The sequence below is a fragment of the Mytilus trossulus genome, chromosome 1 (assembly GCF_036588685.1).
Source record: "Mytilus trossulus isolate FHL-02 chromosome 1, PNRI_Mtr1.1.1.hap1, whole genome shotgun sequence".
Classification (NCBI taxonomy): Eukaryota; Metazoa; Mollusca; class Bivalvia; order Mytilida; family Mytilidae; genus Mytilus; species Mytilus trossulus.
In genome coordinates, this window is record NC_086373.1 from 29,010,738 (window position 1) to 29,082,826 (window position 72,089).

Here is a 72,089-nt window from a genome sequence, read left to right on the forward strand (position 1 = left end):
TGCATATATTTTTTTAACAAAAATCTGATAGCAACCTATCTTAACGTTATTCCTTTGAAACGCAATTGTTGTAACTTTGATGGGGGCAGTTCATTTCGTAACCTGGTCGTTTCGTAGAAAGACGATTCGTAACAAACTAGGTCGTTTCGTAACTGAGACATGTGAGACGTTTCGCAACCTTATCACAATACATAATAATATGAACTGCATGTTATGGGAAAATGTTCAATAAATGTTTTTAAAAAACATTTGCTATTGCTTGTACGAAAAAAGTTTTGAAGATTTTCGAACTTCTCGAATGTATGGTCTGACGAAAACACAGACTAACAAGAAACATATCGTTGCTGGGCTTCTAAAATGTTGTAAATTACAATTTTTTTTAAGAAAAAAATATCTCACAAACAGGCTTTTAAAATTTTGGCTAAATGCATTCTTCCAAAATGTCGTATGTGAACTTGAACATTTTTGATAACAGCAGTGAATAAAAACTTTGACATTTCTGGATTATCCAAGAACTTAAATTACTTTCACAGAAATAAAGATATGTACAATTATTTTTTTCCCAAAGCCATTCTACAACGATTTTCAAGTTTCCATACAACATTTTGGAAGCAAACTTTACAAAAAAACTGACATTGGCAATTTTGTTATATGTCTTATTTCATACATTTTGATTGGTCTATCTGTATGCTATTTTGTAATACCAAAGATTTCCTCCCGCCCAGACCATTGATGTCAAAAAGTATTTTTAGCCAAAAAAGTCATATACGACATTTTAGAAGCCCAGCGACGATATTTAGAATTAATATCATGTAGTTTTTGTTTACCATAAACATATATCAAACATGTGTACCTTCTTCAAACTTTTTCTGATGTATCATCGTCCATTATATCAGAAGTGCTAATCCTGCTTCAATAATTCACCATTTCATTGAATCGATCTAACAATCCATCCCGGTCTCCTCTATGTGTATCCGTGTAGCAAGTCAACAAGTATCTTCAACAACGAAGAATAGTTTTCCCGCAAAACTTAACAACAATCTGGAGTCCGTCGGAACGGTTGATAAGATTGTACTTTGTTACAAAGATTTTGATTGAAAGACATTAGTGGAAAACTTACGGTATCGAATTGAAAACCAACGCGTTGGTTTTTCATACCAGACGAATTACGAACCAACGCGTTGAAAAAGAAGACCAACGCGTTGATAGTGAAACCAACGCGTTGAAAGTAAAAACCAACGCGTTGAAAGTATAAACCAACGCTTTGATAATAAAAACCAATGCGTTGAAAATTTCTTACGGTATGTTCATACCGCCAATGACACGATCGGCCATCATAAATGTCTGTGTAGGAAATACACATCGGGTGTACCAATTCCTTGAATGCTCAACTGTGTTCAATTGAGCTTTTATTATATATCAACTGATTATACATGTTATCTTATATAAAACACATGAACAATCTCGCATGACATATATTCTGAAGGAAATACTGACGATTAAACAGAAAAATTAATAGATTTAATCTCATAATGAATGATTCATGTTTTATTCTGGTGTAAGCCACAAGGCGATAGAAGGCTTTACCAGGGACATGCTAGAGACTCACAAACAAAGTTAATAATCCAGCTTCGAGCCCGATAACACAGTTATTTCGTAGTGCATTTCTTTTAGACAATAAATTAAAATTAAAAAAAATCGCACATGCTCTTTCTCAAAAAGATTTGTACAGAGTACGTCAAAAATAAACATCCAAATGTTAATACTAAAATTACCCTAGTTTATCTAATATATGCCATATGGCCATGAAACTTGGCAAACTATCTCATAATTGCCTAAGCTTAGATTATGCAAAGTGTTATAAAGATTGGTCAAGTCTTTCTGTCCTATTAGGTCCAAGGACAAAGACTTGACCAATCTTTATAACATTTTGCATAATATAAGCTTAGGCAATTATGAGATAGTCTGCCAAGTTTCATGGCATATACTAGATAAACTTTTTAGTATTGACATTTGGATGTTTATTTTTGACGTATTATTTTATTCTTTATTTAAATTAAATATCTTCAACTGTCAAGATTTTTGCCGGTAAATTTGAAATTTTGCCAAAAAATGCTTTTTAAATGCTCTTGAATATTATATATTGAGTGTTTATAGCATCTGAACACTCATTTTATTTATCAGATATATTGTAATTATTCTAAAGTCAAATTTATATGAGCCTATGCCTGAAAAAAAGAGATTTTTCAATTCAGGGAAGCCTTCTATAAATATGCATTTTTCTCAGCCAATTTGAAGTATATGTAGTTTGTTAAGCCTAAATTATCCTTTTATATACATTAAATGTACTCTAAATGTATAGATAAGTTACAAATAACATACCACATGAGAATAACATGGTCTTGGGCCATGTAGTAATGAGAATTATTTAGAGTCAATTTAGGCGGTAGCCCATATTGACATATAAAAATGCACATAGAAGCTATCAGAAATGAAAATGTGTTACTTTTTACTCATTTCTATTTTAAGGTGTTATGATACAAGAAGTATAATTGCAGAAGGACTCTTGCATGTTAATTTTTTAAAAGACAATATGGTCTGATGGCCATTTTTTTTCACTTTTCAATGGAAAACTTGAATTTAGCTATAGTCTCAATAGGCATAAATTTGGACCACATAATATCATACAGAATAAAAATATGGTAGCCTATGAAAAGAGTAAGGTGAACTGTATATAGTAAAGTGCTTTTTTTTTTACAGATTTAGTGAAATATTTGTGATAAACTACAGATTTGATGAACAAAGCTCTTCACATTTTTCATACATCAATTAGGCCGTTTAACCAGGGCCATGAATACAAAATATGCTGCACGTTTTTCTGTGATAATCTACTTTTCCCTATATTCAGAGTTCACAAATGGTTAGTAAAATTTGATTTAAGCATAGAAACACCAATATCAGGAACAAAACAGCTGTCAGATAAAAAGTCAGCATGCCTCTTGCATTTAAAATCAAGAAATAAATTGGGAAAGTGTATCAAATAATTTATGCATGTTATTCACTCTTTACACTAGGGACTATATTCGTAGACAAACGAAAACCAAAGGACGATACCTGTGTCCTTGTACATAATAAGACAGGAAGCTTAAGACTTTAACAATCTTTATAAAACTTTGCATAATCCAAGCTCAGGCAATTATGAGATAGTTTGCCGAGTTTCATGGCCATATGGCACATATTAGATAAACTAAGGTAATTTTAGTATTGACATCTGGATGGGTTTTTTTTACGTATAAATTAAATTAAATATCTTCAACTGTCAAGATTTTTGTCTGAAAATTTGAAATTTTGCAGACAAATGCTTTTTAAATGCTCTTGAATATTATATATTAAGTATCAAAAGCATCTGCACATGTAATACAATCCTCCTGCTTAATATTTCATGCATTCAATATCAAGAAATAAATTGGGAAAGTGTATCAAATAAAATATGCAAGTTATACACTGTTTACACTAGGAACTATATTCGTAGACGACGAAAACAAAAGGACGATAACTGTGTCCTTGGACCATATCATATACTTTAGGGATCACAATCTTTTATAATTACTAAATAGTTTTTCTTCTTTTTACAAGCTTATGTTTATCAAATTTGGTTTGATTTGTTCCTTCTTCCTGGAAACTTTTGGACGTATAAATCAAATCAGTTAATTCATCTGGTCGTATTAAATTTTAACATCGCCCGTTAATACGTCCCGAAATTCGTATATTTGACATTATTCTAGCATCAGGGAGCTAATATTTTGCTCATACTAAACTATTCTGCAAGGAAAGTAAACCTTGTTTAAATTTATGTTACCCCATCCGTGACCAAATCAGACAATACTACTGAATATGCCATTGTGGGAATACAAAGTTTCACTGTATTATGTAAAAGGAAATAAGTAGAACAAAATGAAACAATGAAATTGATCATAAGACAGAGATATTACTAGGGTGTATACTAATGGTATTTCTAAACTATCAACAAGCATGACAGAAAACGATATAATCCGACCAGAAGGTGATTTTAACATATTTGAAGATTGATGAGCAGTCTTACCAATAACGGTTGCACAAGTAGAAATTTATGAATAATTCGGTTACTGGTTTTAGAGGAAGTCGTGACTCATAACGTAAGTAATTGGCAACAAAAGTACACTTGCAGTTAACATCTTGTGAAGGATAATTAATCAAAGAAAAGAAAAGATGTCGAAATGCGCATCTGGTGCAAGAAAATTGGTATCGTTAATTTTATTACTGCCACTGGGTCGATGCTTCTGCTGGTGGACTATAAGTCCTCGAGGGTATCACCAGCCCAGAAGCCAGTACTTCAGTACTGGCATAAAAATGCGGATGTTTTGTGTTATAAAAATTGGCTGTTACAAAATATTAGAAATTATTATAAATAAAGGAATGTATCTCCCTCATGCAAAGCTTGGATTCCTTTCACGGATTTGGCTTTACTTTTTGAACCTTTTGGATTATAGCTCTTCGTCTTTTATATAAGCTTTGGATTTCAAATATTATGGCCACGAGCATCACTGAAGAGACATGTATTGTCGAAATGATCATCTGGTGCAAGAAAATTGATACCGTTAATTTTATTACTTTTATGACATTGCAAGCTTAGAATTTTACTGTTCTCCAAAGCACGTAAACTGTAAATGTGGCAAATATCCGATCACTTTAATAAAAGATTGGGAACAGAACATAATTAACAATGTGCTCCGTTATTGCGAAGATCTAGAAACATCTTAAACACAATGCCATTAACCTATTGTTTTGTTCATGATGGAAAAGCAACAAACAGAATGAAAATTGAGATACAAAAAATCACGATGATGATCGTAACTTTTATTTCTTTTTATCAACGATGATCGTATCTTGTATTAAAGATGATCGTAACTGTTTCTTCCAAAGAAGCATTTTCTGATAAATAAAGCCGTCTTGTATGCGAAAGAGTGTACATTATTAGCGAATATTGTGAAAAAAGGAGGAACGATTACTGAGGGAAGGGTAACATCCTATTGGTGAATGCAAAAATGGTTATGATTTTGCGATATTTTTTTTATCTAGTTCAATATTAAAATGCATATGGGTAAGCAACTTCATGTTGATTAAATATATTTTACATAAAAAACGTATCGAATAATTCATATTAATGGCCAGTTTGGTAAAATTGGAGATTATTTTCCCTGCACTTTAATTTGTAGGGACATAAGTACCTTTCGAGAACTTAATATTTTTACTGTTATACTTTATAGTTTTTTTTCCACAGATATAGGGTATTTAAGGAGATGTTGAAAAATATAGCATTTTCATTAGGTGTTAGGGTTAGGATTAAAACAAAATGCCTGCATTTTTTGAAGATGAAATCGCAGTTTTTTTCCCCACTCGGTCCTGCCTTTTTTTCATTAGTTCAACTAACTTCAATAATACATGTCATATACCGTAAGTGTATGGATTGATAGATGGAAAGAAAAAAACACGGAATCTTATATGAACGTGTATACCATCAATTTCAGCTTTTCCTTTTTTACATTAATAGTCAATCCATGGTTAATATAGGCAACAGTAGTCCAGTGGCGGGTCCAGAGATTTTTATAATGAGGTAGGGATTATTTGACTAATAATAAGACCACTAGAGTCATGCTTTTTTATTTTATATATTATCAACCAAATTTTCCCCAAACAAGGGGATGTAGACACCATGGCCATCCCTCTCAATCCACTCTGTAGTCTACCAATGTTGAATAGTCATTGCTTGTTTAAAAAAATACAAGACCAGGCGAAAAGTTAAAACCGATAGAAACACATCAATATAATGTAAATACATGCCTACCATTACCATGATTACCTAAAAGTACTTCTAATATATTCAGTGAAAGTTTTGGCCTGTATTCTTAAACTTTTTCATGAGGATGATATCTATATCAACTTAATATAAACATATTTCATTTTGAATGTCAATTAAATTACTAATAAGAAACAAATATTGAGGACATTTGAATATAAGCCTGCTAATTTCCCTTATGTCATTTCTTTTTTTACAAATTGCGGTGTTCATAAACGCTCATTTTGTTTAGTTGTAAAATCATACTATTTAAAGTAATACCATGTTATCTTGACTGCTAAATAGGATGTTTATTCAAAGAAAAAAAAACACATCGTACAGTTTGATATACGATCATCTGTTTATTAAAACAAGTTACGATTATCCATAGATGAAGTAACGATTATCATTGTGGTTTTTTTTAATCTCAGTTTTCGTTCTTCTGGTTGTTTTTCTATCATTTAGGCACATCACATTCAATGGCAATGCTTATTAATATTTTCTTGATATAAAACAAATTTGAATATAAGCTATTAAAGTGGGGAAATCGGCATTCTAATTTTTTTCTTAATTTGTGTCCGCCATATTTGGATGATCGTTATTGCGGTTAAAAAAATGTACGATCATCACGATGACACCAGTGAAAGGTACCAGGATTATAACTGAATACGTCAGACGCGCGTTTCGTCTACATAAGACTCATGATTGCAGCAATGCAATGTCATCTTTCATTAATTCTTAATTGAAAAACTTCGAACTTTTGAAATACTAAGGATTTGCTACCTCAGGTTTAAATTACCTTTGCTGATTTGGCCAAACGTTTTGGAATTTTTGGTCCTCAGTTGCTACATTATAGTTCTCTTCTGTGTGTGTTACATTTCGGTATTTTGTTTTTTGTCCATGGATTTATGAATTTTGGACAGCGGTATGCTACTGTTGCCTTTATTTTGTGCCTCTGTTGTGTCGTAGTTCTCTTATATTTGATACGTTTTCCTAAGTTTTAGTTTGTAACCCGGATTTGTTTATTCTCTATCGATTTATGAATTTTGAACAGCGGTATACTACTTTTGCCTTTTATTTGTGGACGAAAGGTGCGTCTGGCGCAAATATAACTTCCATTCCTGGTATTTATTATTAATCGAGTACATTTGTCAGCAGTCGTGCCCATCCCTGATATCTACCATGCTTCAAAACATACTGACCTAAGTTATTAAATAAGGGACACATGAATGAGCACACGAAACCAAATAAACCTAAATATTTTTTATGACGTAGATGATTTGTCACAGGGGACGCTTATCCGGTCGAGGAATTTGTTCCCGTTCCTTTATTGAACTCATGCAATTTCCTTAGATTTTGTATGTTAACCGAATTTGGTTTTTTTTCAATTCGATTTACGAGATCTGAATCTCGGTAAAATTCTGTAGTCTTAATTAAAGTTTCCGGTTTTTTTTATTAGTCAATTTCATTAGTTTCATTATAAGAATAGAAAATCGAAACTGGGAATGTGCCAAAAAGAAAAAATACCCCCCCCCCCCCCAAAAAAAAAAAATAATCAAAAAGTAGCTATAAAGTCTAATGTGTATTAATTTTTCACGGACAAATATTCATTGATAAAAAATATTGACTTGTATATTATGTAGAAAGTTGAACAAAATATAATTTGATTTTTTTGTTATTCTTTTTCTCTTTTTCTCAAATTGGAATACTAGACATTAAAATACTTGCAAGATCAGGTAAACGTAATGACGTACATGCTTGTATTATAGAGTAAATAAGACATCACACAATGTTTGCAACATTCCTTTATTAAAGTCCTACCCACAGTGGATAGAAATGGTCTTCAGAATTAAGTATGCGTTCAAATCGTGAACCCTTTTTGGCAGCATCTTTTACGTACACTACTTCGCCACCAGTCAAGTAACCGATCCACCAGCCAAATGTTCCTATTGTCATGATTGTATGGTCACAAGCAACGACACTTGCCATATCAAACTCTCGTTTACCTAAAGATATATATTCTACAGGAACATGAGAAGGCATATTATTTTTAGACCAAGCCATGCCATCTGATATAACTAGAAATAATACATTTGCATACTTGTTAGCGTAATAACTAACAGATCTATTTAAATACTCGGGTGTAGCAATGTTGAATCCATCGTGGTTTCCAACTTTATCCCCTCTTCTTATATGAACTCCTACCATAGTAATACTTTTGCGTGACTTAATATTTCGTCTCTGTAGTATTTCTAAAATCGTCTGATCTGCAATATTCTGTATATTCTTTCGAAATGTTAATTGCTTCCGTATCTGCCTATCATACATGTCGAAATATTTCCAAGACTGAAGTCCAGTTCCAAGTTGAATATTATCTGTAGAACTAAAATTTAGTAAACTTTTGTCGTAAGTTGCATGCGCTTTATCTAACACTTTTCGAAATCCCTTACATAATCCTTTTGATTTAGTGAATGTCACATTAATTTGAAACACTTTTCGGATGTCAGCATCGAAAGGTATGATAAGCTCCATTTGTTTATTTCTAGCAACAGCAAACGATGTAGAAAATTGAAACAGTCTATTTCCGAGACCAGCTTGTAAAATAGGACATATTGACCCTTTCTTTTTTTCTGTAACTCTATAATCATATGTTGATACCATTTTATTACTGAATAAAGGAACTGGTAAATTTGTTTCTGTAGATCTAACAAAGAGTTGTCTGAGAAGAGCGTAGACGGAAAATAGTAACAGAATACCTAAAAATGAAACAAAACACGAAAGATTATAGAGTAAACAATATCAATAAAAATGTCAAGACGTTAAGGCGTTATAGTCAAAATCAAAACATCGATATGATCTCACTGTTTAGCTACAAAAAGAAACATTAAAACAAATTTTGAGACAAAAGAGTTTATAAACTATTCAAACAAAATAGATTAAAATAAAAAAATAAAAAAAATAAGTTGTTTAACAATACCCTTCCACATCCACTCTTTGTCCATCTGATAGGTTAAGCCTTCTTCAACTCATTTTTATAGTTCGTTTTTATGTTGTGCTTTATTCCACTGTCCGAGGTTAGGGGAGGGTTGGGATCTCGCTAACATGTTTAACCCCGCCACATTCTGTATGTATGTGCCTGTCTAAAGTCAGGAGCCTGTAATTCAGTAGTTGTCGTTTGTTTATGTGCTGCATATTTGTTTTTTTTTCTACATAAACTAGGCCGTTAGTTTTCTCGTTTGAATTATATTTTACATTGTTTTTTCGGGGCCTTTTATAGCTGACTATGCGGTATAGGCTTTGCTTATGTTGAATACCGTACAGTGACCTATAATTGTAAAGATGTATTAGTTTGGATTCTTGAAGAGAGTTGTCTCTTTGGCAATCATACCACCTCTTCTTTTTTTCTTTTCAATAATACAAGTACTCAAAAATATTTAGTGTTTGCCATTGCCAAGCCGATATCCAGTACTTGCATTCGTGGCCGTTACTCTTTGTCAGGAACTTTTCTGATCAGTGAATTATTGATAACGGATGTGTGACTGATCGGCGATCGATAACCCATAAATTGCTTCAGATATATCAAATATGTGAGAGTGTTCATGATAAGGAGTATCATAGTTTAAAAAAAAGCTCGACGACCCATAGGTTTTATCAAACAAAAAAAAAGCAATTGGCAAAGTAAAGGAAAATTAATTCTCAAACAATGTATACTTATGGTCTACCTTAATTACAAGCTTGTTACCTTGCAGTGATTTACAGATACACATGCTGCTTACATATACAATGTACATGTTATTGTTCAAGATTTGAATTCTCATCTAGATAGTGTTTAATTCATTTTTGCTTCGTTAAATTTATATTGCATGATCAGATATTCAGTTTCAATCATTATCCATATGTGTAGATATTGAAACACATGCATTCCAAAATACATGCATACATATTGATTTTGAAATGAAAATCCAGTCCCCCTTGTGTAGAACAAAACATGAACTATGCTCTGTAGAAAACAAATTGTATATACTTATAAAATGCAACAAATTATTGACACAATCAAAAGTAGTGACAAGTTTGTTAAATTTGTTTGTGCGTATGATAAATTCAAAATCTATGAAACAACAGGATACAACTATAATTTAAAATCGCAGCACATCAGAAATTGCATTCAATACACACAACGAATGGAGAAAATTGTAATCGTTGCTGAAGAACAAAATATATTTTACGTCTATTTCATAATGTTAATGAATCGACACACCTTTCACTTTTCAATCATATGTAATACTCACATGGAGCTAAATAAAGCAACTTCTGCTTTAGAGGCTGTGTCTAAAAAACATGTTTACTTATTAACAATGTATTTGCATATTTGATAACATATCTGCTGAACACATGTGTATCTTCTTATAAGTTTAAGCTAAATAGACAAGTGATTAATATTTTTTTAAATGAATGCACTTCTCGTTTTTATGTAACAATTCATCAGCACTTGTAAATGAAGAAAATGTCTCCTTTTTATATCATATTCAAAAGAATTCGGTTGTTTTCTAATTTCCTTGAGGTATTACCTTGGCTGTATTTGGCAAAACCTTTGAGAAGTTTTAGTCCTCAATGCTCTTCAACTTCATACTTTATTAAGCCTTTTAAGCACTTTGTTATTCGAGCTTTGAGTCTTTAGATGAACATGGATCAAATGAGGATAATTATTGACTTCATGACAGTATCACAAAATGATATTTCAATATTAAGAGTGTTTAAAACATAAACGAAAGATATCTTTGTTGTGGTCTCGTAGCTGTTTAAGATCAGAATAATGTTAAACTTTCTTAAAGGAGGCACATTGAATGCTACGTTTATTTGTTGATTCCTGAATGCATTGATTAGATAGTCATATGCATTAAACATATGTTCATGATTTGAAAGACATATTTATGTGTATGACTATAAATTTTTGCTTTGTCGTACTATAAACAACAAAATTATTTATTTGTAAAAAAAACCCATTTACTTTATACCTGACAACAACAAGTATTTACAACAATACTGAACTTAGAGGAAAATCAATTCGGAAAGTCCATAACCACACGCCAAAACCAAATAACAATACGCATCAAAAACAAATGGACAAGAACTGTCATATTCCTGACTTTTCCAAATGTAGAAAATGGTATATTAAACCTTGTTCTATAACGCGAACCCTCTCACTGTATGCAAAATTATTTTCATTTACCTGTGTATATTATTGGAATGGCAGATTCTATTTAAGGTTATTGTTGTATTTTGCTGAAATTGTTGAAAATCTAAAAAACGGTAAACTACTGTTGCTTTTATTTTTTTCTCCCCTTATCTTATTAATTTTTAATATACATCAAACCATTGATTACATTTCTTTGTTCAATGTATATTTACTTGTGTTTATATGTTTTTCGATAGAGTTAAGTCATTTCAGTTGATATTTTATGGTGTGCTTTTCTTTGTTGTGATGTTACACTACTGTTTTAGATAAGTGTGGTTGGTACCTATGAAAACGTTAAAACCCACTACATTTGTTTGCACCTGTCCTAAGTCAGGAATCTGATGTTCAATAGTTATCATTTGATGATGTGGTTCATAAGTGCTTCCCGTTCTTTTTATGTATAAATGTAGATCCGACCGTTGGTTTTCCCATTTGAATTGTTTAACACTAGTCATTGTTGGTGTCCTTTATAGCTTCCTGTTCGATGTGAGCAAAGGCTTCCTAGTTGAAGACCGTACTTTGACGTATAATGGTTTACTTTTATAAATTGTGACTTGGATGGAGAGTTGATTTTTCACGCATACAACATCGTCTTATATCTATCTATATATATGTATATGTCTATACTCCCTTGTTACAAATCAAGACCTTGGTGTCTCAATTACGTTTGCCGCACAATTTTGTTCTTCTTTTTCATTTCTTCACTTTTCTTTTAAATTTATCTTTTGATGAAATTTTCGTTACCTTTTCTGTCATTGATATTGAACTGTTTCCTGTAATTAATGTTATTACCTACCTTTTACAATCGTTGAATACGCAAAAAATCAATCATGTGAAAACAAGTCTATAATTTGTTTTTTTATTATCATTGTGGATATAAATTGATATCAACGTATAATTGATTTTGCTGCAGGAAAACATTGCAACAGTCACTTGTTGTAACATAGATATAATTATGGTTAGAACAATTTTATTTAGTTACAACAAGATAGAATAATATATCAAATTAAGACATTTGATTTCTCAATTATTACATCATTCCGCTTGTGTACGGACCTCCTTCGTGTAAGTCTGAAGAAAACCTCATTTAAATATCAGTCGTACAATTGGTAATAGTCTGCCCTTTAAATGATGAAATCGAATTGATATTGACGTACTGGGGAAACGTTCAGGTGATCACATACTAACATAAGATATTGATGTAGCCGCATATAGGTGTGGTTTTGGTAAACTTCTTATATTGATATTATAAAATGAACCAATATTTCTTAGAAATGTATTGTTTTACATCAAATCTTAGTCACTTATATATTGAAAGGATTGTTCAAAATTGTGCTTTCTTGTAAGAGAGGGGTGAAAGATACCAGAGTGACAGTCAACCTCACAGAAGAGTAGAGCATTACAGTTTTGAAAATGATAACTTTAATAGGAACTACAAAATACAACCAGATAGTGATAGATTTAGCTCCGGTTGTCATACTTTGTATCTGTTTAATAATTTATTGGTAAACACCATTTTAACTACAATTTTTACATTTATCAAAATGTTCATACAAAGGCAACACTTCTATAATAATTAGTTTGTTGATGATTACAGTCTATTGTGTATGATCCTCTATAGAGCGTTGAACACATTGCGGGTGGTGTTGTCTCGATTTTTAAATAACATGAGTTCGAATCTCAGAGAGGAAAGAACACATATTTGCTTTCGCAAGCTTGCAGATTTAACATTATTGTGCTGATATTTAGAGTATTTATATATATGATGTGTATTTTAAGTCGTATCTCACCTTTACTGGTGATCGCATGGATATATCTGTTGTGAAATTGCCTCTTGTTTATACATACTTAAATATTAATAACCTTTCGGAAAAGATGGTATACTGCAAACATGAGGAGCCAAAAATTGATAAGCCATATCCGGATTTCGACAACTAATGTCTCTTCATTCATGTTATGAATCGAAACGGTATTTGGAATGCAATATAATTTACCTCAATTAAGTATAAAGTCTTGAATTGTGAAGTGTCGAAATAGGTTGAACAGATTAAATAAACCTGAAGCATAACGTACAGTCAATATATCAGACTAAAGCGGATTTGCTCATCGAAATCAAATTTAAACCATCGTTTGGGACAACTCAGACAGCAACTTAAATCAAGAGATTATAAGAACAAAATATTTCAGAAGCTTTCGGTTAAGCGAAGGAAAAGACCGAACAAACTTGTTGGTGAAACAGAAACACCATTTAACATCCGACTAAATAGCCATCGGTCATTTTATACAAAAGAAAACAACTTTCCAATCACAAGACATCTTTTAAGAGTGGAGCATGATTTTATAAACTTCTCATTTCAAATCATTGAGAAAAACCAACATTGGAATAAACGAGAACGACAAAAGAGGAGAAGGGACTTTAGATGCACCAGTTACAAACAAATCGACATTCGGTATATTTACTTTTAGCGCAAATGCATTAATGAACACACTTGTCTTTTCCGCTGTGCGCCAACCGTATTTATATTAAAATGTAATCTCTGTTTACGACAATAAAACCCATGTTTTACATAGGCCAAGCTTCAAATACGGTTAAATCTATTATAATGGAACATAAAAAAGAAATCAGTTCATTTCATATTTTTACCATTTTACCGATTATATCTGTTTTTTTTCACCCGTCGTTGTAAAAGTAACAGAATTTGATGAAACTTTCATACAAGTGAGATGTTCAGCTCGTATAAAACCAGGTTCAATTCACCAATTTCTACATTTGACAATGCCTGTTCCAAGTGAGGAATATGACAGTTGTTTTCGATTCGTTTGATGTTTTTTTATCATTTGATTTTGCCATTTCATTAGGGACTTTTCGTTTTGAATTTTCCTCTGATTTCAGTCTTTTGTGATTTTACTTTTTTCAGTTATTATTTTGGGTCCAAAGGAGTAGGTTCGGAAAAGGCCGCTGGGCCTCAAATTTCATGTTCGTCTAACGAAAGTTTTTGGACACTTTTTAAAATCTAAAGTGTCTATTTCAATCGATTCGATTAGTTTATGTGAAAGATTTTAACTGATTTAGTCATTAAAAACGCTCTGGTATAAGCTTAAATATGAAAAATCTATCAAATATGCAAAAAAACGTCACTTTTCAGATTGTTTTTGTCAAAAATGAAAGTGACCACATCCTTACATATATATGTTTTGTATTATCATGAAATACAACTTACGTTTCAATATTATGAATGAACAGGAATGCGGCCACTTTCATTTAAGACGGAAACAGTCTAAAAATTAACCAAAATGCTAAAATTTTGAAGATTTCAGTAATTTAGCATGACTTAATGATGCTAAAACGCGATATTTGACCATTGTATTGTCAAAAACAGCATCGTCCTGAATATGCATGAAATATTTGCCACTGGACGTTAAGCAACCAACAATCAATCAATCAATCAAAAACAGCTCATATTTATGTAGGAGTTTCATTTTACTTTCCAAAATATAGCTTAAAGATTACATTTTCACAATTTTCTAAACCTGCTATATTTTGTGGTCAAACAGGGGTCTTACTGAACCTACTCCTTTCGTAATACGAAAAATACTGGAAATTCTGTTATTATTTTTGACAACAAAACAAATTTTTATGTACGAATCCGCAGTCAAATGTAAACACTGATTCTTTACAGACCTAATGTACGCCTCAAAATGTATACAATTTGATAAAAAGACAAGTCAAAGGTGAATATTCGTAATGTGTTTTATATAGTATAACCATGCAGCGAAAACAGTTTTGTTTGTAAAGGACTTTCATGATTGACAATTTTATCGTATGTTTCTTATTAGACCACCGAAACAATTCATGTTGTTCGGTTGTTGTCGTTTGTTGATGTAGTTCATATGTGTACTTTGTTTCTCGTTTTTATATTGATTAGTTTGCCTGTTTAATGGTTTAACACTAGTCATTGTGGGGCTTGCTGTTCAGTGACAGCCAAAGTTCCTGGTTGAAAACCGTTCCTTGACCAAAAAGTGGTATATTTTTTATAAATTGTGAACTGGAAGGAGTGTTATTTAATTGTAACTCATACCACATCATTTTATATCTATGTCATTCGCAGATTATTTCTTAAATTTATTTTTGTATCATTCGGTTTTTCTTTCTCTTTTTATATCCGTAGAAATAACAAGACCAACATACTGATATTATAACATTTTTCTTTTGAAAATGTGATTTTAAATTTGCTGTCATTGATATAAAACAATTTATTCGGAAGTTTGAAATTCATAACGGGCATATAATTTTCAATATAAAACGAAGCGGGGAATAGGAAGGTATAATCAACATTCATGTACCGAATAGAAACCGACAAAACCAATAACATCACAGAAGTCTGCGGAACAAAGAAAATACAAATATAGGCAGTGCGTACTCACACAAGGAAACAGATTTTGTCATACAACCTATCCTTATAGATAAGTAATTATACCGGTTAAGCAATAATTAATGAATAAATATTGCACATTTAAATTAAGGTTATATATCAGTAGGTAATTGCATACCTATATTGGTGTCACAAATATAATTATTCAGTTAGTTTTTAAATAACCAAAGTTACCAAATTTGCTGATATTTTTATAATCATGATAATAGGAGAACATTCGCAATATGGAGTACACACAAAGCAATGGTGAGTGGTGCATATTTTTTGTTTGTTTCGAACGTCACGGATGAATCTTTGGTAAACGACACGTGTCATTTGCGTACACGAATTCAATTTTGGTAAAAATGTTTCGTTATTTTAGGTTTACTCATCACCAATAGATACTGATTGTTTTCTTTCTCAGTTCAGTATTTAAAAAAAAAGATGTATATTAACAATTTCAACCAAATTTTCCCCTTTTGCAAACACTTGGTCTAGAAAAATCAACTCCATCACAACATATTGAATAATGTCTATATGAATGTTGAATAAAATAAATTTCCTCATGAGAGAACTCATTTTGCTCTAAATCCACTTACTTCACATTTTTATCTTTAATGAAAAGTCACCCAACCGTTATTTTGAAAAACAATTTCATCAAATTTACCGGCAATGCAAGTCTCTAAAATCGCTCAAGCTGAACTGCTCTCAAATTTAATTTGGTACTCTCAATGGTTTACCTGTGTGCGCATTAAAACAACAGATTGGTGTATATCACAAAACATGAACAGAAACTGATCTTTCAAGTTATTCTTTATGTTAAAGGATAACAACGTTCAGAAAAAGCATATCAACTTAAAATAAGGATAGTACGATAAACTAAACAGACAGAGCTACTGACAAATTAAAGTAAGTACATTCTGCACAGCTATACTCCTCCTTGACTCTCCAGAAAGGAGACAAATATCGGTGTGGAATAATTTCTTTCCATTAACTGGTTACTGACTGAACAAACAAACGACAGGCCAATGCAACGATGCTTACGTGCTACCTTATGTTTATTAAAATAACATTAAACATAAAACATAGAATGTGATCACATACGGTAGATCAACAAAAACCGCTTGAATATGTGCTCCTGTTTTGGGACAGGCACATTCATTATAAGCATTCCACGATCTCCATAACGTTGAACACTATGATAAAATAAAAAAAATCAGAATAAACTAAAAGTCAGTTGGAATATGAAAAGAACAAGTGTACATATATAAAAAATGTCTATTGTTTCGTATTTATTATTTTGCCTTTATATGTGTATGCTATGTTCATTGCTCTGAATATAGATTATATATATATCATTGTTCTGAATATATTTTAAAGTTATACTGATCAAAATTTGTGTTGTAGATCTAAATGTGTGTAACATTTGCCAAATTGGTACGTATGGTCTAGAATTTTCAATTGAAAGGTATTGTCATAATTATTCACATATATCCCATATTATAAAAAAAAAACGATACTGCTGTGCTTGCAACATAAGGCTATACAAAGTGGATTTTGTTAGCTATAGGTATGACAGGGAAATTCATGTAAATAGTCAATGTAATTTTTTTTTAAATCTTTGTGGAAAGAATAAATAAAGAATAGAACAAAGATATAAGATTCCAAAGGGATATACTATAATCCAAAACAAACATTATATGTAACATGGCCAAATCTAACAACAACGAAAGTAAAAATAACCATAATGAACATTACTTTGACCCTTGTGTGCATTTGCTTCTATGTATGCTGTAGCCCGTTTTTACGGAAACTATGAAAGAAAATGCACGCCCTTGAATAACGTATCAACAGGCTGATACATACTACAAAAACAGGCGATGCTGGAGTGTAGCTTCAGGATTTGGAAATTTCATAATTTTGAAAATTGAAATCATTCTTATTTCTCTCAAAGTTTAGTTCCCAACGAAGTCTCATGTGTAATTTCTAGCCAATATATAAAGCACACATGACTATATTCGATAAATCATAGTATGTATCCATGTTCTTTGTGTGATAGAGTAAAGAAATCTATTTTGAACTAACTCATGATCTCTTTCATGAGGTGTATTTTTCAGCAAAGGTTATACTGCTTTAATAAAGTACAACTTTTTTCTTTAAATACGCCTATCTGAAATATTAAATAAAATGTAACAAATACAAATCACAATAAAATCAAAAGGAAATTTTACAATTTAAAAGTTTTGTGTTATCATAGATTGTGATGAGGTCAACATCTAAGGTTTTTTTTAACAAATGATTGTATGTAGATAAATCCAAAGTCATTTGCTTATTTTAGTGCAATAGAAGTCAAGTCCATTGGATATCAAGTTGTGTTATTTATTCTATCGCGTTGGATATTTGTGATACTTTCATCTCATTGTTAACAGTTAGATAATAACTATTCCATGTAAGAGACAGGTAAAATAGTCACAATTAATTTCATTCGAAATATAAATGTCAGTTAGTTTTTAACGATGACGATGTTTAAGAAATAAAAAGATGTTGTATGTGAGCCAATAACTCAACTCCCCATACAAGTTACAATGTGTACAAAGTTAGCAATTATAAGTCAAAGTGCGGTTTTCAGCACAGAGCATTGAATTCTAAATGTATTATCTTCTGTGCGTAATATTATTTTGACCATGAGATATTTGTCGACATCGTATACGATTGTCTTAGAAACTTGAGAGAGCCAAATTTGCTTGTTCATGTTTATGAATGAGATTTGATCGACAGCTTTTCGGACCGACAGTAGAAATACCTGCTACGGCATACTGATAATATAAGAAATGATATCGTTTTGTTAATTGGGCCCATGGTGTGTTTGTCTTTTGGTTGGTTTTTTTCTATATCAAGTTTACTTCGATTCTGTTATTCGTTTCTATATTTATATGTTTTTTTTAATAAAAACTATGTTCATTCTAATTGCAGGTAAAGATTGAACGTAAGGCGCCAAAAAGAAATCCGTAATTGTTCAAATGCTTATAAAACACGCAATGATTTATTTCAAAAATTACAAAGTTGGTGCCATTTCCACACTTTGTGTGGTTTGCTTTTGGATTACGGTACAATCGTATAATTTTTCGTTAGATAAAATGGTTCCTAGTTCTGCTGCCGATTCGCCAGCTAAAACTGCCATCAATAAATTAAGGAACAAAGATGACTACCTTGAACAGATGGACACCCTCAACAAACAAAAGGTTGATATGGATGACCCAAGGTTAATCAGTTTGATACGAAACTACTGGATAGAAAACCCGTCAGACCAACCATACAATCTTAACAAACCGCAAGTACTAGATCCTTCCATTGGACAAGCTGCCTTTGCTGATAACCGATTAAATTTTAAGGTATCTCTTTAGTTTTTTTACATATCAAGCATTTTTTGTTTCTGTGTTATCAATCACAGCGTTTACAGTTCCGCCTCTCCCCCCTCCTCCCCAAAAAAAATAGCTCTTACTTCTGGTTCTCGTTACCATCATTTAAATGTATATATATGTTCAACTTTAGTAAATCGATAAAGAAACACTTAAATCAAGGTAAAAGAGTTAAACATATGTGTGATCTGTAAAAAGAGCAATATCCAGTGCGCCCACAGGGAAGCGTTTCTTGCTATGCAAGCACCACTATCCAGATTCATTCCTACTGGAATAAATGTTATAATCTGGATAGTATGCAAACGAAAAATACAAATCAAACGAATTTATTTGATCTAAAGATCAAGACTCCCAAAACATGTCGCTAGATTATTGAGACATCGACACATTGTATTCAATCTTTTAAAAGAGAATGTAAACCTTAACTTGTGACGACTTGAGTTATGATTCTTCAATCGCATTTCTTAATGAATTGTAAGGAGCAGATTCATTGGCCTGGTACAAGACTCTTTATTGTCGGGAATACGCAATCTGAATTAAGTAAGAAAACGTTGCATGTGCTAATAATAAAATCGATCAATATAATGCGCAAGAATACAAGTGACATGTCACAAAATCTTTATGGTACTATATAAGAAATAAGTGACGTTCCCGCGTTGTGTTCGCGCTGTGTTGCAAGATGTTGGAGAATGCAAAAAGATAAAATTATATATACAATATAATCTCAAATGTGAATTATACAAAAAAAAAAAAAAAAAATATTCACGCTTGAAAATTAAAGTCTCTATGCATAATAAATAATTACTGTATATCTGTTTAGTGGTAAAAAAAATTGACACTTTAACACTTAATAACGATTCACAGTGAGTTAATATATACAAAGAGGAAGTAAACAGTTCACGTCTGTTTTTATCATCTCGATTGATGGCATATTCAACCAATTACGGATTCTTTCACCAGTCTGACGTCTTGGACGATCGAATGTCTTGTGTGTTACTTTGTCCATTTGTTTAATTTTTTTTCCGTATTACAGAATTTCGAGAGGATATAGTTTTACCATCGGTCTTGTAGTGTCGGTATTCTCCGTAAAAATAGTGCACACGGTTTGAAAATCGACCAATGATATTCTGAGGACTTTTTGTAACGTAGTAAATGTTATTGCTGTTAGTCTCTCACAAAATCCACCATACCAGGGCGCACTATGCGAAATAAATCTCCAACGTACACACTAATTTGCCATTTTACTTCGCACATTTTGCGATTCAATTATTTGTTTGATTTCTTTTAAAGCTGCAACAAAGGTCAGCGCATTGTCCGTTATAACCACCTTCGGTGTCGACTTGCGACTTGTGAAACGGCGAAAACCTTACAAAAAAATTCTGCTGATAAATTCGGTAAACTCTCTAAATGTACTCCTCTTATTGATGCACATGCAAATAATCACAAATATGCATTGGTTATATTTTTGTGTTCATCCCTTACATGTAGTGCTCCTGTAAAGTCAATTCCGGTCACGGTAAAGGGCGGTTCATCTTGAAGGCGTGCTTTGTGTAAAGGTGGCGGATCCGGAGCCTTATACCAAGTTCCATTTGCTTTAAGACATGCCGTACATTTATGTTTAATATATTTACAAATTGACGAATACACGGTATCCAAAAGTTTCTACGTATATGCGATATTGCACCACTGGTTCCTGAGTGTAATAAATTCGCGTGTGCATTGTACTATCAACGGAGTTAGTTGTGTGTTTGCTGGTAACACAATAGGACATTTTGCGAACTCTGGAATTGGTGCGTTCTGTATTCTCCATTTACATTGGATAATTTTGTTTTTATCCAGAAATATTTTCAACTAACGAATCCTTGATACATTCCTTGTACGCTCTCCTTTTACTAGCGTTTCGAATTCCTCCGGCGTAGTTAAATATTTGGCATGACCTAATCCAAAATTGTGCTGACTTCTGTATTTCTTTCACATGACATTGACCATGCATGCAACTGTTTTGTCTTCCTTTGATAATATTTTTTTTTGAAAAAAGCGTTATATTTAGGCTGTGGTTCGTTATTGTTTCTTGAATAAAGAAAATCCATCATTTTCCACCAAATCGTGAATTCCTGTCGTTCATTTCTCAAGTGTTGGTTGCATCAATGTTATCAGTCAATGTAGATACAATGCAGTACCGAGTTATCTTCAATCGTATAAACCGGGCGTTTTGTTGTATCTTCTATCAATGACGGACCTGCCCCCTAGCGTTCTTTCTGTATATTGTGTCGACTTTATTCTGCGTGTAAGTATATTTGCTGGATTTTGATCTGTCGGAAAGTTTCGCCATCTATAGGCTCTTGTTAACTTGATAATTTCAGCTACTCTGTTTACAATAAATATTTTTAGTGTTTTATTTGACATCAGCTTTGCAATACTATGTGACTGTCAAACCATAACTACGTGGCTAATGTGGGTAAACGTGGATAAGATCAGTTGTGTAAGTCTCGCGCCAATTACAGTTGCCATTAACTCTAACTGCGGTAGTGTTAAGTTTTAACTGGAGCTACTCTTGATTCCACTATAATTAATTTGGATTCATTCGCATTGCAAAGATATGCTACGGAGCCGTAAGTTTTCAAGCTATCACCTGAAAATACTTGTAGTGTTATTGTTGTAATTTTGTTTTGTGTACCGGTTAATAACGTCTCGGAACAGTAGTCTTGATACTCCTTTGATTTTGTGTTGCGATGTCAATCCATGTTTCGCATATCTTTGTAGGTACGATCTCATCCCATTCGTAGTTTTTGCACCCAAGTTCCTGAAAAAGTTTTTTGCTCTGATAGGGATTGAAACTCAAGAGGCCAAATGGGTCATATATTTTCGACGATTGCTTCAATATATCTCGTTTAGTGATATCTGTTTCCGATGTTAAGTGAATTTCAGGTTGTACGAAATAGAGTTCGTCTTTCTGTACATCCCAATGCATTCCTAGTACTTTTGGTTTGGTCTTCTTGTCAAGTATTTTATCAGCGATTGTTATTGTCCGTAAAAGCTGACTGTTCGATGTCCAAGATAGGAGATTAAACCCCCCTTTTGTAATTATTTCGCTGGCTTCTGTGTAATACTGTACGACTTTGTTCACGTCAGTTACGCTCGATATGATATCATCAACATTAATGTCCTGTTCAATCATTTTAGCTGTGTCACTATTCTTTCCTTGAGTCTGTATATGCTTGAGTAATGTCGCACTCATAATAATGGGGGAGCATGTAGCGCCAAATAGAACAGACTCAAAACGATATGATACCAATTTACTGTTTATGTTTTCTGCATCAGATATAAAAAAAAATCTTTTCGCATCTCTGTCATGCTCGTTTAAACCTACGTGTAAGAATGCCTTTTCAATATCAGTTGAAATTGTGATGGCGTTTAATCGGAAACACAAAAATAGTTTTGTCAAGTCATTAAGAACGAGTTGTGTATTTCGCAGTCACCGCTCGGATACTAATCAGATTGTTTACAACTACAATCGTAAACAATACGAATTGGTGTGGTTATCGAATCTTTCCTTACTGAGTGGTGCGGTATATAATGCACTGTCTTGTCGTTACATTCCTCGTCATCAATTTTTCAATGAAATCTTAAAGCTCTTGGTTCTTTATAATATCGTCATACGTTTTCAACATACCTGGTTCCTTGTCTAGCCTTCTATTTGCAGAATCGGTTCTTTGTCTTGCAAAACTAAAATCTGACATTGATTATGTTATCGTTTCCATGTTAGTTTTGAGACATATTGTCCGCCTTGAAACAATGCAGGTGTTCTGATACGTTTTTAAGTAATCTCTAGATCTAATTCAATTGGTCTTCAATAACCTGCCAAAATTAATCTGCTCCTATTAATACTGTAATTTGAGACATATTTTCGTCGGTAATCGGATGCGCTAAATTCTAGCCTTGTAATTATATGAATTTGTTTTTCAAGTTTAGTTTTCGGACATGATTCTGTAATTAAACGGCTTTTTTCGGTACAACAAGAACCTCAATAGGTATGTTCTGCCTCGTCTCTGTTTCTACCAATAAAGTACACTTAACAAAGTGTCAAATGTTATTACATGTGTCTACTACACAGGCTAGTTGTATTGATTCTGTGCTGTAGATGTCAAGTTTTAGTTTTATAGCTAAATCTTCTGTTATGAACAAATGTTGGGCGCATTCATTCAAAAATATATATGCCTCTATACCAGTACTATCGGACCAACCGGGTGCAACTGCTGTTTTCAGTAATACGCTTGAATGTGTCTTTTACGATGTGTGAAGAACTTTTGTTTCGTCCTCTGACTTTCTCTCTTTATCATGAACAATGTTAAAAGAGGGACGAAAGATACCAAAGGGACAGTCATACTCATAAATCTAAAACAAACTGACAACGCCATGGCTAAAAATGAATAAGACAAACAGACAAACAATAGTTCAAATGACAAAACATAGAAAACCAAAGAATAATCAACACGAACCCCACCAAAAACTAGGGGTGATCTCAGGTGCTCCGGAAGGGTAAGCAGATCCTGATCCACATGTGGCACCCGTCGTGTTGCTTATGGGATATCAAATCCGGTAAATAGTCTTATTCGGTATGTCACATTCATGAAAAGGAAGGCGATTGTAATTACGACGTAAGGAACATATCCGATATCATTTGTGAAACGGTTATTCCATAACGGTCAACCAACTCGTGATGGCGTCCGTAAATTAACGAAGGGATGATTTCAACTTCACCATTTAAAACTCTTGGTTTAATAGCTTCCTTGTGAGCAGCAACCCTTTATAAAGAAAATCATGATAGGAAATGCAAGCACGGGATTATATAATCAATTGGGTGATTGTACCCCGTCTGCAGGTGATGCTGAAATGTTGCTACTTAGAAATGAAAAGTTCACAATTGGAAAGCTGAAATCATCTTTTTTGTCGTAAAGATTTATTTTCAACCGACCTTCATTGTCAATTCCTTGATGCAAGTCAAGATATGAAACCGACTTAGCTGTATCTGTAGTATCCTTTATCTCTAGTTCAATGGGATAGATGCATTTCACATAGTCACCAAATTTTGAATTATTTAGTGAAAGAACATCATCTATATAGCGGAAAGTAGAGTTAAAGGATATTACTAACTTCTTATCTTTCTTCCTAAGAAGTTCTTGCATGAAGTCAGCCTCATAATAATAAAGAAATAAGTCGGACAGTAGGGGGCACATTTACTTGAATGCAGACAGTCTGTTGAAAAACACACCCTCCGAACGTTACAAATATGTTGTCAATAAAAAAATCAAGCATCTTGATAATATCAGTTTCAGAGAATTTTTGGTTTGAATCAGAGTAATCCTTTAAATAATAAAGTAGGATTTATTCCTTCCTAAGACAAGATACTTGAATCTACGTTGGTCATTCTTTTTTATGAAGCAAATCAATACCAACTCTTTCAATATGACTTTTAGTTTGGAATATGGAATACTTGTGTAAAGAAACATTTACAGATTGTGATGATTTGGTAGAATGTGTTGAGTTTTCGTGGTTTCCGTTTTCGAAAAGAAAAGCGTTTTGATAGTTTAAACATATTTTATTGTTCAAAACAAATGGATTAGACACAAGTTTTCCAACTTAGTTCCGTCTTCTCCATGCGTTTTGATGCATGGGAGCTTTACTTTGGACATGTGTTCTTCTTTAACCGACCATTGACTTACGACATAATATAAGCTAGTAGGATGTTTTTTCTTGCAATGATGGCATACACGTTTAAAGTCACGTTCACTCGCACGGTGCGTACTAAGACAATTAAAGCATAGATTGCTGTGTTTTACAATATTCGATCGTTCTTGTGTATCTGTAATTCGTGTACAGTTTGTCGGTACGTGCATTTCATGATAGATTATACATGGTCTCGCGGTCGCGAAAATACTTTTTACACCAACGACTCTTCTTTGCGTAAATGATACTTTTCCGTAACTTCAAGATTTTGTTTCATTGAGAAACGTTCATGCAGGCGTTGTTAAATAAGTTTTTGGATACCGTAATTTTGACCTGATTCGATAGTATTTATCTCGTTCTGAATAGCTTTTGCGTAAATCGAATAAAATCCATGTATTTGATCCATGATCTTCGGCTAGATGTGGCCTTGCTTCTCTGGGAAGCTTGCTCAAAATTATTGGGACGAGTAATGTGCCGTAAGGGTCTAGCGATTGGCCTAACGTTTCCAATCCGTGTACGGATTATTCTGTGCGATCATGAAAGTCGTGAAAACTGTTAATCATTATTTGGTGGTGTAATTTTTAGCATTGCTTTCCTGTGTGCTTGTGTAATCTTACTAGATTATCCGTATCTTTCTTGTAATACGTTAACTGCGTACTTATACTTGACGTTTGTGAATGCGAACTAATCAATAGTATGTGATGTCTCACCTCTAACTTGGGATTTTAAATAATTGAATTTCTGAATATCTAGTAGCCACAGGTTCATATGTACTGCTGATTCGAAAGAATCCCAGAAAGATGGCCATTCTAGAATATTTCCACTGAAATTGGGCGTGTTTGATTGCTGAACGTTGACAGTGATGGTGCGATAAAACTCTATTTTTGATTTTCAATACATGAAGTTGGAATGAAAAGGGGTGCTTCAAAATTCAATGTTTGACATGATGAAGTAGACTGTTCCTTTGTATGATTGTAAGCATTTTCTAAACTTTGTATGACAATACGCAAGAGTTTTAGTTTAGTTTTTAAATCTAAAGTATACTCATCTGTTTTAAGAATTACTTCTTCTATATCCTCTTTATCGATTGCACTTATCATTTGTTGATTCAAATCTTCCAAAAGTTTCTTTTTTTGTTCTACACTTTCGAATATGGCTAAACGATCTATCCTGGATACAGTGCTGTAACGATGCTTTGTTTTTCAAAAGTAGTCAATTTTCCGTTAAATGTCTTGTAACTACACTTCTATTTGCTTTCCCAATCTATTTCAGCTTATTCAAATCTATTGGGCAAGGCATCAAAATGTCGGAAATACGAGATTAAGTAAAACAATGTTCAAACAATAAAATCGATCTTTATAATGCCCAAGTATAAAAGTGACACGTCACAAAATCTCCACGTTTCAATGTAAGAAATACGTGACGTTGCCGCGTTGTGTTTGCGCCGTATTTACAGCATTAATAGGGTTCATATGCACGTTTATCCCCGGCTTAGTATATATCTAGGATTTTGATTGGTTAACGCACGTCGTTACAAAACCCAAAACCCCTGGGTGTTGCTAACCCATATCCCCGGATGTTGCTATCCATTTACCCGGGGAATTGCACGCGCGTTTATACGCTGACGGCGTTTTTTTTGAAAATGGCAAAGCATTTTTCTTCTCACACAGAAAATGAAATTCTGGACAAAGGATAAAAAAACCAGTGCGTCATCAACAGAAATAGCAAACAAAAGGGCTAGTAACTTACTACGAGAATATATCTCAGAGAAAAATGAAGACGCACTGTTTGAACAGTATGGAACTTGTCGGCTAAATGATGTTTTGAAACATTTTTATTTTGACGCCCGTAAACCAGATGGAGTAATGTATAAAGTAAATTCTCCGGATTCATTCCGATACTCTCTAAATAGATATATAAAGACTCCCCTTTTTTAAAGGAACTTGACATTATGAAACATGAAGCCTTTAATGAATCAAATCAAGTATTTAAAACCGCCCTTACAGAATTAAAAGCCAACGGAAAAGGAGCCACACAGCACCTTCCAATAATATCAGAAATTGACAGGACAAAATTGTACTCTTCAACTTTTATGCAAACAAACTCCGCTACTGGTTTATTAAATAAGGTACAATTTGACATACCAATATACTTCCTTAGACGAGGGGCTGGAAATATAGATAAGTTCACAAAAGACACCTTTATAGTTAAAACAGATCCAAAAACAAAAACAAAGTACGTGACAAAAGAAATGGACGAACTTACCAAGAATCACCGCTTCGATGACAAGAAAAATGTCACTGCAGTAATGCCACCGCAACCTGATAGTCCGTCTTGTCCAGTGGCAGCTTTTCAGAAATACATTTCAAAATTGCATCCTGAATGCAACAGGTTATGGCAAAGACTGGGATCCTTTTATGAAGATTTTGCTTCTTGGTACTGTGATTCTCCAGTTGGTCTTGACACTTTGGCTCAATTTATAAATAAGTTAAGTAAACTTTTTTCATTATCACAAGTTAACACAAACCATTCAATTCGAGCAACCGGTGCAACAACTTTAACTGAAAGCAGGTACTTTGCTGATGCACAAATCATGTCTGTCACTGGCAACACAAGGTGTCGAGTTTGGCAATATATCCAAAAACTTCTGACAAGGCAAAATCTGAAATGGGACAAATGATTGATGCTGCAATGAATGGACGAGATCCTGAAACAAATGCCTTTCCTGCCCCAAATCAACAACTAACACTACCTTCGCCTGTTCAACCGTTGGCACTTCCAACTTCGGCTAGATCCTCAACAATGGCGTCCACTTCACCAAGTAACGCTAATGACAGAGTTGAGAAATCAGCTCTCTGGGATAAACTTTAATGAGTTATTCAGCAACTATGACACTGTTCCGCAAATGCCAGTTTTCCATGGCTGTTACATTGGATCCATCAACATAGATATGAACAACAAATAAATAACTTGCACGTCCGTATATAAAGAATATTGAGTTGATCCATTTTTTTTCACTCATTCAGAACAATAATAGTCTATTTTTCCTAAATTTCGTGTTGTTCCAGTGAATAAATTATACTCTGTTGATAATCCATGAATATCTGTAATTAAATTATGTAATCCTCAAACGATTTTATCATATTATTCCAATCATTTACATTGATTTTAGCAAATGCATCACTTGGCCTCCACGTCGTCAATCAAAAACACTATTGACCTAGTTGCAAATGATCCACATTGACGGCACATCGTCTATGACGTTACGCTCTCGACATGAACCGCCAAATATGAATTTATTCAGTTTCTCTGTCTCTGAATTAAAAACGTCTTGTATTTCACTACCTGTAGGGTACTACCATACCCCGTAAAAAATATGTGAAATTACCAAATTTCAATAAATTTTTTGGAATAATGTAAAAAACGTTGTTTTCACGTTACATTTTGTACCAATATTTCCCTTAAAATCGCCCGATTCGGCTAACTACCGGGGCGAAATTCGTTATCTACTTTCACCTCACGGTGTACTGGGATACTTCAGGGTGTTAAAATACCCATATCTACGGATATGAACGTCGATAACTTATAGTGTTTCCTTTTCAACGGATACTCATAAATACAATGATATGGCGGCACAAGGTATTTTACATGTTTTAGTGTTGAGAAATTCACAGTTCTGAAAATTGAAATAACCACTTTTGTCATAGGTTCACATTTGATGTTGTCCCTCTTATTAAGTTTCGAATACAATATGAAGATATAAAGTAGGGGGCTCGTATGTATGAAGCTACTCAAGTTAAGATTTTGCTTAATAAACTTTTAAGTTAAGGAAACTTTGACATTTGTATCTAGTAAGTGGTATGCATAACATATCTTTAACTAAGTATTTTCTGATGAAAATATTAGTAATTTAAGGTCCCGCAAACAAAACGTAAGATCCCTGTAAGGAGGGTGACCGGGTGCGTCCACATAGTTAAACAAGTGTATAAAAAAAAACTCCAAGGTAAACTCAAAATAGGAGTGGTCAAAAATATAATATGGAAATAAATTCTCGACAATTTCAACAGTGTTGACACATTGTTGCATTCTTACACCTTACCTGGTATCACCGTGTATTATCGTACAGCGGATATAGGTATAAACAAGCAGGCATAATCGATTTTGAACTGACACGGTAACGACATCGATTTTCTAATAAAAACGATTAACCTGTAAGTGCTCAAATAATTGTGAATGTCAACACCAACAGTAAATTTCGATACAATTGTCGAGACATTTACATGTTTTATCTGAACTAGAGCTAATAGAGGGCAAAAGTAATAGTTACCAACCATAAATCTACCTGTGATTACTCATTCCTTGAATTTTTGGGGTAGTAAACGAGTATGAAAAGTTAGTTTTTGTGTACGATTTACAGCAACTTAACTATGCACCGTACAGAAGTATTTATGTGGTTAGCTTAACATCGTACACAACGATTCTTTGGGGATAAATTATCGAAAAAAATATATGCATGAAAGATTTCAATGCCATTTATTGAAACCGATATGCTTATAACACACATAGTGGCTTTCTATCAAAAAAAGAGTTGCAATGAAAAACAATTTATATTGGTAAGACGATTGCCAACTTCTTTGACAAGTATTTGCACATGTTTTTAGTAATAGTTCTTGTTTTGGGGAAATAATAAGACAACTGTAATCATCAACCTACGACCAGATCATTTCTTAAACCAACATTTATGTTAAGATTGAAGTACACATTGACATTATGTGAACAAAACAAAGATTTTCGTTACCGTGTGATGTCAAAATCGATCATGCGCGCTTGGTTAGTACCTTTATCCGATGTTCTGATGATACATCCACGGTTGGTATGCTTTCACTTGAAATGCGAACTCTTACTCAGTCACTATCATGAATAAGACGCAATCGATAAATTTAACTTTAGTTGCCTTCTTCCATGCATGCATGAAGTAAGCTTAGTTCCCAAGTTTTCATGTTTGCAATTTATTTCTTAAGGTAAATTATACTGCACAATATGTCTTTAAATCAAAATACATAGGTTGAATATGAAAAAATCAACTAAAAAGAGAACAAAAGATAGTTACATCATAAAGTAAGTCGGTAAAATAAATGGAGGTTTTCTAAACTTGATGTTGATTTCCAGTTTTATTTAATACATTGTGTATAACAAAAATATTGTCGGTTATCATTTTTTTTTATATCATATTTATCTTAAGAATGGTAGTAACTCTTTTAGTTTGTTTTCTTCTTTCGGTTTTCTTATATATTTCAAAGTTGTCTTGCCTCGATAGTTTCTTATGAAAGATTATCAAACGCATGTGTAGCGCGTACACATCTATAGAAAGCCATCTGCGACAAACACGTGTAAAATTTGAGGGTTAAAAATACATGTTATTTTTACGTGTAACCATTTTGCGAGTAAACGTGTATAATTACCCTGAGAATATTCTGAGGTGCAAGAATGTCTCTTTTTAATTTGAATGACATAAAGAGAGAAAAAAAGGATATTTTTTTGTTTCTTTCATTTGACTAAAGAAAAACACTTTTCATTAAAATATCGTTTAAGGTCATCTTTATATATTTCTATTTTTCTTGAATGTTAATGCTGAAAATATAATATGCTATTGTTATAACAAAAATTTACTACGTGTATAACCATTAAGATGAAAACAAATTTTGAAAATAAAACTTTTCGGAAAAAGAAGCCATCGCTCTCAAAGTTAAAAGAAAACAATATTGTTAATAAACAGAATAACTTCAACAAAACGTACGACTCCTGTGTGCATGGTTCATGTTTGATAAGTCTGGTTATGCATTCTTATTTCACAAAAATGTCAATTCTGTAACATATATTATAGCATAAACAATACATTCGGAAATTTAAGTCCTGAAGTCTAGACCTCTCCAACTTAATACTGCATTTGACATTTTCAGTTCGTGTGAAGTACTTGATAAATTGCATATGTATATTGTTGATTTCGAATATTTCGAAGTTTTGATTTTTCTACTCTATATACCTCATAATTATTCCCTGTAGCAAAATATTCACACAACCAATTTAACGGGCATTCAAAAAATCAAAATGCGAATATGTGTGTTCACCTATTAGTAACAACAAAAAAAGAACTTTGGCAATTGGAACTATTTTGATACGATAACTGCACTCGAATATTTTGGTCGCTCAGGAGATTCGTCTAGTTATCGGAATTCCAATGTGCACCACTTATTTCGAACCTGTTTATCTATAGCAATGAGTTTCAATTTAGGATAAAAATCATTAAAAACCCTTCGCAACACGTCTAATACAAGAATTGTATAACACTTTTAGGCATTTGATTGATAATTTTGCTCTCAATTAAGACGACTTCGGTATGTACACTAAAGATATCTATCTCGATGAACTGACATTAAATAACGCAAAAACTAACAATGCACACTGTCCTATCCTGGATCTTGACATCTTTATTTTTGATGTTGCGCTTAATATCAACATTTTCGATAGAACAGATGAGTTTCCATTTACTATTCCTAACGTTCCGTTTAAATTCAATATTCGATACACGGACACTCTTTGTAAATAAAAGTCAACATGCAGATATGTTTCATTTACGGTATTTAACATCCAATATTTTATGGTTATATTATGCTATACAGAGCACACAAATTTCGCCCTTCACATCAATAGCTAATCAAACCTTTTATCCGACTTATTAGGAAGGGATATAATTACAATATTATTGTCTGATAATTTAGGATGACATATGAAGAGTTGATATTAATTTAGTCAGATGGTCTTTACATGGGGAATGAACACGTTTATTCTAAAACCAGTTCTTTTGCATGATACGAGTTTTGTTCTTCTCATATATTTTATGATATATTGATATTACATCAATAACGGAACGGATTTGTGCTTGATTTTAATATTATGAAGAAATATTCTTTCAATCAGTTGAATTGAGGTCAGAAGCTGTGATGTCAGTTTCTTCTAGTAGTCCTAGCTGATACGTATATATAGGGGAGGGTTCAGATCTCACAAACAATGTTTAACCAGGCTGCATAAATGCACCTGTCCAAATTGGAAGTCAGTACACTGTGTTAGTCTTGTGTTGGTTTTTTTTTGTTCGAAATTTTGGTTTATTTATATAATTCGGAGTTTAGTTTGAGATACATTTTCCTTGTAGTAGTACCATTTTGTTAGGTGCGAGCTGAAGTCCGCCTGGTCAGAAAATTTCTCGCTGTTTTCAAGACTTGTTGCATGGTGGCCGTATGCTGTTTTCTGCTCTTTCGTCGGGTGGTTGCCTCTTTGACAAATTCACCATTTTTATTTTCAATTGTAATCATTTGAGCTTTTTTTTATTTACGTATAAGTCATTTGTTCAACAAAACTATTTATACTTTAAACCGAACACATAAAAACAGGCTTTCCGATGAGTTCAAAAAGTATCTAAGCTTCTGCATAGATAATCTTTAATCAATAAAGTAGTAGATTAAAAAACGCCCAAACAACAGAAAAAGAGCATTAGGTCCTCTTGTGCATAAAATCCAAAATGAAGATTTCGAATAGTTGGCAGGTATGTTGTTGCAAAAATTCACGTCTGGCCTACACAAGTATTACTTTGATGAGATTATAAACCACTTACTACTGATTGGGTATTTAAATAAAAGTCATATTTTAGGTTTTTCAGTAATAATGTTTGTTTGTGACATAATGAGGCTTAACTTTGGTAACGGAATTCATGATTTCACACATCGGTATTCTGAAGGATATTGAATTGGACAAAAACCAACAAAAAAGATAAATGCTACCATAAAGGAAAACATGACGGACATAAAAATAAAAATCAAATAATCCAGATGAATAAAATATGTTCTGATGAAGAAGGTCTTGTTATCAACACAGTCATTATTTGGGTGTTGTATAATGAGTCTTTCTAATTTTATCAGGTCCGTTAGATCGACTATTGAAGCTAATGCTGTACAACTAATTTTGCTATTTTAGCTTGAGGAGTATATAAATATGTTTTATCTACTAAGTGCAGTCTGACGTTTCCTAACGAGTAATTCAAATCTCAAAATGTATTAAAATATTTTTACCGAATTATGTCTTTTTTTATGTTTATTTCAGATCTAGGTATTCTTCATCTCTTAAAAATACCTTACTACCAGTATATACTTAAATTCTTTCGAGGAAAGCGCATAAACTCAACTTTTAAAAAGAAAATAGCATCTTCGCACTCTATATACACTGATACATTATTGGCATGTGTAGTGATGGAAGACGATTGATTTTGAATACTATGACAAACGGAGAATTTTCTGTTTAGGATTTTTTTGGAAAGCAAATTATAGCAGTTTATATTTTTTCACTACCGTATATACCTTTAACTATTTATATAAAAGCAAATCCTACCTTGCGATTTATCACCAAGACTTGCCGATTTAAATGATTCTCTTTGGGGGGCATCTATTATACAGTAAACTTACTTTTATCACTGTTTTAGACAGGCGGGTTTTTTGTTGAATGTGGAGCACTTGATGGGGAAACCAGATCAAATACATTAATATTTGAACGCCTGAGGAGTTGGAATGGTCTTTTGATTGAGGCTGACCCATCAAATTACAAGTTAGTGAAGAAAAAGAACAGAAAAGCATTTACTATTAACGCTTGTCTTAGTGTTTACCCATATCCAGTAAAGGTTGGTTTCTTAAATATATGTGTTACAAATACTGTTATAAAGGGATCCTTGTCAGTTTATGTCGTTGTTAATAATCAGATACGTTGTCATAGTTCATCTTTGTATCATGTATCGAACCGTGTCAGTGGTTATGTGTTTGCACCTACAATATCATCGCCAAGGTTATTCACAATGTCAGTATCATCGTCAGTTACTATCTTTGTGCAAGGTTAGATTTCTCAGCATTTTCACGCTCAGAATCTTCGTCTGGATGTATTTGTCCGAGGTCAAGATCCTTATCAATGATAGTCTTCGTTCAAGTACTGTTTTATCTTTATTATGTTTATCTAGGTTGACCTAGATCAAATTCAACGTCTATGATTGTTTTTTCTCATATCATGATTCTTGTCAATGACTGCCTTTGTCCACGATCAAAATCATAGTCGGTGGTTTTCTTTGTACAAGGTCATGTTGGTCGTCATTTATTTTCCCTACGTCATGCTACTCTTCAGTGATTTCCGTTTAGTTGTTGTATTTTGTTTTCTCTTATAATGTTTTTCATATTTATTGATATTAAACTGATAGGGAATTTCTTATAAACTCATTCACAGTTTTCTACGCTCTGGTAGATTGAACATCTAGTCATTTGTAAAATAATTTGGTGAAGACTACACAAAGAAAAGTATTTTGGGTTGTTTATGTCTGTGATTGGTGCATGGTTGATATCAACCCTTTCCCATTCAGCACATTTTTACAGATAGTTGGCAAATCAAAAGAAATAAGTTTTGACTAAACACATCCTGTAATAGTGTATACTTTGTATGACGCATTTCTTTTATCTTTTTAGCATCTCACATATTTTTGTAATCATGTGTAAATCTTTTGGTCTCGTTATTTTTTCAGATGCAATTCAAAAAAAATTTCAGTGTTGGCAAGATATTACAGGACCAGAATTCCAAGGGAAAAGACATTGTGAATGTCCAGTGCTTTCCTTTCTATTCAATTTTGAAGGCTATTAATGTTACTCGCGTTGATTTCTTCAGTCTGGACGTTGAGGGAGCTGAATTACAAGTTTTAAAGACTATACCATTTGGAAAAGTAGATATTGAAATGATGACAGTTGAATTTAAACATGTTCCAGGAGGAGAAACACAATTGAAAAATTTTGTAGAAAATAATGGATACACCTCACTTATCAGAATGTCCCATTACAATGGTTATGCAAATGATATAATATTTAGAAAAAAAGTATAATGAAGTTCATTCCTTTCATATTAAGGTAGCACTACAGTCAGAATGTTCTTACTCCAACCAACAGTCTTTAAAGATTATTTTTTCTAAAAAAACTAAATGGATTTTTAAAATGGTTAATGCTGAAATATTTTTCCTTCTTAATCTATAGATAAGATTTATTTTTTGTATGATAAACCTTAAAATATAGCTTATTGATTGCCAAAACACAGGTCTTCAATCTTGGATGAACATGACACATTCAAATAGTAGTAAACATTTATGTCCATCCCTTTAATCAACCATACAAAAGCTACAAAGATATATTGATTTAACTGTTAGGTGCCAAACCTCATTTCACCTTTCATCTTTGGACACCTATATATTCATTTAGAAAAAAATTATCCAAAAACTGATGCATGATATTGCAAAAAATACTCCCTTTAATCACATATATCATAGTCAAACCACAAGAGGTGCCCATAAGTTTCTAGTTTCATCTTTTGCCAACAATTCTTTTCAACAATTGTTTTGAGAAATGACATACAAACTGAATTTCCTCTTAAGAGCCCTTATAAATACAACATAAGTACAAACATTCTACTTGGAACACTCAGGAGTGTTCTAAAACCATTTTGCTATCAAAAGAACCACACACTGTATGTCTTTGACTCTTTATACTGTAAAATTTGTATTAGTGTGTGCACTGTCCAACACTAACTTGGTATTTGACATGAGATTGACGTCACAGATTTGACCAATATTTGTGATGTAGTAATTAAATAAAGACAGAGCTCCGCCTCTGTCCAGACAGTTTAGGATGAGAGAAAAAACAGGAATAAACAACTGCATATTATCAATATTTAAAATCAGTAGTATCACTATAAAGAATAATTTTCATTTATATTTTAAAAAGAAAGAATTACTAACAAATTTGCCAAACCATTAAAATTATGCAATAAAACACATGTTCAAAAAAAAGACCAAGACCACCCCCTTCCAAAAAAATAGACTGGCCCACATGATTTTTAAGTGTTATGGAATTGAAAAATTTCACATAAACTCAAAATTGGTTAAAACTCCTAACAGAAGACAGATTCAGTGGCATGTTCTTCTTATTTGTAGTAAGAACCATAACAGTTTGACTAGGATTTCAAAGATACTTTCACACTCTTGTCAATAGTATTGTATATTTTGGTTAGATCTTTTCCCTTAAGATTTTCTCCTTTTCATATTTTTTCCCTTTTCGCTGTTTACATTGTACTTCCATGTTATATAAATTACTTTTGTTGCAATACGATGACATAAGACTACACAATTTATATTGTGGTCAGGGGTTAGTTTAAACATATTTTATTGTTCCAAAAAGAGACAAATGGATTAGACACAAGTTTTCCAACTTAGTAACGTCTTCTCCAGTCAGGGGTTAACAGCTGTTCACTGGTATCAACAGATGATTGACATACATTTATTAGCGCCTCCTGATTAAACATAGGAAGATGTAGTATGAATGCCAATGAGACAGCTCTCCATCTAAATGCATATATATTTACATTTATTACCATGTCGTCGCTGTTATGCAAAAACCTCGTATCTCAATTTTTTGCGGTAATCTTTTAATCGATTATTTAGGATTAACTATGTATGATCCACTGTGTTCGAAAATATCTGATCTTGTAACCAATCAATAACTCGAATTCTGACATGTGACGAATAAGTGTAGTCAGATTGGTGAGACATTTTGTTGTGCGAAAATATCGTTTCTCAAAAGAAAACACATGGCAGCTGACATTATAACAGGTGGAGTTTTATCAATTTGAGGTTCTCAAAGCTCATATAGCCTAGAAATAATGAAAAGCTTTAAAAAAAAAAACAATATAGATGCAGAAATATTTGCTCGTCTTAATAATTGATTGGTTAGAAGATCAAATATTTTCGCATACAGTGGAACAAACATGTTTAATTCTAAATAATCGATTAACAGATTTTAGTTTTTACTGCCTGGTGTAAAATTATTAAAACCTTAGGTTTTTGCATAACAGCGACGATGTGCTTTTATTTACATCAGTTTATTATCACTTTACACTCTGTTGTGATATAATAATGACTTTTGGATTTTTACAAACTATGACTAATACTTACTTTAAAATCATTCGATAAAATATAATGACTTTCAAAAGTCATTGTTAGACTGTAGTGGTACCTTAAAGAGTTTTCCAATGCTGATGGCAAATTAATTTAAATGGCTTTTGGCATTTCTGTAAACATTTTTGATATCAACGATTCCTAAATATCGATTAAATCCCTTGTTTGTTACCCAAACTACCTTTAAGTAATTGAATTACTTTCTGAAAAAATATATTTTCTATAAAACTCAACATTTTAAAGTCATCAACACAACTCAGGATTTTTACGAATATCACATCTCAAATGATTTACACATGTATTGGTTTTTGAGCTCGCGGTCTATGGTACGAGATTTAAGGTATGACAGCCTCAACATATTAGGACTCTTGTGAGATCTACAAGGGTGTATTTTATGTACAAGAGACATTGCGGGTAGGACTTTTATCGTCCCTTTCCGATGGAATACATCGTTTCTCAAGACCACACTTGTAAATGGTGTCAAAAAATGTAAAAACACAAAAATACTAAACTCCGAGGAAAATTCAAAAAGGAAAATCAAAACTCAAAAGGCAAAATCAAAAGTCCAAACACATAAAACGAACGGGAGAGCCGTAACACTAGTACTACACCACAACTATCCATATTGTAATTATAAACGCGCATATGCCCTTTAATAAAAAGTTGCTTGGCTAGTTTATCGGAGTTCAATCGTTTAGTCGTAATAAATTGTTTTAGTGTATGTTTCAGGCATTTCATAACACCAAACATTGATCTATTTTTTTTTGTTTGCAATGGTTAAACAAATATTCCCAGACATATTTCGGTGGTGCTCAACTTTTGGCGGACTGTATATGTTTTTTTTTATATGTAAAACGTCTAGATAGTGGTGAAAGCTCATTCTCACGAGGGTGTCTATAATGAAGGCTGCTTGTTCAATTTGTTGATGTTATTTGTATGACTTTCTATTAAACTAAGCATGATTTCAGTAGCAATAGACTTAGCATTATTGTCTCTTCTGGATATCATGCCATCATTAAATCTAAACCAGATGACCGGTTCTTCGATAAAAAAAATCAAAGAGTTATTTTTCGAATGTGTTTACTTAACGAAAGCAACGATAGAGCCAATATACCAAGCACATGTTGATTGATATTTCGTACCAACTTCACAAATGATACACGATGGTCTTGAAATACAGATTCTAAATACTGACATTGTTCATATTCTTATCAATAACGTGTTAAAGTATCCTTTATTTGTGATTGTAAATCATTTCTTGCACTGTTTAGCCATATGTTAGCGACATTTAATTGACGTATTTTGGTACTTGTTCATCCCGTCGTTGTGTTCTTGTGTTAACGCTAGTTTTGTAATCCTGTCTTTCGTTTTTGATAATAAGCGTTGTCTATATGTCTTTTTGTTTTTCTTGCATTGGTTAATGTATTTACTTATTAATTTGGATTATAATACAATTTGAGTGTTGTACCTCTATTTTTAACACTTTTACCTATCATGCCTGTTTTTTGGTGTTTTATTTTCAACCATCGTTATCAATATAATGAAATTTGACACTTCTGTCATACAAAAAAACGAAAAATTACAAATATACTGACCCCCGGAAAATATGAAACGGAAAGTCTCTAATCAAATGGCAAAATCAAAAGCTTAAACACATCAAACGAATGGATAGCAAAAAGTAAAAACACAAAAATACAGAACTCCGAGGAAGATTCAAAAAGGAAAGCTCAAAATCAAAAGGCAAAAGCAAAAGTCCAAACACATCAAACGAATGGATAACAACTGTCATATTCCTGACTTTGTACAGGCATTTTCAAATGTAGAAAATGTGGATTAAACCAGTTTTATAGCTAGCTAAACCTCTCACTTGTATGACAGTCGCATCAAATTCCACTACATTGTCAACGATGCGTGAACAGAACAAACATAATCAAAGAGTAAAAATGTCAAAAATAGGGATACAGCAGTCAACATTGTGGTATCATCTTAATTACTATAAAACAACAAATGTAACGAAGAAGCACAAAAAGGCATACATAAAATTTAACATCCTCGTATTGCTTCTCTTATACGATTTTATTTATATATGTAAAGTATACCCGTAAATGATTTAAGGTTGTTAGTACGAGTGTAAAATTGAGCGTTTGAAATTCGCACAGGTAGAAATAAAATAATTGTGTCGTTCAAAGAAATAACTGTCATATTTCTGACTTGGTACAGGCATTTTCCTTTAAAGAAATTTGTAACAGGTTTAGCAAGCTATTTCACTAGGTTCAATTCATCATTTTCTACATAAGAAAAAACCTTTACCAAGTTAGGAATATGAAAGTTGTTATCCATTCGTTTAATGTGTTTTAGCTTTTGATTTTCCATTTGCTCAGAGACTTTCCGTTAGAATTTTGCTCTGAGTTCGGTATTTTTGTTATTTCACCTTTTTTATTAATTTGAAAAGGTGATATCAATCAAATGCGAAGTTGCTGTCCTTCAATTAAGCATGTTTTGGCACATGGATGAACAGTACATAAAATGTCACTTGTTGCTGTATTTGTTTAACGTTTATCATTTTGATCATTAGTTTTGCCATTCATTTTCTCCTTTGGGCTAACACTTTCTCATTTTAAGGTCTTTAATTCTTTTCCTTGTGTTATGTGTGATGCTAATTGTTGCATTCCTTATGTTGGTCGGTAATTACTTACATGTACGCTAATTAGTTTCAAAATAACAAGCTTTTAATACATTGTAACACTAAAATATATAGATAAATGGTATTGAAAAAGCATAAATTAAGATACATAAAAGAAAAGCAAAACGAACTCAAGTGAGATCTAGAGAAAATGGGTAGAGTTTGGTGAACAAATAACTATTACTTTCTTGGGTTGGAAAAAAAAACCAAGTAAATTAATCGATAAGTTACCTAACGGGATATAATGGGAAAATAATTTCGGATCAAGAAAAACTTTGAAACAAAATATTTAAAGATTTAACAGAAGAATATATCAGTGATAGTTGATGAAAATGATAAACTCATATATGCGATGGGAACATTACAGTGGAGAATGCACACATGGTATCTTTAAAATGAAATTAAATAAATCTCCAGGTCTTGATGGACTCACGGTAGAATTTTATAGATGTTTGTTAGAATAAACTTAAAGTACTACTGGTTATGTCTTAAATACAGGATAAAAACATCTTTCATATTCACATCGTACTAGTAGGCGAGTGACAGATAAAACGCTTAGTTAGTGACTTTAATGCACCCACCTAACACACAGCTGATTTTTTTTATATGTTTTAGTATAATATCTGAACTTCCTTTTTTGATCGGTCGTAAAAAAATCGTTCGTGCAATTTTTGTAAAAATTTAATTAAAATCCAGAAATAAATCCAAATTGAAAAATGACCAACAATGTTGAAGCGTGAAAAATTAAAATGTAGCTTTATTTTCTGTTATCAAAATTCAAAAATCATATACGTTCAACATGTCAATATATAAAAAATACTTTTCAAAAAAAAAAAAAGTAATTTTTGCGAAAAACAAAGACATTTTTGTAACATTTTTTGAATTTTTTATAAAGATGGTGCCAATTTTTATATTTTTCTTCATTTCTTAGATATTTTCGGCATGAAACCCAAATTAATGATGTTCGTATTGTTCAAAAGTTCATTACTGTTTAATAAAATATTGTTATCACTGTATTATTCTGGATTTTATAAACTTTTACATAATCCCCCTTTTCAATCAAATTTTCGAAATCGCTTTCTATGTTAGTTTCCCTCAAGTTTACGGAACTAAACGCTTCGAAAAAGAGTATGAATAACCATGAGGGAAATTATTTGGTACAAATAGTACGCAAAGTATTTAAAAAAAATCAAAGGACCATAGAAGCTGAGAACGTTTTTTTAGTCTTGGTAGAAAACCAATATCTAATTATTCTTAGTCAATTTGCACTTACATAAGACAGAGATTATGAATAACTATTGAACAATACTTCTTTCTCAATCGATCAATGCACATTTTAGTTTTGCAACTAAAAGTCCGCAAAAAAGTGTCAAATGTGTCAAATCTAATATTTCCCTCATGAACTTAAACGTGAGATATGTCCGACTTTTAAATTTCCTACCGTTTTAACCATTGCAAACGGTAGACTTATTGATGATGCAACGGTCAGTATAATAGAGAAAGCATAGTGTATGTGCTAGGGCCACGTCAAGAGCCTGCATGTTGAAATGCTATAAATACTTTAATATATGGGGATATCTATTCATTTAGTTGACAAATTTTCAATTATGAGTAGATATTTGAAATAAAATAAATGTTGTACCTCAGGTATATATTACCTGAGACGTAACTGAAATAGGATTACGTGTTTTACGAAAATTTACTTGGTTCAAGCGTCACCGACGAGTCCTAAGTAGACGAAACGCATGTCTAACGAAAACAATTGATCATACATTGCATGCCGGATATCTTTCAAATTGAGTTGTTATTCATTATGCATTGTTATGGTTGTCGTTAGTTGCTTTTAGATGTTAGATATGAAGCCGACTTAACTGTATCTGTAGTATCCTTTATCTTCAATTCGATGTGATAGATGCGTTCCACATAGTCACCAAATGTTTAATTTTTAAGTGAGAGGACGTCATCTATATAGCGGAAAGTAGAGTTATAGGATATTGCTAACTTCTTATCTTTCTTCCTAAGAAGTTCCTGCATGAAGTCAGCTGCATAATAATATAGAAACAAGTCAGCAAGTAGAGGGGCACAGTTTGTTCCCATTGGGATGCCGACAGTCTGTTGAAAAACACGTCCTCCGAACGTAACAAATATGTTGTCAATCAAGAAATCAAGCATCTTGATAATATCGGTTTCAGAGAATTTTTTGTTTGAATCAGAGTGATTCTTTACAAAGTAGGATTTATCCTTCCCTAAGACAAGATACGTGTATGTACATGTGTATAACTATGCGTAAGCCTTATTTTAGTACTAGTATGCTCTGCTTTCAAAATCTTTTTGTTCGACCTGGAACTTATCAATTATAGGTAATATTAATTATTTGGAAAACAAAAGGGCCTGGAATTAACTTTTTTTCAATCAACAGCATTGTAAATAAAGTTAAGTTCTTCATCTCGCTGTTTTACGTCATGCCCGCTAACAAATTGAAAACTGTCCATATACGTCTTATCTTAAGTCCAGAGTTTTAGTATTCGTATTGTTATCTTAGGAAGTCTTATTGATTAAAATACTACAATAGGGAACAATTTGACAATGATTGAATTTAGTAGTGTCAACCCTGTGATTATGAACCGTGTATATATCATGTATATATGGCAAAATCTTAAATACATCGTTCAATTTGGTGGTGCGCCTGTCAGATAAGAAACGTACAGATAAGGTTATATGTCACAGGTGAATATACTATTGATATCGGTAAAGGATTCGATATGAAACTTGTTAATTATTGTGCATTATTAATTATGTGGAAAACAAAAGGGTCTGGAGTGGTGTAAGTTTTAATCTACACCATTGTTCTATATTAGTTATATATACAGTTGAATTCTTTGATATCTCGGTTTTACCCGATGACGGCTGACAAATTGGACCTCGTTATTTTAATATTATAGATTACAACACCTTGTAATTGGATAAAAAATTACATACAACAAGTATTACTCAATAAATTTTTTGATTACTATTCTTAGCTTTTCAATAAATAAGTTGTACTATGGATCTGAGCAAATAACAAAAAACATAGACGTCTGCAGTATTACTGTTAATCAATGCACCAAGAGAGTAGATACTAATAATAGTTAATGGACATAAGACAATAAGTCTTATGTTACTTACAATTAAAAAATACATAATCAATGAATAATTTTCTAGTAATATAAATATTGTGTTTATTAAACAAAATGTATGTCAATTAATATAATCAGCTGATTATTCCCTGGGTAAGCAGTGGATTGTAACAGGGTACGTCAAGAGAAGCTTGGAATCTTGATGGTTTATGTAGCAAGCAATATGTGATGAATGAAATTAATATGTAGTTGAATAAAAAGATATTGATAGGGGATTAACAAAGGAGCCAAAAAAGCATAACAATTATATAGGTCAATGTGCTTGTTTTTTAAATCTTAGACATTGAAATTTTGGCGGGAAAGTGTTCTCTCTTAATTTTCATAGCTTTATAGTTGAATTTCTTAAAAACTATTATACAAAACAAAGATTTTTTAGACTTTTATAGCTTATCATTATACAAGTAAAAGGTTTATGAACAGCAAAATAAGGGTCAAAGGGCTTAAAATTTTCAGGCATTCAAATAGATAAAAAAAAGAGGATTTCGAAAATCTGACAAAAATCCCAAAACATGAAAACGAACACAGTTAATGAATGACATCAAGTTTCGCTGTCTACAAATATGGTTCCTTTTTATAAGGGTATGTTTCTCATTTCTCATTTCTTAGTTATTTTCGGGTGGAAATGAAAAAAAGAGAGGTGAAATAAAGTTTTGGATGTTGTATTTTAACTGATTTTGATATGAAAAGAGGGATTAGGCCAGGTGCAAAAAGGTAATATGTTCAGTTTTAGGTATATCTCTTGTCTTGTCCATAGCGATAAGGATGTGTAATGGCTACATTTGTAAAATACAGCAGAGCAATCTTACTGAATGTTGGATGTATTTTTTGACAAGAACTGTACTTTACACACATAAAAATTGACAAAAAGTTTCGATGCATTTGTTTTAATGAAACAAAACGTTATAAAGAACTAATAGAGAATTTAATAGTGGTCTGTGGACATCTAATTAGCAATCATACACATGCTAATTATATATAGAAAAACACTAAGGGACTTGTGTAACCCATGTGCCTCGGCAAGGTAAGTGACCTGATGTGTCTGTACCCCGTCGTGTAGCCTACGCTTTGTCAAAATTTTGAAAGAGATGCAATTTTTAACAATTACAGATTAAACTTATATACTGGAACCTAAAGATCTCAGACTACAAAACCCTGTTACTAGTGCATTTAAACGTGGACATTTCGGATCTGTCTTTGAGTTTGTATTGCGATTGTATTTGTGGTATAAATAATATTGATCAATATAATAACTACCACATCAGTAGTACAACGAATTGCACTCTGTTATAAATTTCTTTAGTGAACATTGACTAGAAAATTCTTGAGGGAGACTTTTCAGATGACGCACAATCAACTGACCGTTTAAAGTTGAAATACTGATACCAGTATCGCTCCTATTAATGTCTTCACTATTCCGTCACATTTGAGTTACTTTTGAATATTGATATGGTGTTGATTATGTCGCTATTCTTGATTTCGACATTAATAAAATTGAGAATGGAAATGAGGAATGTGTCAAAGAGACAACACCCGACCATAGAGCAGACAACAGCCAAAGGCCACCAATGGGTCGTCAATGCAGCAAGAAACTCTGGTACCCGGAGGCGTCCTTCAGATGGCTTCTAAACAAACATGTTTCCTAGTTCAGTGATAATGGACAGACAAACGCAGATAAAAAATCATAATTCTGATAAGACGTGCGTCTTTTAAAAAAGAACTAAGGTTTCCATATCCGAGGCATAGATAACCTTATCCGTATTTTGCACAAATTTTGGGAATTTTGGATCCGTAATGCTCTCCAATTTTGTACTTGCTTTATAAATATTTTGATATGAGAGTCACTGATGAGTCTTATGTAGACAAAACGCGCGTCTGGCGTACTAAATTATAATCCTGGTACATATACTGTACCTTTGATAACTATTTCGCTTTGTGAACAAACCCATGCTCTAAATCCAATAAAATGTGTATGAACATGCGTATTTTGACTTCTTTAGAATAATGAGTTTTATCAAATTATCATGCACTTAATATGTTTTCTTAACTTTAAAACATTTAAAACTCTGCAAAAGGGAGGTTCATGGAAGAGCCTACTCAAACGCTATTACACTAATACTTATTGGACAAAGACATTACCTTAATTTTCCTATTCAGAATCGAAAAAAAGTATGCAAGCTAAACTTTATTATAGTTTCAACATGGGTATGCATTTTATTCGTGTTATTTTAGCCTTCACTATCGCTCGGGCAAACATAAACACGAATATAATGCTACCCATGTTACAACTACAATAAAGTATAGCTTACATCAATTATTTCTTAAATGATATATGTTTATATAGATAACTGTAGCAGATAGACATTTGTAACATTAACCGACGTCGTTGGTATCGAAACTGTGTGAAATAGATACAGTGTTTACTCATTTAAAGGACAAATCAATTGGTTAAATGAAGAAAACGAAAGTCTCATTTTAATTAGTTCAAAATATTCTTAGTTTTTCATTGTTTTATTGCAAACTAAATAACGGGAAAAACTAAAATGCATGTATATGTAATGTATCATGAAGTTTAATTTTTAATATCGACTGCTTAAGGTCAAGTTACAGTAAATGGGCTATGTCACATATTTTGCTTAAATTATGCTAACAACTCTGATTTGATGAACTACAACTCATAATCGAAAAAACAATTGCAAGTATTTCAATTATAATTTGAAATATGACTGATTTAAAGTTATTCATTGTAATGTGTAATTAAGCATTCTTTAAATTACATGTAATTGAAAGTAACGAATTACATTGCCTTTTTGTCATGTAATTATGAATTGCTTTTGCATTACTTTGATTTACATTTAAATAATTGCATAGAATGGATATTTAAAAACATTTTGGCTCTTTTGCTGCAACTTGTATTTTATTTGCCTTCATTTCGTCTGCATTAGGTACTCATTTTTTAATAATTTTTAGTTGATAAAAAAAGACAAAAAACAATACCAATTTAATAAATACAATATCTTAATTTGTTGTAACAAAGACATATGATCATCAATAATCTTAGCCTCAGGTTTTCCTTTTCACTTTATGAATTATTAGGTACTTTATCCCTTGATTTAAAACAGTCAAAACAACCAAAATTGGATTCCAATAAATTTGACCATTTTGACTTGCTACATTTTAAAAAACTAGTCTTGGAAATGATATCATTACTCTTATGTAATAAAAGGAATTATTTTTCAAATGAGGTACAACAGGAAATCTCTCAAATATAAAATATAAGATAACAAAAAAGATTCATGATAGCATGAATAATACAAATTATTCCATATTTATAAACTATTAGTAGGGTTTTCTATATGAATTGGATTTTGAATAGATAAGCATATTCACCTGCGCAAAACGTCGCGTGCTTTTTCGTGTACAATTTTGGTAAAAAAAACCGTTTGATTTACAATTGCTTTTGGTAAATATTTTTTATAACATTCATTTCTTTCGGAATATGGAATAAAACATTTACTGTCTTTTGTTTCGGGAAATTTGTGGTTTTATTGACTTTTGAAAAACTGATATTCAATTCGGCCGTTGGCCTCAGTGAATATCAGTTTTTCAAAAGTCAATAAAACCACACATTTACATCATCAAAAGACAGTAATTGTATATTATTCCATATTAATAAAATATTAGTAGGGTTTCCTATATGAATGGAATTTTTAATAAATAAGCTTATTCATCTGTGTAAAAAGGATATTCACCGCGCAAAACGTCACGTGCTTTAAGGTGTATAGTTTTGGTAAGAAACGTTTGATGTACAATTGATTTTAGTTAATATTTATATTATATTCATTTCCCTTAGGATATGGAATAAAACATTTATTGTCTTTTGTTTCGGTAACTATATGGTTTAATTGACATTTGAAAAACTGATATTCATTCCGGCAGTTGAGTTTTTTTATTTGTTCAGTGACAATGTGGGGGTGTGGGGTTTGTCAGCGTGCTCACTAATGTGCTCTAATTTATTATGATCAGCTAGATAAAATTGACGAGGAAAGGTAACACTAGATCACCAAAAGCTCGATTGTTGTCAAGCTTTGGTGGTCGAGTGGTCTAACACTCAGTGGAAGGTTATTTGGTTACACGATACCTCAGTAGCATGAGTTTGAATCATGGCGGAGAAATAACATAGCATTTGCTAACGTAAAATTACATATCTAACAATGTTGGGCTGTTATTTACACGAATTATATATACAGAATGTGTTGCCAGCCTTGTATGCCCATAACTGGTGATCTGATGAATCAAATCTGTCGTAAAGTTGTCACTGTTTCAGACGTACTTGTATTAATTAATATGTCAGTGACTGCATTCTTCATTAATTTGTAAGATTCTCTACGATAGATAATTCAGCTGATCTGTACTAATCAATCTTCATTCCTGGTATATTAGTATCATCCACTGTGTTACGACGCTAGATTGAAACTGACGAGGAAAGGTTACACCCGACCTCCCACAGCTTGTCGAGCCTAAGTGGTCGAGTAGCCATGCACACTGGTTAAAGTGCAAGGCTATTTTAAGCCACGATATTGCAGCAGTATGAGGTTAAATCCTGGCATGGGAAGGACAAAAACATGGTTATGCTGTTATTTAGACGAATTATATGTTATACAGAATGTAATTGCAGCCTTGTATTATCATCACTGGTGATCAGATGGATAAAATATGTCGTAAAGTTGTCAATGGTTCAAACATACTTGTAATAGTAAACATTTCTGTGAATGCATCCTACATTAAGTTGTAAGATTCTCTACAATAGATAATTCAACTGAACTGTAAATTTCAATCTTCATGACTCAAATATCAAGTAATATGTTACGACGCTAGATAAAAAATGAAACGGAAAGGTAACATCCGGCTATCGTAGGCCTTATTTTTGTCAACCCTAGGTGGTCGAGTGGTTCGTCGCGTCTGGCATAGGCGATTTGGTACCATGATATCTCAGTAGCAGGTGTATATTAAAGGACAAATTATGTACCGGATCGACTTGAATAGGGGATTCTGTGCAGATAAGAAAAATATATCAATCTAAAGATTTGCGAAATAGTACTAAATGAAGATGATACTTTACGACGATGATGTAATAAAATCCTGTTGACAAATTGCCTTCGTCAGTGTCAATAGTTTCAACAATACTAATTGACAGTCAATATCCCTAATGCGCCCCAAATTGAGGAACTCAAAAGTTGTTGTGTAAAGAATCAAATGTCTGTAGTGATATTATACATGTTTCTATGTTTAAGAAGTGGCTGAGCTTAACCATTTGTGTTGATTTCCCTCGATCTGGATATCAATATCATTAACTGGAAGCTTAATACAAAAATAAATATAATAACAGAGACGATTTTTCATTTCCTATCGTTAATCATCCATTTTTAGACGGTTACGTTCCCTTTTCACCATCTTATGGTGTTTATATATCTCAACTTATACGATTCACTCGTGTATGTAACAATGTTTTAAATCTAATAAACGAGACAAATTGATGAATTACTGAAAAAATATTACACGAGGTTTTAAGATATCACAAACTGTTCAAAACATTTACTAATATTATAAGCGGTACAAGGACTTCTTTCTTAAATATAAATCAACATGCAAACATCTTATACGTTCAGGTATTTCACATCCAATATTTTATTGTAATATTCGGTACAAAGCACAAAAATGTCAGTTTTCACTTTAGAAACTAACAAACATTGATAAAGACTTATTAAAAAGAGATTTGGTTACGATACTGTTGTTAGGTCATTAAAGATTGCATATTTTGCCTTTCATATCGGTTCTCTTTTAGAGTCTTTGCATTGGAATTAAACACATTTATTCTAAAACAAGTTCTAAGCATGACACGGGTTATGTTCTTCTCACAATATTTTATGATGGTATAATACTAAACCCCTAATGGGAGGGATTGTGCTTGATTTTCATATGATGAAGACATAATCTTTCAATCTGTTTAATTTAGGACTGTAGCTTACATGTCAGTTACTGCTAGTAGTCCTTTGTTATGTATGTAGTTTGAAATTTTTTTTTTTTTCTTTTGTTACCTATTATGACATCGAACTCGGAATTCTCTTAAACTGAGTTTTAATGTGCGTATTGTAATGCGTTTATTTTTGTTTTTAACTTCTACATTGGCTAGAGGTATAGGGAGGGTTGAGATCTAAAAAAACATGTTTAACCCGCCACCTTTTTACGCCTGTCCTAAGTCAGAAGCATCTGGCCTTATTTGCCTTGTATGATTTTTAATGTTAGTGTCTTGTGTATAATTCGGAGTTAAGTATGACGTCCATAACCAATGAACTAGTATACATGTTTGTTTAGGGGCCAGCGGAAAGGACGCCTCCTGGTGTGATAGTTTCTCGTTGCAATAAAGAACCATTTGTAGCCTTCGGATGTTGTCTGCTCTATGTTCGGGTTGTGGTCTCTTTGACACATTCCCCATTTCAATTCTCAATTTTACTGTGTTCTGGAGTTTCTTAATTGGGGATATGCTCGGAGCAGGCTTGATGGTTCCATCTTGCAATGTCTCTTTTCTATATCGTTACATAGATTATTTATACAAAAATTAAAGAACTTGATATTGTGACAAGTTGATTTTTAGGAACTTGCAATATATATTTAGACCATTTGTATTCTTGTAATTTTATAAGGAAAGTAACCGTCAGTAGAAGTGACCATACATTGGAATTTTGACTTCTAGTACGTAAACAAACACTTACCATGATGGATTTTGGAGGAATAACTATTGAACGATGTGTCAAATAACGGTAAAAACGAACTACAAGATAAAAAAAAACTTGTTTTATAAAACCTTACCCACTGAAAGGGTGTAATTGGTGTAGACCTGTAATAGTGATCTCTGTGCCTTCTTACTGACAATTGAATTTTATCGCTATAGCAACGTTGCAGTTTGAAAGATATTATGGTTTGTGCTATTATAAATGTTTAATACAGCAAAAAGATGAAAATATTCAATTTGTTCTCTATAGTTCAAGTTATCAAAAGCTGTCTCAGTTCATTAAAGTTAGTTAAAACTGGTTATTTTTCTCTTTTTAGATATTGATCTTATCAAAACTATTAGAATTTTGCTCATTTATAAATATCTTGCCATTAATTGAATATTTCTTTCAAGGTTTAGTCAAACTTTTTTTGTATTACAATACAACACACTGACTAACACGATGAATGGTTACTAACTTATTATCGTTTTTTTCTTATTGTACAACAAAATAAGCTAGCAAAAAAACCTCTAATAGGGTATACTGTGGATCTATATATTTTCGTGGGTACCAAGATTCGTCATGGATAGCGAAAAACTTGCATATTCATTGATTTTCAATTTTGTGGCCAAAGTCTGCCTATAAGCCTGAACAAATTTGTCATTCGTTGAATATTTAATTTCGTGGTTCACCTATACCAATAAAATCAACGAAAATTGGTATCCCACGAATAATAATGAATCCATAGTAAAATAATTCCTTTTTTTAAACACAAAGCAAAATACACATCTTCCAGATGAAAAAACGGAACATCTTTTGATATTTGCACTATTTTTTAGATGACGTTTAAAGTGGTGACGTATCCAGTACCAGAACAATACCCCGAATATGTCTTTTTCTGGGTTGCTTTTAAATGAAGCATACCAAAAGGACCCTTTATCTCGGATAAATTTGCAACACGATGACATCTTCCTCCTACGGTGGTCTGTAACACAATTCCGTTATCCGTTGTGAGTCTTTTTGATCCAGGAATATGAACACACATTATATCATCCGTTTTCTTAACGAACTGTGCATATCTGCAGTATTTATTTTAAACAAATGAATGAAGCCGTGTAATTTAAACTAGTATTTTAAAAAAAATTCAAACTGTAAAACCAGTACGGAAGCCGGAGTTACTGCCCTCTGTGGAAACTGTCTTTAAATTTTCTATCCAAAATCTTTCCCGAGCGACTTTGTCGACTTTCGACTAACCCTCGTTGTGGTCTATGATTGTAATGGTGATTTTTTTTTGGATATCAGATTGGGTGTGCCCAGGTGATCTCAAATGACGACTTACGGGTAGGTCGGGCTTGCAAGTGTAGTCACTTTGATGAAAATTCATGCGTTTGTTGAATAGCTGCTCTGTGGCCAACATACTGCATGCCACATCGACACTGAAGGAGGTATTCAACATTCTGGGATTTGCAAGTTACATTACACAAGAAGTCAACTCTTACAAATAAGTCTTTCAGACATGCTGGTCTCCGAAATCCAACAGGTTACATCTAGAAATTGACAATGAGGGTCGATTGAAATCAAACTTTACGACAAAAGAGATGATTGCAGCTTTTCAATTGAAACTTTTATCTTCTGAGTAGCAACATTCCAGCAGCACCTGCATACGGTGTATATATATACCAATTGATACGATATTTCCTTGCTTGCATTTCCTATCATGATTTTCTTACGGGTAGGTCGGGCTTGCAAGTGTAGTCACTTCGATGACCATTCATGCGTTTGTTGAATGGATGCTCTGTTGCCAACATACTGCATGCCACATCGACACTGAAGGAGGTATTCAACATTCTGGGATTTGCAAGTTACATTACACAAGAAGTCAACTCATACAAATAAGTCTTTCAGACATGCTGGTCTCCGAAATCCAACAGGTTACATCTAGAAATTGACAATTAGGGTCGATTGAAAACAAAACTTTACGACAAAAGAGATGATTACAGCTTTACAATTGGAACTTTTATCTTCTAAGTAGCAACATTCCAGCAGCACCTGCATACGATGTATATATATACCAATTGATACGATATTTCCTTGCTTGCATTTCCTATCATGATTTTCTTGATATAGGGTTGTTGCTCACAAGGAAGCTGTTAAATCAAGAGTTCCAAATGTTGAGGTTGAAATCACCTCTTCGTAAATTTTACAGAGGCCATCAAGAGTTGGTTGACCGGTATAGAAATAACCGTTTCACAAATGATATCGAATATGTTCCTTACGTCGTAATTACAGTCCCTCGCCTTTCATAGATGTGAACTATCGAATTAGATTATTTACTGGATTTTTTATCTCATAAACAACACGACGGGTGCCACAGGTGGAGCAGGAACTGCTTACCCTTTCGGAGCACCTGAGATCACCTCTAGTTTTGGTGGAGTTCGTGTTGTTTATTCTTTAGTTGTTCTATGTTGTGTCATGTGTACTATTCTTTGTCTGTTTATATTATATAATTATTAGCCATGGCACTGTCAGTTTATTTTCGATTCATGAGTTTGACTGTACCTCTGGTATCTTTCGTCCCTCTTCTAAATTGTATATATAAATATGGATTCAGTTATTTTCGTTGGTACTAATTTTCCTGTATTACATAAAACTAACATGATCATGGATATTTAATTTCATGGTTTTGCGAAGGTCTGCAAGCCTTTAGTAAATTTGACATTCGGTATACATTTACTTTCGTGGCTCACCTTTACCCATGAAATCCACGAAAATGAGTATTCAACGATTAATATTAAATCCACAGTATGTAATTAGCAGCACAACAATGCGAAAGCAAGTTTTCGTTCTTTCAAACCGGGATTTGAACATTCGCTCTGTTGATGTCGTTTTGATAAAGACTATTTTGTCTTTTAAAACATACGCATCATCACAGTTACCTTTTGCTTGGAATATTGGCCTCTGCTAGATATCATGCCATTAATTTATTAAAAAAAGATGCTAAAAGATCAAGAAGTTGTTTTTCTTATTTGCTATTTAACTGTTGGCGCCATTTGTTACCCTAATCAACTATTACACGATTTATTTGATGAAAGCATTTTCATCAAAGGGAAAGCTGTTGTCATTCAGTACTAAATAAGCAACTTTTGACATGTAGATGAAAATCACATATATGTGACATTACTATTCATTGCTGTATTTCATACATGTTTTTCGTTTATCTTTGTGTTTATAAATCACGCCGTTTTTTTTTATTTCGTCTGCCTCCTCTCATTTCGGGTTCCAAAAGACCTTTCTTTGTGTTATGCATGTAATGGATATTGCTTATTGTTGAATGCCTGTCAAGGGCATGTCGTAGCTTACATCAAAGCCATTTAATTCTGGTGCAGAGCTATCTACTTTGGAATAATTAAATATCTGCTTATTTCATAAGCATGAACCCATTTGCCTCGGCAGTGTAAGTGACATCTGGTGTGCATGCATTCCCATCTTGCGTATCCACAATGTGTCAAAATACCACAATATGAAATATGATACAATTTTCACAATTACATATTTGACTTCTATACAGAAACCTAAATATCTCGTACAATGAAAACCTGGTGCTATTTTTTTTTAAAGCTAACTTAATCTCTTCAGGTAATTTTTTTATATATCGCCTTGTGTCCTTTGGTCCATTCCGCGATATCAGTAGAACTTCAAACGATTCGAGCGGGTGTCTTTTCAACTCCAACGCTTCTATTCAAAGTATAAAATTGAGAATGGAAATGGGGAATGTGTCAAAGAGACAACAACCCGACCGTAGAAAAAAAAAAAACAGCAGAAGGTCGCCAACAGGTCTTCAATGTAGCGAGAAATTCCCGCAACCGGAGGCGTCCTTCAGTTGCCCCTAAACAAATATATACTAGTTCAGTGATAATGAACGCCATACTGATTTCCAAATTGTACACAAGAAACTAAAATTAAAATAATACAAGACTGACAAAGGCCAGATGCTCCTGACTTGGGACAGGCGCAAAACTGCGGCGGGGTTAAACATGTTTGTGAGATCTCAACCCTCCCCCTATACCTCTAGCCAATGTAGGAAAGTAAACGCATAACAATACGCATATTAAAATTCAGTTCAAGTATATTTTTCTGATTTTCAACGCGTAACGGGATTGTTTCGTAACCTCAATCAACTAATAGATTCTTCTAGTGTTCAACCTGGTATAACAAGAATGCAATACAAATCTTAATTATTTCTAAGAGTCTTGAGACACGTATTTATAAGCACTCTTTTGCGAACTCTTAACGTTGGTTTTGATTTCTAGGTAAATTATGAATACGTTGAAATGCAAATCAAGTATTATCTGCATCTCCTCCTAAATCATATTCTTTAATGACGAATTTCAAATTATGAGTCTGTTTTCTAAATAAGCCAACGAGTAAGACCCAATCCTTCTATAGCAAGGTATCTTTCGATTAGGACAATTTTTGTTCAAAATGACGTTTCACGCGGTCAATCAAGCATTCAGCTTCTTTGAACTATTTATGTTGAATAATCTTTTGAGTTGATGTTGACTCGTTTTTGTAAGCTTGTTCTTGCTGTTCTTTTATTAACATTTCAATGTCTACCTTTGTCCGATTTTTCTAAGCCCTTTTTGTTTTTTCTTTTTTGCCGGCAGAACTATCAGATTTTCGTCTATCTCTACATTCAGTATAATTGGTTTGACATAAGAATCTTAAGTTGGAAATACCTGATATCTTTCCTTCCCTAAATAAATATTAACTATTATATCATCAAAATAAGTTCAAGTAGTAAGATAATGTCGCTAAATTATTATAATATTTATATCACCATAGTGTGCTTCGGAATCTATTTTGTTCATTATCATATGAGCCATGCATCCTGTTACAACAATTTGTCGTATTCCTTTTTGAGTTCATTCAGTCTTTGGTTGCATTATCGATTTATAACAAACAACAATTAAGATATCTATTAAAGATTATTCTTAGTATCTGAAGGAAAGGTTCAAACCCATTTTTAAACTGATAAATAAATCATGTTTCACCTGAAAGAAGTATCAAAATGATTTAGAGGTTAAAATATTGTTTTCGATAACGAGAATTATTCTCTTAATGCAAGTAAAATAAATTGGCACATTAATTCCTTAACTTATGTCTTTTTCATGAAACCCTGTAATGGTTATGTAAAACAACACTTTCTAAGAATTTAGTTCTGTCCCTTTACCACTTGTCTTGTTTTGTTTGAAGTAAATACTGCTATATTTGAAATTTTCTGTATATTGAACAATAGTTTCAAAAATACGTCATGGTCTATTAAGTTTACTTCCGTTTTTTTTCTCATTTTGTTTATGTAGTCGCAACAAAATATAGCGTCATTTATAGTTCAATTTTGTTTTGGAATATTTTTCTTGGATTTTATCATGAAATTTAGTATTTCGCAAGTAAATATTTTGGTTACAAAACGAACTTTGTCAGCATTATTTTGTTTTGGATTATTTTATTCTATTACAATTAATTATAACTATCTTTACCGTGACATTCGCTTCAAAAGAGTAGCGCTTATTCCCGATACAAATAAGACAAAAACAACATTCAAATTCACGCCAACATCAGATGGAAAGGCATTTCTTACATCTGCTATATATACTAATTTATCAAACTGTGTAAATCCTCAATATGACATTATTGTAAACGGCTGGGAATATCATGTCAACAGTCATCATTTCACGTGTTGCTTTCGTTTAAAAAATGGCAATCTGCTATCTATTAATTCGAATCAGAAAATGTCTCATATATATGCAAATATGCCACTTCGCAGAATTCAATATAGATGTCCAGTTCCAGTAGAGGTCAACTTGATTGAATACGTATCAATTATAAATGATATGAAAGCTACATGTCAAGAGGACATATCATATTATGTACAAGTAACATTACCACTTGGTTCAAATGACACTACAATAGCTATATGCTCTCTTATATCGTATCGATCCCAAGATGCTGCAATATTAGTAGAGTGGTTTGAGACACAACGTTTACTAGGTGTGGATAAAATTTTAACATACACACAGGAGCTAAACAGTGATGCAGTGCGAGTGCTGGACTATTATGAATCAATAGGACTTGCTGAAGTGATACGAGAATTTGATATGCCAGAAAAAGGTATGTGGTTGTTTGTTTGCCGTGTTTTCTTTCTTTTATCTATTGTCTCTTCTCAAACAAAACTTACTATCAAAATATGTCTTGAAGATAGTCATAAACCATGACGTTCCAATGCTCGACGATTTCAAAATAATGGAACAACATGCAAACAATTGTTATATTTCTAGTTTGTTTCAGGTATTTTCCGACGTGAATAGTGGGTTAAACCTAGCTTTGTTTTTTTATAGTAAGCTAAACCTCAAATTTTTGTGACAGTTGTACAAAGTTGCGCAATTCCGCCAAATTTGTAAATAAAAACATAAAAAACGTTACTTGAATAAAGTAGCAATGGCTAGGACCCATTAGTTCAAATGGTGTTACATACACCATAAACAAATTAAAACACACAAACAATTAAAATAAACAAAGATATTAATAGAAAAGTCGTCTTAGTTATTAGAAATTTGACCGAATATAGTATAGTTTCCTAGCAAATAAGAAATTGTGTTAATAAAAATACCAGATATACTTCAGCATGATAACAATTCTGCTGTCATGTTGTGTAGTAATTGTTTACAGTCAATGCTGAGATTATTTTTCATTTCCAATCGTTAAGTAATCATTTTTAGATGATGACGTTTCCTTGTCACCATCCTATGGTATTTATATTTCTTAACTTGTAAGATTCGCTCGTGTATATAACAACGTATTTGATTGTAACGAGAGAAATCTGTGTATTACTGAAAAAATATTACACCAGGGTTTTTGATATTACAAACTAGTTAAAATAGTTATCAAAGGTACAAGGATTATAATTTAGTAGGCCAGACGCGCGTTTCGTCTACATAAGACTCATCAGTGACGCTCATACCAAAAAATATACAAAGCCAAACAAGTGCAAAGTTGAAGAGTATTGAGGATTAAAAATTCCAAAAAGTTGTGCCAAATACGGCTAAGGTAATATACTGAACGTCTTTAGAAACGCAACACTCATTTTGTTGATTTTTTTTACCAAATATTGTTTGATTTTTTTATAACTACTTTGCATGCTTATCATACTTCTTTATCCGTACAAAAAATCAAAATCTGACTTACCTGTGGTTATTGAACATACCGAATGGTTGAAGTCGCACGAATTTCTCAAAGCAAAATTTTAGACCCATGACAGATTGTTTCAGTTGTTTTGCTTTGTGAAACAGTTCCTTCAATCCATTGCCTCACTTAAACCAGTTTAAAAATGTTTCATCTTCATTTTGCCAAGACTGAAAAACAAAAAACTGAATTACTCCTTAAGAATACTGTAAACATTAAAACATAAACGTGCTGCAACCATACTGAATGACTTCAGAAACTCGTCTTACTGTCCTTCCGACAACGATACAAGAAAACAAGATGTTTTGCTGGCCGTCAATGAACAGATAAATGTTTAGTGACAATGAAACGTCAACAGAATTTGATTACGCAACGTCATTTGCCAGACATGTTTACGACTGCAACGTCAACTGCTAATCAAAACTGCCGAGTGCCATTGAGTACAGATTCATGCCATAAATGTTTCCCATCAACTGAATTGCCAAAGAATCGACTAAAGGAAAACCTTAAAGCCCTCACGTTCCAACCGCATAATTGCCAAAATCAAATAATGGGTTGAACAAATGCAAAACCAGAAGGTGTAAAACAGAACCCAAAACATGTCAGACAGAATTTGTTGACTTTTCTGACAATTATTTTGGCGTTCGTAACATGCAGCCATCGCTTTTGACGGGGACACATTCATTTAAAAATTACACAAAAAAATCTAGTGTTGCGTTTTTAAAGCCGTTCAGTATATATGCCTGGGATAAGAAAAGCCTTAGTATTTCGTAAAATTCAAAGTTTTGTAAACAGGTAATTTATAAAATTGACCACATTATTGATATTCATGTCAACACCGAAGTGTTGACAACTGGGCTAGTAATACACTCGGGTACGAAACGTCCACCAACAGTGGCATCGACCCAGGGGTGAAAATAGTTATCAAATGTACCAGGATTATAATTTAGTACGCCAAACGCGCGTTTCGACTACGTTACATTTACTAAATTGTATCATCGGTGCAAGAACATCATTCATATCCAATTTGTTATGGTAATTGCTTTACAAAGCACAAAAATGTCAATATAAAACTCAAAAGCTTACAAAACTTTTAAACATACTTTTTTTAAGACGGAAAGTAGTTACGAGACTGTTGTCAGATCAACAAAGATTGCATATGCTGGCTTTAATATTGATTCACTTACAGGGTTTTTGCAACGAAAATAAAAACATTTATTCTAAAAGCAGTTGTTTTCATGATACAGGTTATATCTCATATCTTTTATGATGGTGTAGTTGTAAACCCCTAACTGGAGGGATTGTGCTTGATATTCATATGATGAAGACATACTCTTTCAATCTGTTTAATTGTGGTCTGGAGCTGGCATGTCAGTAACTGTTATAATTAGTAGTCCTTTGTTAGTGTATGTATTATTGTCATTTGTTTAGTTTCTTTTGTTACATGTACCTATTCTTACATCGGACTCGGACTTCTCTTAAACTGAGTTTTACAATGCGTATTGTTCTGCGTTTGGTTTACATTGGTTAGAGGTAAAGGGGGAGGTTTAAGATCCCAAAGAACCTGTTTAACCCCGCTGCATTTGTTCACCTGTCCCAAATCAGTACCCTCTGACCATTGTAAGTCTTGTATGATTTTTAATGTTAGTTTCTTGTGTTTATTTCGGAGCTTAGTATGAGGTCTATTATCACTGAACTAGTAATATTTGGTTTAGAGACCAGCTAGAGCACACAACGGGGGCGGGATGTTCTAGCTGCATTGAAGACCCATTGGTGGCCTTCGATTGTTGTCTGCTCTTTGGTCGGGTTGTCTCTTTGATACAGTCACCATTTCCATGAAACTTCTCTAAACCGGTCCCTCTTAATACCGGTTCTCCCTATATACCGGCCAAACCAACAAGTCCCGGTCGGCGTGTATCAGTGTATGTAAAGTGCGGATCCTAAAATATCATTTTTACTGTATATGCCATAAATGTCTAATGTAGAATGATAAATAAACAGACGATTTTTTTTTAATTTTTGAAGAAAATGAAGAAAATATTAGTTAAAATGTATATGTTTAGAAATACATAATACTAATAAAACAAAGTAAGAGATGCGAGCGGGGTTTTATCGCGCCTAAAGCCATCCAGCTGTGAAATATATACCAAAATAGGTGAATATTTATGACATTTCACGAACAGATCGTGCAGGTGCTTTATAACTAACAGGTAAGATGTTGTTGCAGTAAAAAATATTCATTTTAATACAATTAATAAAGTTGTATAACGGAGAATATGTTTTGTCATTCAGTTTCTTCATATTTAACTAAATTCCACTATGATGATTTCGTAATGCTAATCATGTTTACTGTCGAATAATGATACTATTCTTTCATTTTCACTGTGGAGCGAATCATTAGTATTGTATATGCGGTGCATTTTCACTGTATAATATTTTTTTTATTTCAAATGTATTCCATTTAGTTTCTTATAAAGCGTATAGGGATCAGTATCCTTATTTTTTTTAACCATTTTCATGACACTTCACCACTAATTACGTACATCTTGATATATATTACACCTTTGTTTTCTCGTTTAAAAGGTTTTACACTGGAGCCCTTTATAACTTGTTGTTCGGTGTGAGCCAAAACTCCATGTTGAAGAACGTATTTTAACGTATAATGGTGTACTTTTATAAATTGTGACTCGGATGGAGAGTTGTCTCATTGTCAAATACGACATCTATATATGGCTCAAAAACGAAACGAGACGGGATAAAAAGGGATAAAAAAATATACGCTACTTTTTTAATATATTTATAATGGGCTTAATATGAGTCAGAATAGAGTAAAATAGTGGGTCGCATTTGGGTATAAGCGTGACGCCGGATTGCCGATTTTTTGCAAGCGTGACAGGTGAAAGTCAAATGATTGTGTCGCGAAGAACGAGAAATGAAGTCTAGCGGGACACGGATAATTACAAAAAATGAGAACTGCATAGTATAAGCGGGATACGGGAATCTGACAAAACAATAAGCGGGATACGGGAATCTGCCAAAACAGTAAGCGAGATCCGGGATCAGAACCCCCCCCCCCCCCCCCCCCCAATGAGACCCCCAGAATAAGATATTTTTGTATATTCATCCCATTGTTACAGTCATGCCTTCAATAAAAAATGTATCCGATGCATGCATTTTTTTTTTACATTTTTGGTCCCTTTTTCAATTTTGTGGGGTCCAAAGTCCTTTAATATAGATATTTGGGATTCGTTGACATGGTGAATCTAACCGTGTATCTAGTTTGGGGATTTTTTGCCTAGTTGCTGAAATAGCCCACATAGAGTTCCAAAGGGTCTAAAATCAACAAAAATGAATTGTAGCATGCATTTCGTGTACAATAACCCAAATGTGTATGGTTTTACCTCTGCGGTAGTATCCATTCGCGGATCTAGAATTTTTCATTTTGAGAATCGCTTTTGTTAGAAGTTTGAAAAGCTATATATTTGATGAAGAATGAATGAGGAGTTTGTATTTCAATTTGAAAATACATGTATCATAAATCCTAAAATCATCAACTAAGTTTTTTCGTTTGTTGCAAGTGCATTTATCACATAATTCTACAATAAAAATTCCTCGCATCTTTGAAAATTCTACATTAATAATGACTGCACTAACAGTGATAATTCATCGCATCTATAGTTAAAATGGATCGCTTTCAATAATCGATATGCTATATTATGATGCTTTTATAACACTTATTTGAACTTTAATGCTATGTTTGTATATTATAAAGACATATCACAATGAAAATATGTTAAAACTTATCTTCAAATCACTTAACTTGATATTTTCAAAACATAAACAAATACAGTTTTCCCATGATCCTTTATTCTACAATAGACATACCCGCATATAACAGTAAAAATGAACTAGCTGGATTCGCACTTTATATACACTGTGTATGTAAATAAACGGTCAGGTATCTTTATAAAAACGGCCACCCCTTTAAACTGGATACCGGCCGATATTATGTAATCAAAATCAATAAAATATCACCTCATACAACCGGCCTTGTCCTTTGTGATCATTAGTCCATATATAATACTGTTATATTAACAAACAAGTTAATACGGTCAATAAGGACACCTGCATGGCCACTGAGTAATGTGTACCTGTCAATGTCAAATGTCAAATGTCAAATCAATACCCGAATTTATTATCGGTTGAGAGATTGTGAGCTTCACCCACGCTAATCAAAGATGATAATTAATTTTCATTTAATGTTTTAGCTTGGCTAGTATATTTGATCATTTAAAAAAAATAATGATTAGGCACATTACAGAAATTAATCACTTTGATCTTTTAAAATAAATCGTAAAAAGATATCGTCGGAATAATCTATTGATGTTTAATTTATACTAATGATACACGCTTTTAATATAAAAAAATGGTAGTTGCTGCAATAATTCAACAATAATGTCTCGTCCAGTAAAACGTAAACGTGTAGAGTTGTCACTTAGTGAAAAAGTGAAAATGATAAAAGATCATGACTCACTGACTAAGCCATCACAGAGACAGCTTGCCGAAAAGTATCAAGTAGGCAAGTCGACAGTGGGCGATATTCTACGCAAGAAATATACTTATCTGCAACAATTTAAGCTATACGCTATTGTTGATTTTTTCAGCAGAAGTCAGGATAAGGTACATTTTTGAAATGAAATTACTGCAGCATATTTAAGATTGGCTAACCTTTCAACAGATGCAATGGTATGTACTGTTATCGACTTTGTATGATAAGACTTCTTTCAAAAACAAACCCTTTGATGGACTGAGAGGATGACTAATATATTCAGACAGCGAAGAATTTCTTAAATAGGTCTTTTTTTCTGGTGCTTCCTTTATAGCCGAAGAATGTGCTACTGGTTTCAATCTCTGCTTCTATTACACGATCTTTAATACCTAATTACGGTTGATCCAGTTCCTGTTTCATTACAGAATTGGTTAAACAAAATCATCACGTCTCTTTACTTTGCTGCAACATTATAAGACATTTTAACGTCTAGATTCTGTTGATGTGATTGATATTTTATCAATACAAGAATTGCAGATAGTCACTTGTAAACACCAATTATAACTCACCTTTTCTTGGCATCGGGCGAAGCCAGTTTTAACGAGACAGTGAAAATGTCAATTTACTTGATTACAGAACAAATCAAACACACCTAAAAACCAACAAAAAAACACAATAATATTCACTTTTTAGTTAAAATGCAACATAAAGGAATAAAGATAAAAGACAATGGCAAACAACATAAAAAATAAATACAAGGCTTTGGAAATTCTGAAATGACCAATAAATCAGTTTGAAAATGACCATCGCCTCATATGGGCCTATAACTAGAACCCATAACAATGTCGGTGAATGTGTGATAAATGTCCGAATTCGAAATCCTGATAAAACGTATATATTTAGCCAACGTTTATCTTTTAACGAATTAACTTGAAAAAGTAATTTGGATCGATTGAAGTATTATACAGCGTATTTACTGTTGTGCCTTTAAACACACCATGCAAGACTGCACTTGCAAATTATGCTTTGTAAAAGAATATGATTTTTCGATTCTTCTCTCTTACAATTCAGATGTATTGTAATTGACATTTAGGACTGCTAACCACTGCCCTTATAGTATATGAGTTTCAAAGGCAAATCTATTTAGCCATTTTGTCCACAAATATTTAGTAGGTGTTAGTTATGAGTTTTTGCTACCGAATCAGCAGAGGGGTATTTGTTGCAAGTTGGGTAATAACAGTTAAGGCTGTTTTTAACGTCAATTGTACCCCATTTGATATTAACGACAAACATTTTTCTGAAGCTGAATAATCGACAGATATAAAAATTCCATGAGGTATTTAGGTTATTTTAACTGAACGACTTTTGCAATATTCACCACTCCATATTAGCAATATCGACTGTAAACAATGACTCGTAAATGGTTTCTCTTCGTTTCGATCGACACTAATAACGACTACCTCATTATATAAAATTACAGCATACTAATTGACTATACCTTAACAAAAATTCATTGCTACAAATCAGCCCAAATCATGATGGTAATATGAAGTAAATATGACACTTAAGTTCTTACGGATATCAATATCAATTCTACTACAATCAAGTCCCTGTGCTCCACATAAACTACCTTCCAATACCCATATAAGAAAACAGACTCATCATTTTTTACTGTAGATGTGCGGTTTTGTTTTTTAATCTGACCCACCAATAGGATTCCAAAAACAAAATTAAAAGGTCAAGTAAAGGATGTAGTTGAGGACAAAAAAAATATGAAATTTCAAAATTGTTTCATCTCAGCCTCTAGCGAATGATATACAACTAATTGTTCTGTGCTTTTAATTAGCTCCAAAGAATTATTTCGATTCTTATAGGACAAATACGGTCATTAAAAAAACTGAATCGAGGGTCGGCATGCCGTGTGTGTGGCTGTTGTATTTTATCCTCTGTTCTATAAATGTGACAAAAATCCAATAAATCTGTAACTTGCATGAATCACTTCTCAAATAACTGCTAAACAAAATGTAATTAATTCTTTTAATACTCAAACCTAACATTTTCCATTTTTTATTTCCATTTTTTTTCTCGATAGCTTCCATCAATTGTAACTGTTGACATTTTGTAAGCAAGGGGCCGACATGTTGATTTGCTGAAATCAGCAAATGTGTGAATAATACAATATAATAGAAAAAAAAGTAACATTTCCCTCAACTTTATTTGTATGCAACATTATCTGAGTTTAGAAGGTATACGAAATGGACAAACCTTTAGCTTTGGCGATTCGTTAGTATGACGTCATGTTTTGAAATGGCATAAATGTGCAAAAATATTAATTGAATTTCGTGGAATTTTTATCTATTTCGATTTTGTACATTTTCCCGATCTCTAATGCATAAATTATTTTTTTGTATGGCTCGGAATAAGAATAAAGGTTCTGTATTGTATTTCAATTGTAACTTTCGTCACAGCGAAATCGTCATAGACTTTGCTCGTATGTTACGATACACGTGCACGTCATATGATAATATTTTATTTTTACTATTATTCAAACAGGCAGGAACAAATGTATGGCAGTAACCAATCAAACTGAAATTTCCTTAATTCATTGAAATATTTAGGTTCGTTCTATTTGAGACCTTTTATTAGAGCATACTGGTTCCCAGAAGTTAGATAGTACCAAAACGGGAACCTCTGATCTGAACAACAGGTGCCTTCCTTTTTGAATTGCATTTGCTTCTTTATTTTTTAAGTTAACCTTTCAACAAGGGTTTTAAAGTGATCCCAAATTCTCAAGCTTTTTTTATTCTAAAACTACCAAAACATGCCCACTTTATTGAATATATGGTATTAACTTACTTTTCATCTAATATTAATGCTACATGGTTATGACATGACAGCTGCACTAAAATAGTTTTTCGCGCCTTTCACATAAAATACAAATTTTGCAGAACTCATTTTTTCCAATACATGGGTTCTGCAACAAATATAGATTTTTATGCGTTAAACTTATTCAAAACTTTTTGAATGTAAATTAATAGCACAAATTCAATTTTAAACCATAAACGGATCAAAAGTATTAAGTGAAACCCAATTTATACACATTCTACCATTATGTTATTTTTCATTGTTTGCAATGGAAGTGTTGCAATACTTTTTTCCATGTGTATATATTCTTTAGTATTCCAGAAATGCTATTTGTCGAGGTGAAATATTATCCTGTTGCTGTTATTTATTATGTTTCGAACAGTTTCATTACACTTGTTTCCTTAAAACAAATTGAATAAAACATAGTATGACGTCACTTGCAAATATCGAAAAACATCTAATATTGACTGAAGTAATAATACATAGTACGTCTCATATAATTTATTTCATGGGTTATCAACTTTGAAAAATATCAATGGTTTGTTTCTCTAGATAAAAAGAAGAAATTTTTAAATGATGACCATTGACTTTGATTTACGGCAATATTGTATAAGCTATTGTCTTTACGACATATATTTTCAAAATGTACACGTGATCAGTTTTCCAATTAGCTTTAAACTGCGTTGAGGTATTTGTGTAATTTACATTTCTCATGTTTCTAAAATTGCCTTTCCGTCGCTCCACTATAAGCAAGGTTGAAATTTGATTTTGTATTATCTCTTCACTAAAGTAAAAGTAAATGGATATATTAGATAAAGATATACAGTTTCATTAGCACGTTTTGCAGAATTAAGACTTTACATTCACTGTCCTTTGATTGCATATTGTCCAAAACAATTATTGTAAAACATTAATAGTAAAATATATATATATCCTAATAGAAACAATCCAAAATAAAAAATCCATCCATCTTTATTTAAAAGAAGAATATGCATATAATAATATACAAATTTTCGATTTATAAAAGGAAAAAAAAACATACTATTTAGAACAGTGTTAAATGTTCGGAAAATCTTTACAACATATATAAAAAAAACTTATCATCAAACTTGCACATGCATCATATTGATTAAGAATTAGATTTGATTTTACAAAAATCATGTATATATTATTATGTGCAAGACAACAACGTATGATAAACTAACACGATATTGAATCAAACTGCTTAGTTCTTTTATTTCAGTTTTTGTTGGTTTATTCGTTAGGAACTTGATTTGCTTGTTTTGTAAATAATTGTATTATCATATAGGTTTTCATGAATTTACAATCTTACTGTATTGTTGTTTTTATAGCAAACAATTCAAACTTCCATAAAAAAAATGTTTCTATTAATTTAAGACAAATATCCTAGACTTATTGGAGATCAGAATGCAAGGCAATGGACTGACAAAGAAGTTGTTTCCCTTGATTGCAATTCAAGACTTCTTGGATTTAAGTATGTCATTATGTGCGACAAGGATGAGTTTGTGGTGCCAAATATTACGAAGTTTGGGTTTTCATTAAGGAAATCCCTGGTACGTATATTTTCCTTTAATAATCACACATCTTATCAGGCTTATATACATAGAAGTCAACAAAAGAAACTATACACAACTTAAGACTAAAATTTATCAAAAAGCATTCAAACTAAAACAAAACGCATTTTAAAAAGCTTTAATTTGCAATGTATGTACATATAATAATGAAAATCAAAACCTATCGGAAAGTAACTTAATTCTGTGTAAATGAGGGACGAAAGATACCAAAGGGATAGTCAAACTCATAAATCAAAAACAAACTGACAACGTCATGGCTAAAAATGTGTAAACAATCATAGGGTGCAAATTATTTTTGCGGAAAGTTGGACACAAAATCGACAAACAATTTTTCGAAGTACTAAATGAATTTTCAAATTTGTTTTAAAATATTTAATATGCTAATAAAGTTATGTTCATATTGTAACTAATGGGTAAAAATATTGTTTATTAAAATTTTTGGTAAAAAAAATGTTTTTTTGAACATGTTGAAATCTCCAAAAAATGCACAAAAAAAAAGAAAAAAATGTTTTCGTCTAAAATCAATGTTTTGGATATAAAAATAAGTCACTCTTAATTTTGGAATCTGTCGGATTAGTTTTAAGATTGTAAACGGTGGTTTTAATTACACTTTACACATACTGTCAATGGTAAATCAATTGAGATTGTTTACATTTTAATGATTTCTTGTGGGGCCGAACTTTGCTTTACAAAAAAAACAAAGAAACTACACAATTTAAAAAAAAACTGATGGCAAACATTGTATTTATCCTTAAATGAGAGGTTGACATCATTTGTTGTAACTTCTGTTTTTAAAATTATCGTTTTATGTTAATTTTGTCAAAAAATGAAATTTCGTTAAATGACGTCATGAAAGCATTCATAAAATTTTGTAAACGAACTCATATTTACATAGGCATTAGATGTGACTACCTGCAAAATTGGTCCTATAAACTGAAAACTCATCTTAAATTTGAAAAAGAAGTCGTGTATCGTTCTTTTGTTGACTAGTATATATAGATACGAAAAGAAAAGGTTAAAAGGGCATAGCAAGTACAAAGGTTAATCAGAGGAAAAATCACGTCAAAGTTACACGTTCAAAATGTGATAAATTTCAGCTAAAACAATAGTCTTACTAAAATCATGAAATACTATATAAATATTTTCAGCTTTCGTTATATGATTAATTTATTTTTTAAGCTCAATGCCACGGTACTTATCTATCCCAATTACATGTATTTGGTTGTGATGTTATATTTTTTATTCTCATAGGATTTTGTCTGATGCTTAGTCCGTTTCTGTGTGTGTTACATTTTAATATTGTGTCGTTGTTCGCCTTTTATATTTAATGCGTTTCCCTCAGTTTTAGTTTGTGACCCCGATTTTGTTTTTTTGTCCATGGATTTATGAGTTTTGAACAGCGGTACACTACTGTTGACTTTATCAAAGTATCATTTAAACAAATACCACAGAGAGCAATATTTTTTTCCGTGTTGAAGATGACCTGTATGGTGCAGTATCTTTGGGTACCCTTAGAAACCACAAAATTTGGAAAAAACTTGACAAATAAAATATATAAAGTTTTCCGATAGTTTGCATATAAATATAGCCGTGTGGTATTCGTTAACTTGAACTCATTAACTAGACTACTTTTTCGATACCAGACACGCTACTATTAGTTCTTGCATTAATTTACATTTCTTTAAGGGGTTATAGCTTCTAGACTTAAATTTCTAGAAGTATTGGTGGATCTTACTATATTGAACATTTCGGTCGTTCAAAACTTCTTTATATCAAAAACAGATTTAAAGGTAAGAACCAAAAACTGAGAAATGTCATCATTATTATTATTATTTTTTGTTGGGCAATAACTTGTCTGAAATTACTCACATGTAGTCCTGGATCTTGTTATCGTGTTTACTCCTAGCAGATTTGCTGCAAGAACTGCAGTTTATCTAAATGTTTTATTTTTAACCATGGCAGCCATGTAAAGTGACAAAACCGGAAGAAAACAATCTGTAATCTGTATACTAGATTTCATACAGATCATACACTGAAAGTTTTGTTGGAATTAGTTCAGTTGTTTCAGGGGAGAACATCTCTGAAAATGTTTACGACGTTGACAACGGACTCTAAGTGATGGCTATAGCATGGATGGGCTTATGGAACAAAAGACTGGAAAAGTATCGTATGCACAAACAAAATACTGAATGAAGTACTTTGAAACACAATGGTTAATAGAATGGTTTATCAACTTCTTTCCATTTGTTTTCTTTACACTAGATAAAATAATAATGATTGAACTCATCATAATATGTGTCGAAAGGAGGTAATAGCTTTTTATAATTGGAACAGTTGCAATAAATGCAGGGGACGAAAAGGGACAAAGTCGAAATCAAAATTTAATTTTGAAATATCTTACTATTGCAAATACAGAAATCACTATTCGCAGTGTAAGTGATACCATCTAAGACCATGATTTACCTTTCATATATTGACGTAGTAAATAAAATGTATGGTGACGTCTTTATTTTGAAACAATATCAAGGTGCGATTAGTGTGCTCTTTATATCTACTGGTGACAAGGTTCTTCTTCAATAAACTAACTATTTATACGGAAATCTCAGGACAACCAATTATTATATTTTTCTACTTTAGATTAGTAAACTATCATTAAAATGTATAACATAATTATTGTAAGTTGTAGTAGATGTTTGTCAGTATCTCTATAGTTGTACTTGTGTCATTAAATACCATATGATGTGGTCATTTTCGCATTATTTTTCATATTGCAGGAACACATTTTTGATAAATCAACTGCAGGCGTTCAGTTAAACCCAAAATTGCATGTCACAACATGGGAACCTTACAACCGATCAAGTACTTTGTTTATCAGCAGATATCGTAATAGCACTACATCAGTTTCCGACAGACATAAATACGTATACATGCCTGAACGTACGGTTGTCGGAACAACAACTATTCACGGATTTACGGCATGCAGGGGATATAGAAGGTAAACAAATCAAATAATAATACGCAACAATGAAACTGTTGAATATTGTCACATTGGAGGCAACAGTAATTGAATGTTGATCGACTATTGTTTGTTCAGTTTGAATACAGAACAGAAAAGATAAGAAAACTCAAAACATTTCTAGAAATTCAAACACAGCAAAATCTGATGAAAATAATAAAAACTTGTTAACAATTATATAGATATAGAACAAATATCAATTCAAACTTCGTAAATCATGCCACGTTCATAACACTGTACAATTCTGTTTGCCAAATTTGCTAAAAAGAAAATTATGATACAAAAGCAGGAGTAAATAATAAAATTCAGACTGAGGCGATATTTTCCCTATAATAGTAACTAATGGCGTTCAATGTTTTTTTTTCGTAAAAAATTAATAAACTAAATATTTCATGCATGTTCAGGACGAGAACAAAATACCAATAAATAAAACAGGTAGGTCGTATTATACTGCCCGTCTAGATACGTGTGCGGAAAATTAGACTGCCACTAGAAACAATGTCATTGGAATAAGGAAAGACATTTTGCCTTGCAACAGGCCACGTACGGATGCCTCAATACGTTGTTGTAAGGGTTTTTGACGTACAGAGGGCTTTACACATTCTTAACACGAGTAATAACATAAAACGTCCTCATTTCACCCGGACCTGACTGCGAACTAACTGGACTTGCACAACCAAACGGTCGCCTATATTTGGCTGGTGTTAAACCGCTGGTAGGTTGAATACAATAGGATATCAGATGTTTATTAACTTTGTAACTTTTTGGGGTCGGCTGAAAATGAAAATTATGTTAGTTAAATCAATCAAATATAGTGGATGACAAACAATCCAAGTTAACTGTAGTTTCAATTTATAAAGGTTAGTCATAAAATATTACGATGCACAATACTCAATAGGGATTGTTCCCCGTCAACATACAACATGCACAATTTAAAATAACCTACGACGTAATTATTTGCACATTAACACCAAACATTGACAATTAAGAATAAACTTCGACGTAGTTAGTTGGACATCAACACGGAACATGGATAATTAAGAGATAGCGATGATGTACTTAGTTCGGCATTAATACGCAACATGGACAATTAATAATAAGATATGACGTAATCAATTGGACATCAACACGCAACATGGACAATTAAGAATAAGCTATGAAGTAATTAGATGGACATCAACACGCAACATGGACAATTAAGAAAAGTTTTGATGTGATGAGTTGCACATCAACACACAACATGCATAATTATAGAATCAGCTACAAAGTAATGGCAAAATAAAACCTAAAGGGATCTTTATAATTTGAAACAACAAATTTTTATTCTTTGACCTGAAACAAGAGCTCTCATCATGCTCTTATGTGTTAGTACTTTTAGCACACTTCAATGCATTACTATGAGAAAGTTATATTATTTCAACGTACATATATAGTTTTTTTTTTATTCTATTTGTATATGAAATGAAGTAATTGTTTTTTTCGCTTAAAATCGATTACTAGTTTCATAATTCATACGAGTAAAAAAAAAAACTTTTATGGATTATTCACCTGGTACCTTTTGATAGCTATAATGCGTGTGTTTTTTTTACCTATATGTTCTCCAATTCATCTGTATTGTAGTCCTTTAATGTAATGTTGTCATTTTAATGTTATATTTAGCATTGCCATAAAAGCGGGAGGTTTGACTATTCACAAAACCATGTTCAACCCACCATTTTTGTTCTTAAAATGTCCTCTACCAAGTAAAAAAAAAATTGCCATTGTTATATTATACTTCGTTCATATGTGTGTTACATTTTAGTGTTGTGCCTCTGTTGTGTCGTTGAAACACTTGCTTAGGACCACTTATTTACCACGGCTTGTTTAGATAATGAAAAACATAATGCAAAATTATCAATGTTGATTGATTGATTGACTGAGCGGTGTTTCATTCCACTCTTAGCATATTATTGCGGTTGTTTTGTTGCGGTCAGTTTTTATTTGTGGAAGAAGCCAGAGTGCACACAGAGAACAACTCATCATCAGCAGGGAAAATAACCATTCTAGTTAATTAAACCCATGTGCATGGTTCGAACGCTCAGCTTAAGTGTTGACATGCTAATGAATCAGTAGTTGAACTACTCTACCACTCGGTCAAACATCAGTTGTGATTTTATATTTGTTTAGTTACTTTATATAAGGTTATACTTTTCACTTTTGATTCTATTTTCATATATATTGTGCTTTAATCCTTGAGTAAATAGTGTACCTGTATTGTTTGCTGGTATGAAGCCTTTGTAATTCATATTGCAATATCATATCCGTTCTTCTTCTCTTTTTTTTGCCTTATATAAGTTTTTTTCAAACAATGTTTTGTTCTGAAAACTAATGAAGAATCCAAAAGAATAACGAAAGTTTTAACATTGCAAGTGGTCACGTGCCAATAGCTTATCTTTGTTTATTCAAACACTTGTTTTAACAAAATTAACTCTGGCAAACAAAAGCATTTACATTGTACAATATGTCCATTTTAAAGAAGTGCAGAAGAATTAAGATTCATAAGATTATCGGTACCCATATGAAACACTAGATGATCTTTTTCGACAATTAGATTTACCCCAGTGATGACCAATAATTAAAAAAAACCAGTAGTTTACCGCTGTTGAAAATTCACAGATAGATTGAGTGAAAATAAATCCGGGTTAAAAACTAAAACCGAGGGATACACATCAACTATAATTTGGAAAATAGACAAACAACAGAAACATTAACATGCAACAAAAAATCAAACGATAACTCACCAAGAATCGAAAGTTATAAGATAACAACTGTGATTTTCCTGTCTTGGTACTGGACATTTATATGAAAAAAAGGTGAGTTGAACCTGGTGTTTTGGTTAGGCAAACCTCGCGCTTTTATGGCAATATTAAATAAACCACTAAAATGATTACATTACATAAAATATATGAAAACAAAAACAAATGTTATAGAAATTCGAAGAGCCGATTTAACCAAAATCACCTAAAGTGTAGCCAAATTCTAACAAGGAATACGAATTTTGTATTAGGAAGAAAATAACTATCTTTACATTAATAGATTTTAAGTGTTTTTCTTTGGTTTGTGTGTTCTGTATACGTCTGTGTTGCTTCATTTGTTTTCACCTTTCTTTAGTTAGTTATCACTACAACTAATAACGACTGTTTATTTCAGACATATCGCACAATCAACTGTTTTAGACTTTCATCATTATCGGTCTTGTGCAAAAAGTTTTGTCAAATACCAGTCGGCTCTAAACAGTGGGCAAAAGCAAACAGTTGGAGATCTATGTGCAGATTTCAGACAATATTCACAAGACGACATCAACGTTATTGGTAAACAAATTGAAAAGAATGTTCTCAAAGTGAGAGAACAATTAGGTATTACATATCAATAGTTATGATATATAATGACTTTATTTTTTTTATATTTC

General features: G+C 32.5%; 3 protein-coding genes across 5 annotated transcripts in view; 2 read left to right on the forward strand and 1 right to left on the reverse strand.

Moving 5' to 3' along the window:
• Positions 1 to 7,684: 7,684 nt before the first annotated feature.
• On the reverse strand, positions 7,685 to 11,889 carry LOC134720962 (galactoside alpha-(1,2)-fucosyltransferase 2-like). The gene is made up of 3 exons (XM_063583589.1): positions 11,856 to 11,889; positions 10,165 to 10,204; positions 7,685 to 8,631 (listed from the first exon to the last, which is right to left on the reverse strand). Exons 1-3 carry the CDS (start codon positions 11,865 to 11,867, stop codon positions 7,685 to 7,687), a joined length of 999 nt encoding a protein of 332 aa, XP_063439659.1. The 5' UTR covers positions 11,868 to 11,889.
• A 134-nt stretch (positions 11,890 to 12,023) lies between these two features.
• On the forward strand, positions 12,024 to 37,880 carry LOC134720971 (uncharacterized). Of its 3 annotated transcripts, XM_063583609.1 has the most exons (6): positions 12,024 to 12,069; positions 16,349 to 16,432; positions 16,931 to 16,960; positions 18,497 to 18,915; positions 33,200 to 33,394; positions 34,277 to 37,880. In XM_063583609.1, exons 4-6 carry the CDS (start codon positions 18,544 to 18,546, stop codon positions 34,625 to 34,627), a joined length of 918 nt encoding a protein of 305 aa, XP_063439679.1. In that variant the 5' UTR covers positions 12,024 to 12,069; positions 16,349 to 16,432; positions 16,931 to 16,960; positions 18,497 to 18,543; the 3' UTR covers positions 34,628 to 37,880. The 3 variants fall into 3 exon arrangements, with proteins under 3 accessions (XP_063439679.1, XP_063439687.1, XP_063439670.1); XM_063583617.1 differs by lacking the exon at positions 12,024 to 12,069 and having other exon boundaries at positions 16,280 to 16,432; positions 16,931 to 16,991; XM_063583600.1 differs by lacking the exon at positions 12,024 to 12,069 and having other exon boundaries at positions 16,280 to 16,432.
• Positions 37,881 to 54,742: 16,862 nt separating this feature from the next.
• The window catches only part of LOC134720990 (uncharacterized), a 19,830-nt gene continuing 2,483 nt past the window's right edge, over positions 54,743 to 72,089 (forward strand). Inside the window, exons 1-4 of the mRNA XM_063583628.1 lie at positions 54,743 to 55,545; positions 65,429 to 65,604; positions 68,400 to 68,620; positions 71,831 to 72,089. The exon at positions 71,831 to 72,089 is cut by the window's right edge and continues 2,483 nt beyond it. Coding sequence (XP_063439698.1) covers positions 54,804 to 55,545; positions 65,429 to 65,604; positions 68,400 to 68,620; positions 71,831 to 72,053 — 1,362 coding nt within the window. The 5' untranslated portion in view covers positions 54,743 to 54,803 and the 3' untranslated portion in view covers positions 72,054 to 72,089. The remainder of the gene's footprint in view (positions 55,546 to 65,428; positions 65,605 to 68,399; positions 68,621 to 71,830) is intronic.

Coding starts and splice junctions, on each gene's coding strand:
- LOC134720971 (XM_063583609.1), top strand. CDS start 18,544: ATGCTTATAAAACACGCAATGATTTATTTCAAAAATTACAAAGTTGGT. Junction 18,916..33,199: donor ATAACCGATTAAATTTTAAG/GTATCTCTTTAG, acceptor TCACTGTTTTAG/ACAGGCGGGTTTTTTGTTGA. Junction 33,395..34,276: donor TTTACCCATATCCAGTAAAG/GTTGGTTTCTTA, acceptor TTATTTTTTCAG/ATGCAATTCAAAAAAAATTT.
- LOC134720962 (XM_063583589.1), bottom strand. Junction 8,632..10,164: donor GTTGCTTTATTTAGCTCCAT/GTGAGTATTACA, acceptor TTTCATTTTTAG/GTATTCTGTTACTATTTTCC.